This window comes from Triticum urartu, chromosome 1 (assembly GCF_003073215.2).
Source record: "Triticum urartu cultivar G1812 chromosome 1, Tu2.1, whole genome shotgun sequence".
Classification (NCBI taxonomy): Eukaryota; Viridiplantae; Streptophyta; class Magnoliopsida; order Poales; family Poaceae; genus Triticum; species Triticum urartu.
Genome location: NC_053022.1, coordinates 21,933,570 through 22,005,658, shown reverse-complemented (window position 1 = coordinate 22,005,658; position 72,089 = coordinate 21,933,570). Strand labels below are relative to the sequence as shown.

At 45.8% G+C, this 72,089-nt stretch overlaps 1 protein-coding gene and 2 pseudogenes across 1 annotated transcript; 1 reads left to right on the top strand and 2 right to left on the bottom strand.

Moving 5' to 3' along the window:
* Positions 1–23,487: 23,487 nt before the first annotated feature.
* On the bottom strand, positions 23,488–28,829 carry LOC125532591 (annotated as a pseudogene).
* A 2,611-nt stretch (positions 28,830–31,440) lies between these two features.
* Positions 31,441–33,016, top strand: LOC125532590 (obtusifoliol 14-alpha demethylase-like). Its single transcript, XM_048696594.1, has 2 exons — positions 31,441–31,857; positions 31,972–33,016. The coding sequence occupies exons 1-2, from the start codon at positions 31,441–31,443 to the stop codon at positions 32,980–32,982; spliced, it is 1,428 nt and encodes a 475-aa protein (XP_048552551.1). The 3' UTR covers positions 32,983–33,016.
* Positions 33,017–34,441: 1,425 nt separating this feature from the next.
* On the bottom strand, positions 34,442–67,566 carry LOC125543442 (annotated as a pseudogene).
* Positions 67,567–72,089: the final 4,523 nt, after the last annotated feature.

Genomic DNA, 72,089 nt, shown 5'->3' with positions numbered 1-72,089 from the left:
CCTGGAGTGGCCCTGATGAACTTTGCCCAAGCCTTGCCCGCCGACAAAGAAAATGAATAAATGGGTTATTAAATAGTTGTTATCAGAAAATGACAAACTAATTAAATAGGCCGAGATATAGTTAATAATGATTGAAATTACCTGTTGACTATCCCCTTCACGATGGTGTAGTCACTTGCTTTCTTAAGTAGTGAGTCTAGTACTTCAACTGTTCCTTCATCAACTTTAATGATTAACAAGATCCAGTGAAATCTGCATGCACACACGTTTGCATGTATTAATTAAGCGGGCATATGTAAGCAAAAACATGTAGCTATAGCTAGTAGGGAAAAACAGAATTTGTAGTACAAGACAGTGTGACTCACTGGAAGTTGTAAGGAAGTAGTATATCTTCATTGTATTTGAGTTCCTTGAAGAACTGTAGCATGCTTTCCTCTACACTTTTTTCGTGATATGGATCTATTTTCCATGTGTATTCATTGATGGTATTTGGGTCAACGAACCCAATGCCATAGCGTCCACCTTTTTTCATTTCATAAATCTTCATCCTGCATAATACCACACAAAAGAATATAGTGAGGATAATTACAGGTAATGATTGATCAAAATGATCACTACAGCTAGCTTTAGACTTAAATTACAGAAAGAAATCACTTACAGACAATAGCAACTGATGATAGATTTGTCGAGTGCGTCTTTATTGTATAGCTGAAATAGTTCTGAATACTCAACGGTCACAGCTTTCTCATGGTAGTAATGCTCCTTGTTGACATTCACCATGAGGGACTCTCGATTGGAAATCTTGGTAATGTCCATGTACCATTGATGCAATTCATACATTCTCGTTGGGAGCTTATTGACCTCCTCTGGCTCGACCAAAGGTTGGCCCCAGGCATATTTCCGTTTTATTCCTCCTCTCTAGTCGGAGACTTGGGCTCGATATCAAGGAGTTGTCCAACAGTGATCCCGATCGATTCAGCCTGCGCAATATGCTCCTCGGTTATTACCACATCGCCCACCCCGGGAACGTTAACAGTTTGCCCACAATAATATTGGGCGCGCCTACTCTCATGTGTTGTTGGCACAACAAGCGGGGGGATTGATTGCGCCGTCTGTTCTTCCAGCTGGGGAACGGTTTTATCGCTCCTTTTGCCAGTTGATTTGCTCGAGCTCGAGCTCACCTCTTTCTGTAGACGTGCTCGATTTAACTTCTTGATGTGGTGCTCATAGTCTGTGTCAACAGGCTTGGGAGCTGGTGCTCTAACCATACAAATGAAGTGGTCAATCTTTTGCACAGGCACTTTCTCCCTTGGCGGCGGTGGCGGTTTCGGTGCAAAATGGGCTTCCACCTTGGCCTTCGATATGGCTACGTTTTCCTCCTCGGACTTGTCGTAAGGCCTCTGTGGAAGAGGCGCGAGGCTTGGACCATATTGAAATTGCTTGCCTCCACCTGTACCTCCAGTACTACCTCGACTTGTACCGCTACGCACCAGAGCTGAGGCGGCTCTCTTCCGTGATTGCTGAGGTGGTGAAGACGGCTGACGTGGCTGAGTTGGAGGAGGAGGAGTGGCCTGAAGCTGTGCCGGACTTGGAGGAGGAGTGGCCTGAAGCTGTGCCGGACTTGGAGGAGGAGTGGCTTGACGCTTTCCCGGACTTGGAGGAGGAGGAGTGGCCTGAAGCTCTGCCGTACTTGGAGGAGGAGTGGCCTGACGCGTTGGTGTACTTGGAGGAGCGGGAGTCTGCTGACTCGGTGGCGGACTGCGACGAGGATTCGGATGATGTGGTGTCGGTGGCCTTCGAAAGATGATGCAATCCTTTCTCCATAGGATGATACGATGGTTGGCCTCTCCTAGTGTGTGCTCATCATCACCTCCAGGAATGTCAAGCTCTAGCCCCGAATATTGGTCCACCACCTCATCAACCAAGACACGAGCATAGCCCACTGGAATCGGGTTGCAATGGAAGGTTGCCTCGGGGGGATTTGTAAAAGCAAGGGCGTCTGCCACCTTCATGGATATGTTCTTCATTTTGAAGTGTAGCTCGCAGTTAGTGTTCTCCATGATGTCATCCACTTGGTAGCTATCCAGCAATGCGTCGCCCGGGGCGGAACCCACGCTGCTTCTCGGCATGGATGGGACGGTGCTATCCATTGGTGGATCATCCGCTAGCTGCTGAGACCCCCTTTGCTGGCTATGTGAGTCGATCTGCTCCTGCTGCCGCTGGAATTTGAGTGCCAAGTCCGCGTGCGCTGATTCTAGGCCTTGAAGGCGTTCATAGTCTAGCTTCCTTTGCTCCTCCTCCATCTTCCTCTTCTTCTCCTCCGCAATCTTCTTTCTCACACAGGTTCTGCAGTCGGCGTTCCAGTCCGAAAACCCCTCATACCACGGAATAGCGCCCATGCCTCGTGTTCTTCCCGGGTGTTCAGGATTTCCCAGGGCACGCGTAAGCTCGTCGTTCTCTCTGTTGGGCTCGAACAACCCTGATCGAGCCTCTTCTATTGCAACAAGTAGCTTATCTTCGGCTCCGTCCAGACATGCCTTCTTCGAAACTTTGCCTGTCTTCGGGTCCAACTGCTCCCCATGCGCATAGAACCAAGTCCTGCACCTGGGGGGCCAGCTCAATGTTTCTGGAGTGACACCTGCATCCAGCATCTCTTTCTCAGACTTATCCCACTTAGGCATTCCCACCGCATAGCCACCTGGCCCCAGCTTATGGAACTTATCCTTTTTTGCGGCATTGGCCTTGTTTATTCTGGACCGTTCCATAGATAATTCCGAATCCTTGAATTTCACGAAATCGTCCCAATGAGCACTTTGGTTCTGTAGTGTTCCCTCGAATACTGGAGTCTTCCTTCCTCCGTTGACGTACTTGGCCCATTCACGAATCTTGTGGTTCTTGAATGCAACCGCCATCTTCCTAAGAGCAGCGTCCTTGACTTTCTCCACATCTGCATCTGTGAAAATGATCTGATAGGGTGAAATGTTCAATGAGCGTTTCCCAAAGCAAATGTTTTTGTCTATCTTCGACAAAAGTAACTCCTGGACGTGGCTTTGCTGGCTCTCTCCTTCTTGAAGGGAGATCAGGAGTTGGTCCTTCACAAGAACTCCACACTGATGAATGAACTTGTCCGCAATCTTCTTAGGCGCTAATGGTTCGCCATTAGGTCTGATTGCCTCGATATTGTACTTTACGCCCTCCTTCAACTTTTTGTTCGGGCCTCGTTTCGTCCTGTTGCCTGAAGATTTGCTCGATCCGGATGGCTGAAAGAAGAAAGATCGATTCGTTAATATATCTTAAAGTCATTTAAAACATGTGATGATCACCAGATGCCTGCTTATATAAATATATATACCTCGCCGGTGTTTGTTGTTTCAAGATCAACATTTTCTTGGTCATGTTCATAGTTCATGACTTCATCAATTCGGTCATCGCGATCGAATATCATATCACCCTCCCCGGTGTTGTTTAGATATTCGGAGCCGTCATAATCTTCTTCATTCTGATCATCATCTGGCCCGCGAGGATTGCGTATGATATTGAACAGGGCCTCTTCTCCCTCTCTACCGATATTGTCCGCCATAGGTTTTGTTTAACTAATCCAAAAGAAATATATTCAAATTACAATGCATGGATGCAATCAATTAATAAGGAAAAAATGAATCAATCATAGTACATAATAAGCATCATCGAATATAATCTCGAATACGTCGTCTCGAATAATAGATATAATCTCGAATACATCGTCTCGAATAATAGATATAATCTCGAATACATCATCTCAAATAATAGATATAATCTCGAATACATCGTCTCGAATAATAGATATAATCTCGAATACATCGACTCGAATAATATATAATCTCGAATACATTGTCTCGAATATTATATATCGAATACATCACTGGCTAGGTAGCTAATAAAGATCGAATACTACCGAAGAATCTAGAACACTCGCGGTTCCTGCGGCGCGGGCGGTGGACACCCAAAGAGAAGGAACCCTCACAGGATCATAGCTGAAGTGAGATCCCTGAAGAAACTGCCAGGTATTGGAGAACCTGCCGCCCTCTAACGCAATCATGTAGCGATGGACGTGCTCGCCCTCCTCCCTGACACGGCGACGTACCACCTCCGGCGTGGCCGGCTCCCTCCGCACCGAAACTGGCCCACGCGAACGCCACCAAACGAGATCAGGGTCGACGATGGGACACGGGGCCAGGTTCCTCATCAAGCGGCGCGCCCCTCCAGGCAGCACCTCCCAGTGCCAGCCCGGCGGAGCCCAGTTCCGGACATGGGTCAGCCGGACGTCGTCGCGGACGGGTCGACGGCGAGGATGCGGGCCGGGCATTGTCGAGAACAAATACTAGCTATATGCCCGCAAAAAGTAACATTTTTTTAATGATTGGATTTTGATAACTAAAATTTCTAACATTTCTATATAACTAACATTCCTATAACATTTCTAACAATGCTATATAACTAACATTTCTATAACATTTCTAATATTTCAATAACTAAAAAACAGAAAAAAAAATTATAACATTTCTATATATATAACTAACATTTGTATAACATTTCTAATATTTCTATAACTAAAAAAAGAAAAATTTCTAACTTTTTTCTAACTATTTCTATAACTAAAAAATAGAAAAATTTCTAACAATTCTAACTTTTTTATAACTATTTCTATAACCTAAAAACAGAAAAATTTCTAACAATTCTATCATTTCTATGACATTTCTAACAATGCTATATAACTAACTATTTCTATAACTAAAAAAAGAAAAATTTCTAACATTTTTATAACTATTTCTATAACTAAAACACTAAAAAAATGTATGTGTGTGTGCTCACCGGCGAGGCGAGAGGCGACAGGGGGCGGCGACAGGGACGACGACGGGCGCGGCGATGACGGGGATGGCGACGACGGGGACAGGGATGGGGCGGCGACGACGGGGACGGGGACGTACGGGCCGGGGCGGCGACGACGGGGACGGGGCGGCGATGACGGGGACAGGGACGACGCGGCGGTGACGACGGGGACGACGGGGACTGGGACGACGGGGCGGCGACGACGGGGACGGGGCGGCGACGGGGGCGGCGACGAGGGATATGGAGACGGGGGCGGCGGGCGACGGGCGACGGGGCAGAGGACAAGAAGCAGATGAGAAACTGAAATTTTTGAAGTGTTTAGTTATATATGATGGACCTTTAGTACCAGTTGGAGCCACCAACCGGTACTAAAGGCCTGTTTTGGCCAGGCCAAGCGGCGGGAAGCGCACCCCCTTTAGTATCGGGTGGTGGCTCCAACCGGTACTAAAGGCTCTCCTTTAGTACCGGTTGGTGCCACCACCCGGTACTAAAGGGGGTGCGCTGGCGCAGGTGCGGTGCGGCAAGTTTAGTCCCACCTCTCTAGCCGAAGGGCGTCCGCGCTGGTTTATAACCCTCCGTGCGGTAGCTCTCTCGAGCTCCTCTCCAAAGCAGGCCTACTGGGCCTACATGTTCTGTGCTGCCCTGTGGGCCTACTGGGCCTTTGCGGGCCTGCATCCTGGCCCAACAACAGGTTGGGCTTCTTGTCATATGCAGGCCGCTCTGGCCTAGTAGGCGGGCTTTTTTTATTTTTTTTCTTTATTTATTTTTGAGTTGTTTTTTTTGTGTATTTAGAGTTTCTTTGTGAATATTTTTGCTTTAGGTACAAAAAATTACAAACTTCTGTTAGTGCCCGTAGTTTTCAAATTTGAATAGTTTAAATTTTGAATTATTTGAAATTAGTGTGAATCACTAGTTTGTGAATAACCTAACTTTAAAAATCAGTGTATTTAGAGTTTCTTTGTGAATATTTTTGCTTTAGGTACAAAAAATTACAAACTTTCTGTTAGTGCCCGTAGTTTTCAAATTTGAATAGTTTAAATTTTGAATTATTTGAAATTAGTGTGAATCACTAGTTTGTGAATAACTTAACTTTAAAAATCAGTAAAGGCATGAAAGAATTTGTTTGCACATAAAATTTCTTCGCGTTTCAAATGCCAAAACACATAACTACCCTAACTATTACATAGATTCCCTCCCGAGTGTGAAACACAGAAGAAAGTGATGATAGTGAAGCCGATCACATCCCAGATCTTTGGGTGTGAAACCCTTTCTTCGTGTGTGTCCCTTTGCGCCATAACCATGGAAAATCTTCATCATTTAACGGGATGCTCGGGTCAATATTCACTGTGAATGGAGCAATTTCATCAAACTTTTCATAATCTTCTGACATGTCTGTCTTGTCATCCACTCCCATGATGTTTCTCTTCCCAGAAAGAACTATGTGCCGCTTTGGCTCATCGTACGATGCATTCGCTTCCTTATCTTTTCTTTTTCTTGGCTTGGTAGACATGTCCTTCACATAGAAAACCTGTGCCACATCATTGGCTAGGACGAATGGTTCGTCTGCATACGCAAGATTGTTGAGATCCACTGTTGTCATTCCGTACTGCAGGTCTTCCGTTACCCCGCCTCGTGTCATATTGACCCATTTGCACCGAAACAAAGGGACCTTCAAACCACGTTGATAGTCAAGTTCCCATATGTCCTGTATATAACCATAATATGTTTCCTTTCCCGTCTTGGTTTGGTTGGTGCTCTTCTTATCTCTCCTGTATATAATCAAAGCGGACACCACTGTTTTGGTTGGTGCTCTTCTTATCTTGGGCGATCATGTAAAATGTATTACCATTTATCTCGTACCCTTTGAAAGTCATTATATTCGAAGATGGTAACTGGGACAGCAAGTACAGGTCATCTTCAATAGAGGTGTCATGCATGGTACGTGTCTGCAGCCAGCTGGCGAAACTCCTGATTTGTTCACGTGTAATCCAGTCATCAGGCCACTCTGGGTGTTTGGAGCGTAGCAAATTCTTGTGTTCATCCATATACGGAGCCACTAAGGCGGAATTCTGTAGAACTATGCAGTGTGCTTCAGTGAGAGAATGTCCGTCCATACATATTATTTGTTCCCCTCCTAGCGTGCCTTTTCCATCCAGTCTGCCCTTATGCCGCAATTCAGGAACACCAATCGGCTCAAGGTTAGAAATAAAGTCAATACAAAACTCAATGACCTCCTCATTTTCATGGCCCTTGGAGATGCTTCCTTCTGGCCTAGCACGGTTATGAACATATTTCTTTAAAACTCCCATGAACCTCTCAAAGGGGAACATATTGTGTAGAAATACAGGACCCAAAACGTTAATCTCTTCGCATAGGTGAACTAGGACGTGTGTCATGATGTTGAAGAAGGATGGTGGGAACACCAACTCGAAACTGACAAGACATTGCACCAAATCATTCTCTAACCTTGGTATGATTTCTGGATCGATTACCTTTTGAGAGATTGCATTGAGAAATGCACATAGCTTCACAATGGCTAATCGAACGTTTTCCGGTATATGCCCCCTCAATGCAACCGGAAGCAGTTGCCTCATAATCACGTGGCAGTCATGAGACTTTAGGTTCTGGAACTTTTTCTCTGCCATGTTTATTATTCCCTTTATATTCGACGAGAAGCCAGACGGTACCTTAATACTGAGCAGGCATTCAAAGAAGATTTCCTTCTCTTCTTTGGTAAGAGCGTAGCTTGCATGACCCTGATGTATGCCGTCTTTTCCGTGCATACGCTGCTGGTCCTCCCGTGCCTCAGGTGTATCTTTTGTCTTCCCATACACGCCCAAGAAGCCAAGCAGGGTCACACAAAGATTCTTCGTCACGTGCATCACGCCGATTGCGGAGCGAACCTCTAGGTCTTTCCAATAGGGCAGGTCCCAAAATATAGATTTCTTCTTCCACATGGGTGCGCGTCCGTCAGCGTCATTCGAAACAGGTTGTCCACCAAGACCCTTTCCAAAGACCACCTTCAAATCCTTGACCATATCATGTACATCATCACCAGTACGGTGGCGAGGCTACGTCCGGTGATCCGCCTCTCCTTTGAAATGCTTGCCTTTCTTTCTTACGGGATGCCTGCTCGGAAGAAATCGACGATGTCCCAGGTACACATTCTTCTTACAATTAGCCAAATATATACTGTCGGTATCGTCCAAACAGTGCGTGCATGCGCGGTATCCCTTGTTTGTCTGTCCTGAAAGGTTACTGAGAGCAGGCCAATCATTGATGGTCATGAACAGCAACGCCTTTAGGTCAAATTCTTCCCCCATGTGCTCATCCCACGCATGTACACCTGTTCCATTCCACAGTTGTAAGAGTTCTTCAACTAATGGCCTTAGGTACACATCAATGTCGTTGCCGGGTTTCTTAGGGCCTTGGATGAGCACTGGCATCATAATGAACTTCCGCTTCATGCACAACCAAGGAGGAAGGCTATACAAACATAGAGTCACAGGCCAGGTGCTATGGTTGCTGCTCTGCTCCCCAAAAGGATTAATGCCATCTGCGCTTAGACCAAACCATATGTTCCTTGCGTCATCTGCAAACTCCTTCCCGTACTTTCTTTCGATTTTTCTCCACTGCGACCCGTCAGCGGGTACTCTCAACTTTCCGTATTTCTTACGGTCTTCTCTGTGGCATCGCATCGCCTTGGCATGCTCTTTGTTTTGGAACAAACGTTTCAACCATGGTATTATAGGAGCATACCACATCACCTTGGTAGGAATCTTCTTCCTGGGGCGCTCGCCCTCGACATCACCAGGGTCATCGCGGCTGATCTTATAGCGCAATGCACCGCATACCGGGCAAGCGTTCAAATCCGCGTACTCACCGCGGTAGAGGATGCAATCATTAGGGCATGCATGTATCTTCTGCACCTCTAACCCTAGAGGGCAGACAGCCTTCTTTGCTTCGTATGTACTCTCGGGCAATTCCTTGTCCTTTGGAAGCATATCCTTTATCATTACCAGCAACTTTCCAAATCCCTTGTCAGATACACCATTCTCTGCCTTTCATTGCAGCAATTCCAGTGTGGTGCCCAGCTTTTTCTTGTCACCTACGCAATTCAGGTACAACAATTTTTTGTGATCCTCTAACATGCGCTGCAACTTCTTCTTCTCCAAATCACTTGCGCAGTTTCTCTTTGCATCGGCAATGGCCCGACCTAGATCATTAACGGGCTCATCTGATGCCTCTTCTTCAGCTTCTTCCCGCATTGCCGGCTCAGCTTCTTCCCGCATTACCGGCTCAGCTTCTTCCCTCATTGTTGTATCATCGTATTCAGGGAACCCATGGCCAGGATAGCTGTCGTCGTCCTCTTCTTCTTCACTGTCTTCCATCATAACCCCTCTTTCTCCATGCTTGGTCCAAACATTATAGTTGGGCATGAAATCGGACTCAAACAGGTGGACGTGAATGGTTCTTGACGTAGAGTAATTGTGACCATTCTTACAGCCAGCACATGGACAATGCATAAAACCATCCGCTCGCTTGTTTGCCTCAGCCGCAAGCAGAAAAGTATGCACGCCATTAATGAATTCGGGAGAGCCTCGGTCATCGTATATCCATTGCCGGCTCATCTTCAATACATAGCACCGAAAACATCAAATTAATACAATACATAAAGTTCATACATAAAGATCATACAACACTTAAATGCAACAAACAAATAACTCTCTAGCTAAAGAATTTTAATGCAACAACAAATGCGATCAAGATCGCAACTAAGGTAACAATTGATCCAAGAGCATAATGATACCAAGCCTCACTATGAATGGCATATTTTCTAATCTTTCTAATCTTCAAGCGCATTTTCTCCATCTTAATCTTGTGATCATCGACGACATCGGCAACATGCAACTCCAATTCCATCTTCTCCCCCTCAATTCTTTTCAATTTTTCCTTCAAATCCTCGTTTTCTCTTTCAACTAAATTTAACCTCTCGACAATAGGGTCGGTTGGAATTTCCGGTTCAACTACCTCCTACATACAAATATCTATGTCAACTTGATGGGCATAATTTGTCATAAACACAAAATGCAATGAATAGTTTTAAAAGAGAATATACCACATCCGAATCATAACCCGGACGAGGGCCGACGGGGACGGATATCAAAACCATGGCACTATGTATAACAAACAACGTATGGGTAAGATAATTATACGAGTAACTATATATCCAAATCACACAAACATCAATTTTTTATATAAAACTTCATGATCAAGAGGCTCACCACAAGTTGGTGCCGGCGACGGGACGTTGCGAGCGATCGACGGTGGTTACGACGGAGATTTAGAAGGTACTAAGTAAACCACACCTATATATGCAAACTAAGTGTTATTTTTGACATCAAATTGCATATAAATCAAATACTAGCACATATATATAATTCCTCCCAAATTACTAAACTCAAAAATCAATCACTATATAAAGCATTGCACGAGCTAATCTAGCAATGAGAGATGAAAGGAAAAAGTTGCTAACCATTGTGATCATTTGAATGGATGGGGGCCTTCAAATCTTGGGCAAAATGTGTGATGAGCTTGAGAGGAAGAGGGAAAAGAACAGAGAGGAGAGGGGAAAGGGGAAGAATATAGCGAGCTCGGGTGGACGAAGGGTCTATGTAGGACGACTTTTACTACCGGTTCGTGATACGACCCAGTACTAAAGGTGCTGGAGGGGCTCCGGACTGACAACATCCTGCCACCACTCACTTTAGTACCAGTTCGTGGCACGAACCGATGCTAAAGGTTCGCCACGAACCGATACTAATGAGAGCGGCCCGGCTAGCCGTTGGAACCGGCACTAATGTACACATTAGTGCCGGCTCAAATTCAAACCGGCACTAATGTGCTTCACGTTTGACCCTTTTTCTACTAGTGCGCGCAGCCATCACCGGAGAAAAGTGGAGCTACGGCCATGGCGGGTTGCAGGCTCGCAGCACCATAGGACACAAAAAGAAACGAAAGATGAGGGGGAGCGCAGGGCCACAAGGGCAGAAAAGGGGGGCCGGGGTGGGCATCGGCCACGGCCACCACATAGCAGAAGGGGAGGAGGCGAGCCTCATCGATGTCTCGATGGTGGCAGCCATGGCGGAGAAAGAGGGTGTGGGGAAAAGAATCAGAGGAGGGAGATGATGGATGAGTGCGTGGATGGATAAGGGAAAGGTGAGCGGTGCGCAGGTCCCATAGGGCACAACGTAATACAACGTGCAAGAAGTAGGAAGCGTTCAAATGTGTTGCATCGTATGTGCCGCGTGTGACCGGCCCAATCTTCGGCTGGCGCACCGGCCATAAACGTTTACCTTTAAGTTAACCTGTGTGGCGTGCACAGTTGAACTACTGTATTTGTTTGACAAGTCAACCGCGGAGGGCACTTTCGTGAGTGACATATGGCCCTGTGTGAGTGCACACTTTGTTGTTTATCTTGAGGGAGACTATTTTTTTTAGAAAGAGTTTAAAACTCCCGGCCTCTGCATCAAGCGATGCATACGGCCGTCTTTATTTATTATTCAACAAAAGTCTAACAAGAATATACATTAAGTCATCTGAAGCCATCACTCACATCTACAAAACTCGGTAATATGGAGTGCTCTCACTCCCCATATCTAAATCTGGTATCGTCGCCGATCCATTCACATAACGTATATATCGGAACCAACAGCTGGTGCAGCTGACCTAAAGCGTACACCACGTGTATACGTTCTAGATGTCGCCATCTTCATCGGACCACTGACCCATCTTCATGACAGAGATCCACATCATCCTTCTCAATCCGTCCATCCATCGACGCCACCACGCCATCGTCCCTCGCCCGTCCATCCAGACGCGAAGATTCTAGAAGATTTGTCATGCGTAGCACCTGTCGACCAGGCATGACACCGCGTAGCACCTGTCAACCAGGCATGACTTGACATCTCCACCAAAAGCTCCATGCAACACGAAGCTGCTCCACCTTCTGCCTCAGTCTTTCAACGCTACTCCACAAACGATGCTCCAAAAAAAATACGACACTGCAGTACCGCCATTGTCCGATCTGGAAGACCAGATCCTACGGTTTCCTTTGGTGCAGCACGAGTGGGTCAACAATAGTTACATGACGATGCCTTCATGCATCAAGGTAGCGACACAGAACGCCACCATGTTCTGCCATCGACTTGGTTTTCACCGGCAACTATGTCTTCCCGACTTGCAGCCGGAGCTAGATGACGGATCTCAAGATCTACCCATCCAGTGTCAGGCCGTCCACCTCCGGCGAAGGAGATGGCCACCACCGCCGCTCCCAGGGCCGGAGCCTATATAGCTAAACACTTCAAGTCTTGTGAATAAGTACACCCTCTTAAGTAAATCAGTGGTAGAGATTAAAACATACCCCTTTGGCATGATGCAATTAACAACAATAATCTGTTAACTAGTTCATGTACGTACAGATAGCCAACCTGCCCATACTCAAATTTGTCGTCAACCAGACGTACAAGTTGAAAATAGAAATATGTATACGATGCATAGCTTTGTACTTTTTCCGTCTATTAGTCTTCCTTTTCTATTGGACTCTGGAACTTTTCAGGCTTTCTTCACAATTTCTCTTGACACAAAATGATTTTCTCCACAATGTGGAAGTACTTATCAAACACAAGAAAACGATAGTTTTCCTGAAACCATAAATAGAAACCCAGGTGCATATGCACCCACGAAAAATACTCCAGCATCTTATGTTGCAGCACTCTCTATTCTCACCAACAATAATCTATGAACTCTGTGCCTTAGCCCGACGAAGTACTAGGCTTTTTTAGAATTAGTTTCTTTATCAATATGTCAGTGCAGTTGTGCACTTGTTGGCGAACAATAGTTCACCGACAAGACGAGGTGCAACTCCGTGAGCAATTGAGAGGGAAAAAAACGTCATATTGATGGTGTAGGCTACTCCCACTATTTTACAAAATCGATTGCACATTCTCATCTATGAGAGTCACGGGTTATTAATAACACTTTTTGAATGCAATATAGCTCACTTAGTAGGAAATCCTCCAACAAACTAGAAACCATATTAGTACAGAAATTTAGCAACTACAAAACAGAGTAAATCCCCATCAATACACCTTTTCTAAGAAAAACAATGATTATTCTATAAATGTGAAGGTACTTGCTAAACACAAGAAAACCATAATTCTTGTCAAAGCACAAATAGAATCCCAGATGAATACGCACCTGTGTAAAAATACTCCAGTACATTATATTCGAGCACTCTCTAGTCCAAACTCACGAACCATAATGCATGAAGTATGTGCCCTAGCCCAACGAAGACTCTGGCTGCTTCTTAGATTCTTTTTTTTTTCTCAATATAGTCAATGCACTTGTTCTTCAACTCCGGGCAATTGTACATCTTAGCGCAAGCTTGAATATCAATAACTGTATCCATTGATACATTATCCCATAACATTTCGACACACATATGCTTTAGAAGGTCTAGCGCGTAGCGATCTGCAGTGGCAATTAAATCAAATAATACCTCGATGGAGGGGTTATCTTATGTAGTAGGAAACTCATCCATGTAGATGAACCGAAGCATACGTTTGAATGATGAACCGCCGCTACCCTTCCCGCTTCCGCCACCCCACCCTACCCGCACCCCCTCTCACCCCACCCCACCCTAGCCGCGCCACCACCTAGCCGCGCCGCAACCCTAGCCGCTGTCCCGTGTTCCCCGCCACTACCATGAGCTCCACGGGATCCTCCACCGCCACCAATCCCTTCGCCGGTCCGGACGTGACTCTCGTTCATGATCTGAACATCCATCCTTGTGTTGGGGAATGTAGTATTTAAAAAAAATTCCTAGGATCACGCAAGATCTATCTAGGAGAAGCATAGCAATGAGCGGGGAGAGTGTGTCCACTTACCCTCGTAGACCGAAAGCGGAAGCATTTAGTAACGCGGTTGATGTAGTCGAACGTCTTCACGATCTAACCGATTCAAGTACCGAACGCACGGCACCTCCGCGATTTGCACACGTTCAGCTTCGTGATGTCCCTCGAACTCTAGATCCAGTTGAGGCCGAGGGAGAGTTTTGTCAGCACGACAGCCTGGTGACGGTGATGATGAAGTTACCGATGCAGGGCTTCGCCTAAGCATTACGATAATATGACCGAGGTGGAAAACTGTGGAGGGGGGCACCGTACACGGCTAAGACAAATCTTGGAGTACCTTTGGGGTGCCCCCTGCCCACGTATATAAAGGAGGGCGGAAGAGGAGGCTGGCCTAGGAGGGGCGGCTTATAGGGGAGTCCAACTAGGATTCCCAATCCTAGTTGGAGTCCCCTTCCTTTTCCAAGAGGGGAGAGAGGGAAGGAGTAGGAGAGCGAGAAGGAAAGAGAGGGGGCGCCGCCCCTCCCTGGTCCAATTCGGACTTGCCATGAGGAGGGGGGGCACACGGCCACCCCTTGAGGCCCTTCTCTCCTTTCCCGTATGGCCCATTAAGGCCCAACTTCCCTCGCCGAATTCCCGTAACTCTCCGGTACTCCAAAAAATACCCAAAATACTAGGAACCTTTCCGATATCCGAATATAGCCTTCCAATATATCGATTTTTGTGTCTCGACCATTTCGAGACCCCTCGTCACGTCCGTGATCTCATCCGGGACTCCGAACAACCTTCGGTACATCAAATCGCAGAACTCATAATACAAATCGTCATCGAACGCTAAGCGTGCTGACCCTACGGGTCCGAGAGGAAGATCTGGTGGGACCTTACTTGGGGTTAAATGTATGTCGTTGGAGGTCCGAAGTGTGGTTATGTGAGATTTCGCTGTTAAGTTTCGGGTTAGATCGAAGGCCGATGGGCTTAATTGGGCATTGGTGGCGGTATATGGCGCCAAGCAGCGTGAACACAAACCAGAGGTTTTGGCTGATCTTGTCTGTATCTGCGGTAGTGAGCTGCTTCCAATTTTGGTTGGGGGCGACTTTAACATTATTAGAAGGCGAGAGGAAAAGAACAATGATAACTTTGATGGCAGATGGTCGTTTATGTTTAATACCATCATCAAAATCTTGGATCTAAGAGAGATATAGCTTTTGGGTAGAAAATTCACTTGGGCTAATACATTGTCAAACCCGACGTTCGAGAAGCTAGATCGTGTCCTCGCGAGCATCGAATGGGAGCAGAAATTTCCCCTAGTAACAATCCAAGCATTATCACGCGAGATCTCCGACCAGACCCCTCTGCTGGTTGACTTTGGTGAGGCAACACATGTGGGGAATAAAAACACCTTTTCTTTCGAATTGGTGTGGTTTGAAATAGAAGGTTTTTTGGATCTGATAGCCAGGGAATGGGCTAAAGATGCAGGAGGGAGAACGTCGGTTGAAAGATGGCAGAATAAGATAAGGCATTTAAGAAGTTTCTTGTGTGGGTGGGCTAAGTATCTGAGTGGGATTTTTAAGGTTGAAAAGGAAAGGCTCCTTCCACTTATTTAGTCCCTAGAATTAAAAGCCGAGTCCACAATTCTTGAGACCAGGGAACTGGAAACTAAAGTGAACACGGAAATGAGATTGAAAGAACTCCTGCGAGAGGAGGAATTGAAGTGGGCATTGCTTGCCAAGGTTCGCAAAATTTTCCAAGGGGACGATAACACGCAATTCTTTCACATGATCGCCAATGGCAAGCACCGAAAGAAAAGAATTTTTCATCTTGAGCACGACGAGGGGACGATTTTAGGACAGGTAAAACTAAAATTGTACATAACCAATTACTAGAAGCAGCTATTTGGGCCTCCGGAGGATAATTTCGTATTCTTGGATAAGTCGAGGGTTGAGGATGTTCCTCAAATTGCCGCGGATGAGAATGATATTTTGACCGTCCCATTTTCGAAGAAAGAGGTGTTTGATGCTATTTCACAAATGAAGAATAATAAAGCTCCAGGGTCGGATGGTTTTCCGATGGAGTTTTATAAAAAGTGCTGGCATATTATTAAAAGGGATTTGATACTGATGTTCCGTGATTTATTCTCTAGGCAGCTTCAATTATTTCATTTGAATTTTGGAACGATAACCTTGCTTCCTAAGAAAACAGAAGCCGTGAGAATTAAGCAGTTGAGGCCGATCTGTCTTCTTAATGAAAGTTTGAACATTTTCACCAAGGTTGGGACTAACAGACTTACGCAGATTGCGCACTTTGTGGTGCAGCCGCCCCAAACTGCTTTCATGTCGGACAAAAACATCGTAGAAGGGGTTGTGGTCCTTCATGAAACACATCTTGAAATTCACACGAAAAAACTAGGCGGTGTTGTTTTCAATGTGGATTTTGAAAAAGTGTACGATAATGTCAAATGGCCGTTTCTTCAACAGGCCTTGCATATGAAAGGTTTCGATCAGGCGTGGAGACACTAGGTAGAATCCTTCACGCAAAAAGAGAGTGTTGGAATTAAAGTGAATGATGACATAGGCTACTATTTCAAAACACATAAAGGCCTGAGACAAGGAGATCCGATGTCACATATTCTGTTCAACATAGTGGTTGACATGTTGACGATTCTAATAGGAAGATAATGATGGTCAGGTAGGTGGCCCGGTTCCTCATCTAGTTGATGGAGGTGTGTCTATCCTAAAGTACGCCGATGATACTATCATATTCATTGAGCATGACTTGGCAAAAGCGCGAAACATGAAGTTGGTACTATGCTTATTCGAACAATTGACCGGGTTAAAGATTAACTTCCATAAAAGCGAATTGTTCTGTTTTGGAAGAGCCAATGAGGAACAAGATGCATACAAACAATTGTTCGGGTGCGAATTCGGGGCTTTACCTTTCATGTATTTGGGTATACCAATTCACCATCGTAAGCTGGCAAAGAGAGAATGGAAGTGCATTGAGGATCGATTTGAGAAGAAACTAAGATGCTGGAAGGGCAAGCTAATGTCATACGGAGGCCGATTGATTCTCATTAATTCGGTTCTCACGAGTATGCCCATGTTTTTCTTGTCCTTTTTTGAGGTACCAGTTGGAGTTCGGAAAAGGCTTGACTTCTATCAATCACGCTTCTTCTGGTAGAGTGATGAACTAAAGCAAAAATACAGACTTACTAAATGGGATATTATTTGTAGACCGAAAGACCAAGGAGGTCTAGGTATTGAAAATCTTAAGGTGAAGAACAAATATCTTCTTAGCAAGTCGCCGTATAAGTTATCTGTTGAGACGAGGCCACATGGGCGCAGATTCTGCGTAATAAGTACCTTTACAACAAAACTTTGTCCCAGGTGACAGTGAGGCCGGCGGACTCGCCTTTTTGCAAAGTACTGATGAGAGTTAAATCAGCCTTTTTCAATTGGACGGAGTTTATTGTTGGAAAGATACCACTACGAGATTCTGGGAGGATACATGGCTAGGGGAAACACCCCTCGCGCTTCAATATCCTTCACTTTATAGCAGTGTTCAGCCAAGAGACACTTACGTTCCAACAGTACTTCAGTCCGCTCCTCTCAATATTCTTTTCAGGAGGACGCTAGCCGGAAAACGCTGGGAAGCCTGGCTCTATCTTGTTAGAAGACTGATGGATGTTCAGCTTTCTGAATGGCCCGATCAGTTGTGCTTGAAGCTAACTAGGAATGGAGAGTCTATGGTTAAATCCATGTATCTGGATGTTATCAATTCTAGCTCTATCCCTAGTTCGAAATATGTTTGGAAGTCAAAGTATCTTTGAAAGTTAAAGTGTTTATGTGGTCTGTACATAAACAAGTCATTTTAACTAACGACAACTTCGCAAAATGCAACTGGACATGATCCACAAGATGTAGTTTTTGTGATCGGGATGAATCCATCAAACACCTCTTTCTTGACTGCCCTTTGCCAAATATCTTATGGCAGACGGTTCACGTAGCCTTTAATATTACTCCTCCGAATACTATCATAACGTTGTTTGGGACGTGGCTTGACGGGCTAGATTCCGAAACAACGAGACACATTCATGTAGTAGTATGTGCTTTATTATGGGCAGTCTGGACCTGCAGAAATGATTTGGTCTTTAACAGAACAACAAACATTCATTTTTTGCAGGTTATTTTCCGAGCTACCGTGTTGATCCGTATGTGGTCGCTACTCACTACGACGGTGGCGAGGGAGCGTATGTTTATTGGATCTATCCGATGGGAGATGGTAACACGGGTTATTTTCAACCGGTTTGGATGGCGGTCATGTAATAGGATAGGCAATTAGTTTCCCTATCTTTCTTATGCCAGGCGGTTGTGGCTTTACCTTTACTTTTCTGCTCTTTGTGAGCATTTATCGTTCTTTTGTTTGAGGCATGACGACTTTTGTTGAACCTATTTGCTTATTAATAAGTATGGCCGTATGCATCGTTTTGATGCAGAGGCCGGGGATCACCCCCTTTTTGAAAAAATGTTAACAATTCATTAAATTTGTTTGTTTTTGTGTGCATTTCTCTATGATTCACGGGGTTTCTAAGTTTCGATCAACACCCACTTCTATTTCGGTGTCTGCTCTGTATTCACTCCATGTCTATTTGGTAGTATCTGTTTTCATATTCATTTTCGGGATTTCTATATTTGTTTCAGCATCTACAAAAGAAATATGAAAAAAATATAGTAGCATGCAGTTATGTCATTTTGGTTTTGTTTTCATCCCTACTATCAGTACCCCGATGGTTCATAATTCTCAAGTAGGCCGTGATTCCGTGCGGATAGTAGCACCTTGCCCGAGGTGACACTACAGTAAATGTCCAGAAGAAACATGCAAAACGAGGTATAGGGAGTGTTTGTTTCTAGGGACTTTTTTGTGTAGGGACTAGAAAAAGTCCCTCTTAGACACTTTTTTACCAAACGGGAGGGACTTTTTTGGGACTAAATTAGGCATTTGGGACTAAATGAAGAAGACTCTCGAGGAGAGTCTTTTTGGGACTTTTTGAGACTTTTTCAACAATGCCCCTTCATGCACCCATTGGCTCGCCATCCCGTGGTATTGTTTGATTGTTATTTTTCTATATACTAGGTGCAACATGGTCATTTAATAACCTTTAGGAAGAGACTAGGTACTTTTTAGTCTCTGGAAACAAACAGGAAGAGACTTTTTAGGGACTAGGGACTTTTTAGTTGGGACTAGAAAAAGTCCTAGGACTAGATAACCAGACACCACCATACTTAGATTATAAAGAGCATTCCCAATCGTGTGTTCAGTTTGAAGGAAGCGCGGAAGTTTTCCTGCCGCGAAGATGTGCAGTCATGATTTTTTTTTTTTCAGTCGGTCACTATCGGCATAACTAACGTTTCAGGGGTTTGTCGGGAGTAGTACACTGCTTCTCAATCAGAGTCCTTTTCATGCTGACAGTTTCACTGCCCCCGGTTTGACCAGTATTGATTACCTGGTACTGTTTAAATGTGGTCGATTTCTTATGCTGGTGAGTACGTACGTATACATGAGAATAAGAAAAATCAATTAAGCATGTGGACACGAACCAATTAATCTTGTGGACACGTTGGGTAGTGCGCCCTTAATTTTATACCATGTACGATAACCGTTGAGTTTGAAGAGAGAGAAATGGAAAAAGGAGCCTTGTTTTTAGCTAGCTAATAGATGATGTATAATACAAGTCAAATTTTCTCCATTTAAGAGATGCCTGTTAAGTTGTGATTCAAATTCATATAAAGTATAAAAGGTAACCTCTGACGGAGCGGAGCGGAGGCCTGTTACTGGGAGGCTTGGGCCATAGCGGAGTGTCCTTCAACCCCCCCCCCCCCCTACCTACCCCTACGCCCCTCTAGAGGGATTTGGATTTTCCACATTAAAATTGTGCGTCCCTTGTGATTGATCCATTCTTCTTTGATTTATTGCTTGTCTTACCTCTAACAATGCCTATTGTTGATGTGGATCGCATAACACAAAACTATCTTATCAAATACTGGCAGCTTATTAATCATGTAAGTGTTTACGTGTGATTAACCTCTTCGGTTGCTGAGCGTAAATGAGATAAGAATGGAATGAGTTATGGGGTGAAACTACAGGAAAAGGCCTTAGGTGAACTCAAAAGTGTGGCGGGCAAGACCAGACACCCGCCATTGCTACTTTGGAGAAGTAGCGCTCGCGAATACTAAAAGGAAACCGCCATTGCTATAGTACTAGCAATGGCAGGACTTTTTCAATCCCCGTCACAGGTAAACTCTTTCCAAGCCCCCCGCTTGGTGAAGACTTCTAGTGATGGGCGGCACAAAGTGCCCACCATTGCTCTAAGAATAAGCAGTGGCACGCGCCTCAGTAGGCCCGCCACACATGTATTTCGGCAACTCACACAAAAGGAGTTCAAAAATTCCAAAATTTTGCCGTGGCGGGCACTGTGTGCCACCCACCACAGACATCATAATTGTGAAAATCTACTTTACTAAACCTAGAATGTGGCCAAGTTTGATCATGTAGTTTTGGATGGTCACGAACGGAGAAGATTCCGCCTCTTCACCTTCTTCATTGTCTTCTTCTTCTTCTTCTTCTTCTTCTTCTTCTTCTTCTTCTTCTTCTTCTTCTTCTTCTTCTTCTTCTTCTTCTTCTTCACTATCCTATGCATAGTTGTCTTCATCAAGGTGCTGCTCAGTGTCACTAGCCATGTCTCTAGGGGCGCGATAAACATTCAGCACCTAGGATATCATGTCTTGGAAGCTCTGCTGAAAAAAAAATTGCGGGGTCAAATCTAGACACATAAAATTATCACGAAAACGACCTGGTGGATCAAACATGGGGTTTACCTTAGTAGGTGAATGGTCTTGATCATAAGGAGCCATTCTCCTCGCCCTTTGCGGGTTGTCGCGCGCAGAGGTGATGGCCTTGATCTTATCCTCCACTGCCTTCTGAGTCAAATCCTCAAGGTGCACTCGGGTGGGGCCACTCGAACCCTCATACTCCAACATTGGATTCGCCGACTGAGGAAGACCTCCAGTAGGTCCATCGCGTCGGCTCCAACTCTTACGATGCACACCTGGGCATCAACCAGAATCCCAACCTGTACCTTCTTCTGCTTTGCCATCTTGAGGGATGGCCGAGCAACTACTCTCTCACCCGAATACGGTGGGAGACCAGTCGGTGACCCAACACTCGACACGTCTTTACTGTAAAACCTGGTGTTCTACCAGCCTTTGACGGAGTCAGGGAAGCTCATGGATTGGAAGGAATTCTTACCCCTAAGTTGCATGCCTAACTCCCCGCATTACTAGATGACATTGGTTTTGGCCGCTTTGGGTGGCCTTCTTCATGGTCATGGACTGGCAAGTAAAGATATGTTTAGACAAACCCAAGTGGGGGTGTCCGCCAATGAAGTTCTCGCAGAGAGAAATGAAAGCCGACAGGTAAATTACCGCATTCGGTGGGAGATGTTGTAACTATGCCCCGAAGAAATTTAGAGAACCGCGGAAGAAAGGGTGGGGTGGGATGGACAAACCTCGCTCCATGTGGGTGACAAGGAGGACACACTCATCCTAGTGCGACGCAGGCTCCATCTCGTCCGCCTCCGGTACCCTCCATCCCTCCTCAGGAATCGGCCCGTCGGCGACGAGCTCCAGCACCAGCTTCTTGGAGACCTGCGACAGGATCCAATCCCCCTGGTTTCGGCCCAGCGGAGGGCCGACACTAGACAATGAACCCTTCTACGACTTCTTCGCCCGCTCGTGCTTCGTCATCGTATTCTTCCCCATTGGCTTAGGGCGCTTTGGTGCGCATATTGGAAGTGTGGGTGACGAATTCGTCCAAGTGGGTGAGTGGGTGATGCCCGCCTGAGTTTTATAACACAAGTAAATCCGCCCCACGAATCGTCAGCCGTTGATGTTTAGATCCAACGACGTATGCGACACTCGTGACATAGAGGAACTGGTGCACGTGGCGGATTTTTGGGGCGGAAATCGAGGCGACACGGCCCACCTTCCACACTAACCACGGCGTAAATGCTTCCATGTACAAGCAAGTTTTTGAATCGCAGGAATTCTTCCGCGGATTGGTCCGATTGATCACTGCGGATTTCTTTCTTGAGAACCACTCGGTCTACCGAGCACCCTGCAATGGTCGTCGTTCACTTGGATGCACAATCAAAGAATGGGATGAGCTCAATGCTCCTCTACAGTTTAACTTGGTCCTTCTTCTAGGCTCCAAGGTGTGAGTCTCACAAACTTGGACTCGAAGATGGCATGTGCTGGCATTCCCTCGGGAGAATAAGTTGCATTTCTCCGGAAAGCCAGCCCACGCGAGGCATCGACACTCGAGTTTCATGACACGTCCACACTCAGATCAGTAGTCTATCTCTTTTGAGAGACATACGAGTGCCACCAAGCTTTACTCAGCCGTCAACGTAACCCTGATCAGTCTGAACACTCTAGTCCAGAATCGTTTGTGGTTTCGCTCAGGCCACGATGGGTTAACACTTGACGACGGATTCCGAGTGCTTCCGCAGCACTTAGTCCTAGTCAAGGGTTTGACTGATTGTTCCTACGAAACCTCACCCGATTCGGGGGCTAATGATGGAGTCACCTACTAAGACTAGGGTCAACGATCGGACACCCTGGGCCCACCTAGGGTCCCCACACTACCATTGCAAGGGTCAACGATCAGGCTTTTTAGGCTTTCTTCACAAATTCTCTTGATACAGAATGATTTTCTCCATAATGTGTAAGTACTTATCAAACACCAGAAGGCCATAGTTTTCCTGAAATCATAAGGGCTCTTTTGGTTCATAGGATAGGATTATCATAGGAATAGGAAGTTTGTATGAAATGAGATGGCATGTATCTCAAATCCTATGAGTAGGAATAGGAAACGAGATGTCATTTGATTGAAATCAGAGGAGTTTTTCCATTGAGTCTAGGCTCATTTTTATTTTCCTATGAAATATGAAAGCTAGAAACCAATCCTACGTAGGAATATGAATCTATTTCTACGAACCAAAGGACTCTAAAGGAAAAAATCCTATAAGATTCCTATCCTTTAAAATTCCTATGAAATTCCTCCAAACCAAAGGTGGCCAAATAGAAATCCAGCACTCTCTATTCTCACCAACAATAATCTATGAACTCTGTGCTTTAGCCCGACGAAGTACTAGGCTGTTTAGAATTAGTTTCTTTATCAATATGTCAGTGCAGTTGTGCACTTGTTGGCGAACCATAGTTCACCGACAAGACGGGGTGCAACTCCTTGAGCATTTGAGAAGAAAAAATCGTCATGTTGATGGTGTAGGCTACTATTTTACAAAATCAATTGCACATTCTCATCTATGAGAGTCACAGGTTATTAATAACACTTTTTAAATGCAATATGGTCACTTAGTAGGAAATCCTCCAACAAACTAGAAATCATATCTAGTACAGAAATTTGGCAACAACAAAACAGAGTAAATCCCCGTCAATACACCTTTTCTAAGAAAAACAATGATTATTCTATAAATGAGAAGGTACATGTTAAACACAAGAAAACCATAATTCTTGTCAAAGCACAAATAGAATCCTAGATGAATATGCACCTGTGTAAAAATACTCCAGTATATTATATTCGAGCACTCTCTAGTCCAAACTCACGAACCATAATGCATGAAGTATGTGCCCTAGCCCAACGAAGACTCTGGCTGCTTCTTAGATTCTTTCTTTTTACCAATATAGTCAATGCACTTGTCCTTCAACACGGGGCAATTGTACATCTCAGCGCAAGCTTGAATATCAATAACTGTATCCATTGACACATTATCTCATAACTTTTGGACACACATAAGCTTTAGACGGTCTAGCGCGTAGCGATCTGCAGCGGCAAGTGAATCAAATAATACCTCAGTGGAGGGGTTATCTTCTGTAGTAGGAAACTCATCCGTGTATATGAACCGAAGCATACAATTGAATGTTGAAGGCATGATATCGTGCACTGTGATGGATGCATGACACTGTAGCTTCGGCCATGGACCCAAAAAAGCTCTGCCCTGAAGACCGGTGAGCGGGCTGCAAGGATGGCTCGGTTCGCTAGGAATGTCTTGCCGTCGACGGTAAACGACACGTCCGTCCCATATGTCTGATCCAGCAAGCAGCCGATATGGTTTCCGATGTCGGAAGGCGGCACGGTGACAGGTGTATCACGCATGACGATGATGGTGTATACGAACTTGATGTGCCCTTTCACAATGTAGTTTTCCTCGAGGGGCGTTCTGGCCACAAACCGATTATATCCTCAGTCGCCGCGCTTTAAAGGTGTTGAATATACTGTGCATGTATATTGTGTCTAGAGCCCACCTCCTAATTTTCTTGTATAGTTGAGGTTGTGGCCCTCATGATGTACATTATATATACGTGTCCAGTGCACCGATCAATGCAATTGTATTGCACGGCCTAAACCTACTCTTCTACATGGTATCAATCGCAAGTCGATCCTAACCCTATCCTATCCGCCGCCGCCGCCACTGCCGATCACCGCAGACATACGAGTGCCACCAAGCTTTACTCAGCCGTCAACGTAACCCTGATCAGTCTGAACACTCTAGTCCAGAATCGTTTGTGGTTTCGCTTAGGCCACGATGGGTTAACACTTGACGACGGATTCCGAGTGCTTCCGCAGCACTTAGTCCTAGTCAAGGGTTCGACTGATTGGTCCTACGAAACCTCACCCGATTCGGGGGCTAATGATGGAGTCACCTACTAAGACTAGGGTCAACGATCGGACACCCTGGGCCCACCTAGGGTCCCCACACTACCATTGTAAGGTTCCTAAACCATAGGTGCATTTGAATGCCCGCTTCTAGATATCCACTCGGATATGGTCCATCCACTAGGATGGCAATAGCTCACTTGGACGTCTTACCACCAGCCAACTTCGCTCACTAGCATTCGTACATAGAAAGCGAAGATGGGATGCAGGAGTTGCAATGTTCGAGGGGCTTGACACCATGCTTCAAGTGTAGTTACAATGGTAGTTACCAGTAACGCCTGTAATAATCCTCCTCCTTACCTCCCTTGTAAGGTAGCCTTAATGGGAAAAGACATGCTCTATATAAGCCGTTCCCCGACGATGTGATAAGGGTTTGCAACCCTTTTGTAATGAGACACCCCAGAGAAAACATAACCTCAGGGCTCGAGATGTAGGACTTTTACCTTTTCACGAGGGGCTTTAAATCATAAAATATGAGTGCCACACCTGTGCCGCAGCTAGATTCTGCCCCTATTCGTACCCCTAGGACTCACTGTCAGATTCGTTGCCTCGACAAACACGTGTCGCAACTTAGAAATGACACATTGTTCCGTTGGTGAATAAGAAATTGACATGTGAAAAATCGCCATTGATCGGGGTTGTTAACAGGTATCGGATCCAAAACTGGGAGCAGATGGCTTAACGACGACCCATTACGGTGGGTGCCACGTGTCGGTTACTCATGACCGAATCAGTTTTATGACGCGTCATTTATCGTCTTCGAAGTAAACACTTCTGTGATGATAATTTGAGTATTGTCACGGAACACTTCTACGATAGCATACATATGATTATTTTAATTCTGTGATAAAATCGTCACCAATGTATATTCGTGACGGAATACGTGACCTAATGTGCAAACACGTATTCGTCACGGAAGTGTTTTTTTAATGTATGCATATGAAGAGAGAAAAAAGAGAAAGATCACGTGAAGCTTTTTATGTCCGGACTCCAACAAAGCCCCACATTTGTCTATAGGATATCAGAGTACGTATGCCCAAACTGCTAAAGGGACATATACAGATCCCATTGAATAGAAAAGGTGATCCAAATACTATAATCCAGACATAGTGAAGGTTGGAGGGTGCGTTTTGGAGATGCCATCGATAGTTCCTATTTCTCAGGTCGGCAGTGATTCCGTGTGGTACTTGCACCTTGTTCGGTTGTATTATTGGGCAGCTCGCAACTGTACGAGGTGATGCAGTAAATGCTGAGAAGAAACAGCAGAACGAAGATGTGTTCCCGATCGTGTGTTCCGTTCGGAGAAAGCGTGGAAGTTTCTCAGCCTCCAAGATGTGTAATCATGATCTTTTTGTGTCGGTTTCACTATCGGCATAAGTAAGGGTTGGTGGTTGATGACAATTTGTCCGGACTTCGTGTTTCTCAGGAGTACACTTGTAACAATACTATTATATAGTGCTTCCCAATCAGAGTCGTTTCATGCCGACTGTTTCACTGTTCCTGTTTGACCAGATTTGATTACATGGTACTGTTTAAATGTGGTCCATTTCTTCGGTTGCTGAGTACTCCCTTCATTAAGTATTTTTTAGAAAATTCAATAGACTGTATACAGAGTAAAATGAGTGAATACACGTTCTAAAGTACGTCTATGTATATTTGTATGTAGTCCTAATTGAAATCTCCAAAAAGATTTATATTTAGAAACGAAAGGAGTAATACATACGTATACATGAGATTAGGGAAATCGATTAAGCATGTGGACACGAATCAATTAACCTTGTGGACACGTAGGGTAGTGCTCTCTTAATTTTGACAATACCACTTACGCTATCTGTAGAGTTTGAAGAGAGAGAAATGAAAAAGTAGCCTTGTCTTCACTTAGCTAATAGATGATCTATAATATAAGTCAAAATTTCTCCATTTTATGAGATGCTTGTTAAGTTGTGATCAAAACTTATATCAGCTAACTTCTGAGAGAGTGGAGCAGAGCACAAGCCAGTCGTCGAGAGATTTGGGATGTAACATAGCAGGGTGGAGTCTGAAGTTAGTCCATATTGGCTCGTCCCGTGTCAGAGACGCCTGTGAGGGGGACGGTGGTTGAAGTTTTGCTGCTAGGCGCTCGTGATTTTTTCCCCTTCATTTTGAAGGGGTTTTTCACGTTAAAATCTCATATTCCCAGCGATTGATTTGTTCTTCTGCGGCTTATTCTCTGTCATATCTCTAACAATGGCTATTCTTACCCCTTCACTAGGTGATGTAGACCGGATAACCCTAAACTTTCTTATCAAACCACTACAATACACCATGTGATACTAATAACTAATTAATCACGTAAGGGCGTTTACGTGTGGTTAACCTCTTCAGTTTCCCATGATATAAGGACGAAATGAATTATGGTGTGACTAGGTCAGATCTAGATGTGATTTTTTCTTCTAGAAATCGGTGTTGAAACCCCGGGCGTCTGCATAAAAAAATGATGCACACAGTCATTTTCTATTAAATTATGCAACAAAGCCTGGCAAAAAGATTACATCGATCAACCCAAAGCCATCTTGTGTTGCGGCAACTATTGTTGCCATGCAAGTTCAATGATGGGGGTGTCCACCATCGGGGCCAAGTGCCCTCACTAGTAGAAAAAGGGGCTTTTGTCCCGGTTGGTAAGGCCCTTTAGTCTCGGTTTTCGAACCGGGACTAAAGGGTCGGTACTAATGCCTCTCCCCTTTAGTCCCGGTTCAACCCATAACCGGGACTAAAGGGCGCGGCCACGTGGAGTTTCACCATTAGTCCCAGTTGGTAACACCAACCGGGACTAAAGGAAATTTTATGATTTTTTTTGAATTTTTTTTTTTGAATTTTTTTGAATTTTTTTTGATTTTCAAATTTCTGAATTATTTTAACCTCTAGTGTGTAATCACCATCCCTCATCACTGCTCAATTTATCCTCTAATCACCCCTCATCATTCCAACTCATCTAACTTCTCGAACGGTCACCCATCCTCCCACTCCCCCAGCCTGAGCACACTTAACTTCCGGGTTCTATTCTCTCCCGTTTCCAAGTCTGCACTTGTCGTTTTCCTGACAATAGTAAGATGTCAATCCTATTAACCTTCATGAATTTTGCTTGAGCATGAAGTGACACATTTCACTATTTGAGTTTGAAACTATTGTTTTAAAAAACAATAATTATTTAGTAACACTAATATTTCTTGAATAATTAGTTTGACCTTTGTTTGACCACAGTTTGACCATAGTTTGACCATATTTGACCAAAATTCAAAATAACTGAAATAATTATTTAGTAACACTAATATTATAGAATAATTAGTTTGACCATTCTTTGACGACAGTTTGACCACTGTTTGACCAGATTTGACTAGTAATTTTTTCGATTTTTTCCACTCTAGATCTTAAAAGCCCCGTAACTTTTTTTCTGTTAGGTTTTTGAGGATTTTGAAAATGTAACTTTTCGAGTAGATGATTTTTCATATAAAAAACTTTTTAATCCGAGTTCGTATGCAAAAGTTATGCCCATTTTACAAATTCCAGAGAGATTTTGCAAATAAAGTCGAAATTCATATTTGTAAATTTTCCCAACAAGTAGACCACATATCACATGGGAAACTTATTTTATTTTATGTTTTTGACATTTCCATCATTTTCTTTTGTTTTTTCTAAAACTGAAAAGGCGGTCCACGGGGGTGGGGGGGGGGAAGTTTGAAAATGGGACCTTTAGTACCTGTTCGTGCCATGAACCGGTACTAATGCCTCAAAACCCATTAGTACCGGTTGAAGGCAGCAACCGGTACTAAAGGTCTAACCTTTAGTCCCGGTTGGTGCCACCAACCGGGACTAATGGACATCGCACCCTTTAGTCCCGGTTCGTGGCACGAACCGGGACTAAAGGGCCCAGGTGAACCGGGACTAATGCCTTAGCCGCACGAACCGGGATAAATGCTCACATTAGTCCCGGTTCTTGACTGAACCGGGACTAATGGGCTGACCCGGCCTGGACCAAAGCCCTGTTTTCTACTAGTGCCTGACCTCTCACCGAAGCCCCACCATCTATGATCCAGAGGCCTCACCAAGCAGACCAGGAGTGAGACGAGAGCACAAAACCGGTCCAGTAGACCCTCAACACGTACCGCATGTGCATACACCAGAAACCACCGATGCTGCCATCTCTGAACCTATCTTCAGGATAATGAACCACACATAACCCTTGTTGAGCCTGCCGTCAACATCGCAAAATAGCGCCATCACCCTACACGTGTCCATCATCACGCATCCGTCACCGAGACTTTGCCACGCCACGCCACCGTAACCTGCCATGATCGATGCGGTAGATGCAACACCGCTCCACCTCCTGGCCCCTCTAGCCAAAACCTCCACCAAGAAGATGCCCCATGGAGAGAGAACGGCAACGAAGGCGCTGCCATTGTCCGATCTGGGATACTCAGACCTAGGGTTTCCGTGGAGTAGCCCAAGAGAGGTGACGAAGACTACAATACGATGCCTTCAAAAAGGAAATGATGCCTAAGATGTCGCCATCGCCTGGAATGACCACAACCAGCACATGCACCACTCTGAACTAGCTACGAATTGGATTCCTGCATTGCTGCACCATGAAAGAGCACGCAACTTGAACGTCTGCAGTGAGACTCTAACAGCCCCTCACTGGCACTTCTACGCTCCGCCTGCCGACCAAGAGCGACACCGACGACGAATCTAGGCTGGGATCATACCCACGACCCACCGCCAACAAACCATTGCTAGGACATGCTATGGAGGAGGACTGCCTTCGCCACACATCCAGGGGACGTTGCTCTAGCCATCGTGTGTGATGTTCCCGCAGGCACCGAACAAGCCACACAAGGGGGTGACCGACGCGAACCACCCGCTCAGGCACCTTTGGTGTTGGGCCCGCCTCCACGGCGGCGGTAGGGGAGACGCCGGGGTCGGGGTGCTTCTAGCGGTGCTAGGGTTGGACCCTGGCGTCGCCCTGTGAGCGACGCGAGGAACATTTGTTAGTTCCTTCCATCTAGATGGAAATTATTTAAGTCATATATTATTCCTACACCATTTTTTGGAGATTTGTGAGGATATTTTTAATTAATTAAATGATGTAGAGCTAGAGAAGAATTCGTTAATTCTCGTATAGATGAGAATTAGCAAATCTGTATTAACTAACCATGTGGATGACTATAAGCCATTCTAGATGGTCTCATTAACAATGCCTACATGTGATCGTTTGCTGGCATAATTAACTTCCTCCACTACAAATACCCGTGCAGCGTGCTCCCTAGTCTCTCCATCTCCCACTGCATTATTTTGATCGCCGAGAAGCTAAGACCTGGGTGAGCAGAGTACGCTAGGCTAAACACGCATAGATCATTGATGCACCTGTGCTTCAGTTTGCGATCCACTACAGAGTCCCTGAAGGCCAGAAGCAGCTGTTAGGTGTAAGCTCTTGTGAAATCCTTGCTGCCATCTCACATATACATGCTTGAATAAGTCATGCATTCGTTGTGGAGAGCTACATATATTCTGGGTCAATATGATGCAGGTCCTTTTTTGTAATAAGAGAAATTGATTGGAGTCCGTCCTTTATATATTCCATGGAAGTATAGCTAGCAGTATAACAACATACTACCTCTATCCTAAATTACTTGTCATAGAAATGAATTTATCTAGACGTAATTTCAGTTTTAGATGCATCCATTTCTGTCCATTTCTACGACAAGTAGTTCAGGACGGAGGGAGTATGTAAACTGTTTATAATAGTACCAGACTTGCCCCTAAAGAGCGAAATTTCTTGCCAGGCAAGTTCCAACCTGCACGGAAGGCGTAACTTTTTTGCAGAAAAATGGGGTCATACTTAACCATCTATATATAGCTTTCTTCTATCTCAAAAAAATTCTTTAACAAAATTCTAGCAATCTATAACTATATATCTTATATAGATAAACCTAACTAACAAGCATTAATAGAGGTGGGATAGTCATTTTTTTTGCTCTCACAGTGAGCTACGTCGTCAAAATTGTTGTTGCCATGCAGCATGCATCAATGCATTTAAGTGGGGGTTTAAATCTTGCATATTTTGAATCTTAACAGATCAAGTTATATTCAATGAAATATTTAAAATTTAGTTTTCAATTTCACGGTACGAGAGTAGTATCATCTATTATTTGAATATTTAGGATCTCAGACCCATCTCAAATATACCACAAGTTTACGTTTTGGACAACACATTGTCTAGAAAACATAACCATGGACGCCTACTTGCAAGACCCGACAAACTGCAATATTATGAAAATTAGTATTCCTGAGACATACCTACATATATAATTGTCAAGGATATAGTGGAGTCTAAATATTTTAAAGGATATATGTCCGGATGGTGGGCCAAAACATACCTTAGCATTTTCTGGGTCAAAATGAAAACTTGTTGTTGGCTAGAATGGCTGCCAATATTTTGCCTTTCCAATACATCTCTGGCAACTAGTTCACTTTGCTTGCCAATGTTGGCGAATTTATGGGCAAGGAAAAGTTTGTGTAAAAATTTGGGTAGCTGAATATTTGGCCTATTTTTGTGGTAGTTTTAATTTTTGGAGCACATGTGATTACTTACAAGATGTATGTAATCACATGTGCTCCAAAAAAGAAAACTACCACACAGACACATTAACTATTGATGGGTGCTGATGGGTGTCTCGCGTACTCATAAGTTACAACTTAGTTACTAACTTGTTTTACCATGTTTTACAGTATTACGTACCCCGGCAATCGCATCTGGAGTGCAAACATGGAATTGACAAGAATCATTTGGCTAGCATCTTTTCCTATTTTGGTCACAATTGTGTTCACCAGAATGGCGTGGCTACAACGACGAGCGACGTTCTCCCCAACAACCAAACGTTCACCACCTCTGCCGCCCGAGGCTGCAGGGGCTCCCCTTCTTGGGATGCTCCCATCACTTCTCATCAAGGGCCCGCTTCAAGTGATCCGCGATGCCCACGCTGAGATGGGGAGCGTGTTCACAGTGAGACTGTTGAATCGCAAGGTGACCTTCCTAGTTGGGCCAGATGTGTCGAGCCATTTCTTCCAAGGGCTCGACTCGGAGATCAGCCAGGACGAGGTTTCACAGTTCACCATTCCGACCTTCGGCCCCGGCGTCGCCTTCGACGTAGATTTCGCCACTCGTCGCGAGCAATTCCGCTTCTTCGGCGATGCGATGAAGCCGGCCAAGCTTAGGACCTACGCTCGCCTCATGGTGCAAGAAGTTGAGGTAGGAAATAATTAAGATGGCATCATCTTTAAGTACATATAGTTGTCTCGATCGTTTAGAAAGTCTGATGTGATGTCTACTATGTACTACTTGTGTATGTTATTATTGCATAAGGAATACTTTGCGAGATGGGGACCAACCGGCACGGTTGACTTGAAGAAGGAGCTGGAGCACCTCATCACGCTCGTCGCCAGCCGGTGCTTGTTCGGGGAGGAGGTCCGGGCCAAGATGCTGGGTGAGGTCGCAACGCACCTCCATGAACTCAATGACGGCATGCGTCTCGTCACCATCCTATTCCCGCACCTGCCGATCCTGGCGCACCGCAGACGCGACACGGCGTGCGCTAGGCTCGGCGAGATATTCTCCGGCATCGTCAGCTCCCGCAAAACAAGCTACCCCGATGGTGGCCCAAACGACATGCTGCAGTGCCTGATCGATTCCAGGTACAAAGACGGCCGCGCCACCACCGAGACGGAGGTCGTCGGGATGCTGGTCTCGGCGCTGTTCGCGGGGCAGCACACAAGCTCCAGCACGGGCACGTGGACTGGAGCACGCCTCCTCGCGCACGCCAATGGCAATCACCTGCGCGCAGCCGTCCAGGAGCAGGAGCAGATTGTGGAGCGGCACGGGGACCGCGTGGACTACGAGGTCCTGCAGGAGATGGACATCCTCCACCGCTGTGTCAAGGAGGTTCTGCGGCTCCACCCGCCGGCGATGATGCTGCTGCGCCACGCGCGGCGGAGCTTCACCGTGCGAACCAGGGAGGGCGACGAGTACCAAATCCCGGAGGGGCGTACGGTCGCAAGCCCGCTAGTGATCCACAACCGTCTCCCGCATGTGTACAAGGACCCGGAGAGGTACGAGCCGGACCGGTTCGGCCCCGGCAGAGGGGAGAACGGGGCCGGCGAAGCGTTCTCGTACACGGCGTTCGGTGGTGGGCGGCATGCCTGCGTGGGCGAGGCGTTCGCGTACATGCAGATCAAGGTGATATGGAGCCACCTGCTGAGGAACTTCGAGATGGAGATGGTGTCGCCATTCCCTGAGACGAACTGGAACGTGGTCATGCCGGGGCCCAAGGGGAAGGTCATGGTCCGCTACAACAGGAGGATGTCAGCGGCCGCGTAATTCACGAGCCGCAGAGACCCTACATATATCTACAGCATGTTGCATATGCTACTTTCTCCTAGCACCAATAAATTAGGATTACCATTTAGTTAACCGTTGCGCCGTGCACAGTTGAACTACTGTATTTGTTCGACAAGTCAACCGCGGAGGGCACTTTCGTGAGTGACATATGACCCTGTGCGCGTGCGCACTTTGTTGTTTATCTTGAGGGAGACTACAGCTAAACACTTTAAGTCTTGTGAATAAGTACACCCTCTCAAGTAAATCAGTGGTAGAGATTAAAACACACCCCTTCGGCATGATGCAATTAACAACTATAATCTGTTCATTAGTTCATGTACGTACAGATAGCCAATCTGCCCAAACACAAATTTGTCGTCAACCTGACGTACAAGTTAAAAATAGAAATACGTATACGATGCATAGCTTTGTACTTTTCCATCATTTAGTCTTCGTTTTCTATTGGATTTTCAGGCTTTTCAGGCTTTCTTCACAAATTCTCTTGATACAGAATGATTTTCTCCACAATGTGTAAGTACTTATCAAACACCAGAAGGCCATAGTTTTCCTGAAACCATAAGGCCTCTTTTGATTCATAGGATAGGATTATCATAGGAATAGGAACTTTGCAGGAAATGAGATGGCATGTATCTCAAATCCTATAAGTAGGAATAGGAAACGAGATGTCATTTGGTTGAAATCAAAGGAGTTTTTCTATTGAGTCTAGGCTCATTTTTATTTTCCTATGAAATGTGGAAGATAGAAACCAATCCTACATAGGAATATGAATCTATTTCTATGAACCAAAGGGCTCTAAAGGAAAAAATCCTATAAAAATCCTATCCTTTAAAATTCCTATGAAATTCCTCCAAACCAAAGGAGGCCAAATAGAAATCCAGCACTCTCTATTCTCACCAACAATAATCTATGAACTCTGTGCTTTAGCCCGACGAAGTACTAGGCTGTTTAGAATTAGTTTCTTTATCAATATGTCAGTGCAGTTGTGCACTTGTTGGCGAACCATAGTTCACCGACAAGACGGGGTGCAACTCCTTGAGCATTTGAGAAGAAAAAATGTCATGTTGATGGTGTAGGCTACTATTTTACAAAATCAATTGCACATTCTCATCTATGAGAGTCACAGGTTATTAATAACACTTTTTAAATGCAATATGGCTCACTTAGTAGGAAATCCTCCAACAAACTAGAAATCATATCTAGTACAGAAATTTGGCAACAACAAAACAGAGTAAATCCCCGTCAATACACCTTTTCTAAGAAAAACAATGATTATTCTATAAATGAGAAGGTACATGTTAAACACAAGAAAACCATAATTCTTGTCAAAGCACAAATAGAATCCTAGATGAATATGCACCTGTGTAAAAATACTCCAGTATATTATATTCGAGCACTCTCTAGTCCAAACTCACGAACCATAATGCATGAAGTATGTGCCCTAGCCCAACGAAGACTCTGGCTGCTTCTTAGATTCTTTCTTTTTACCAATATAGTCAATACACTTGTCCTTCAACACGGGGCAATTGTACATCTCAGCGCAAGCTTGAATATCAATAACTGTATCCATTGACACATTATCTCATAACTTTTGGACACACATAAGCTTTAGACGGTCTAGCGCATAGTGATCTGGAGCGGCAAGTGAATCAAATAATACCTCAGTGGAGGGGTGATCTTCTCTAGTAGGAAACTCATCCGTGTATATGAACCGAAGCATACAATTGAATGTTGAAGGCATGATATCGTGCACTGTGATGGATGACACTGTAGCTTCGGCCATGGACCCAAAAAGCTCTGCCCTGAAGACCGGTGAGCGGGCTGCAAGGATGGCTCGGTTCGCTAGGAATGTCTTGCCGTCGACGGTAAACGACACGTCCGTCCCATATGTCTGATCCAGCAAGCAGCCGATATGGTTTCCGATGTCGGAAGGCGGTACGGTGACAGGTGTATCACGCATGACGATGATGGTGTATACGAACTTGATGTGCCCTTTCACAATATAGTTTTCCTCGAGGGGCGTTCTGGCCACAAACCGATTATATCCTCAGTGGCCGCGCTTTAAAGGTGTTGAATATATTGTGTATGTATATTGTGTCTAGGATCCACCTCCTAATTTTCTTGTATAGTTGAGGTTGTAGCCCTCATGCTGTATATTATATATATGTGTCCAGTGCACCAATCAATGCAATTGTATTGCACGGCCTAAACCTACTTTTCTACATGGTATCAATCGCAAGTCGATCCTAACCCTATCCTATTCGCCGCCGCCGCCACCTGCTGCCGCCACCGCCAATCACCGCAGCCAACCTCTTCCACCGCCGCTGGCCTTTCTCCATCCACCGCCGCAAGTTGCCGCCGCCACCCGCCGCCGCCATCGCCGATCGCCACCGCTAACCTCTGCCACCGTCGCTGGCCTTTCCCCATCCGCCGCCGCAAGTTGCCGCCGCCACCCTTCCTGCTTCCGCCACCCCACCCTAGCCGCACCCTCCTCTTACACCACTCAACCCTAGCCGCGCCGCCCCTAGCCGCGCCGCAACCCTAGCCACTGTCCCGTGTTCCCCGCCACCACCATGAGCTCCACGGGATCCTCTACCGCCACCAATCCCTTCGCCGGTCTGGATGTGACTCTCGTTCGTGATCTGAACATCCACGAGCATGTCACGGTGGTCCTTGATCAATCCACCGCCTCCTACTCCGCTTGTAAGGGGTATGTGTCCTTGGTGTTCCGCGAGTACCTGCTCCATGGTCATGTTAACGGCACCATGGACTCTAGCCTCATGGTGAACGACGAGGAGTGGATGATCCTCAACGCCACCATCATCCGCTGGATCTACCTCACCATCTCCAAGGACCTCTTCCACACGGTGGTGGACGATGACGACGACACTTATGCCGTCTGGACCAAGCTCAATGGCCTCTTCACTTACAACAAGCTTCATCACAAGGTCCTCCTACACATCGAGTTTTATGGGTGCCACCAGCTTGACTCGTCCATTGACGACTTTTGCATGCACCTCAAGAAGCTAGCCGACGAGCTCCATGATCTCGGCTAGACGGTCGGCGACGAGCTTCTCATCAGCACCCTCACCGCCAGTCTCAACGAGGACTTTGGGAACGCCGCCTCCAACCTTACCCTCATCGCGAAGCCTACCTTTGCCCAGGTGGTGGCGTACCTCAAGCTGGAGGACAGGTGATGAAGATGACCCGAACCCAGGCGACCCACACCGCTCTAACCGCCGGCACTCACGGGGGTTCGGCGCTGCCACCACCGCGTCCCGCGCCGGCCCTGCCGCCCCCGCCGGCCTCAAACGGGGGTCACCGCGAGGGCCGCCGCGGAGGCTGCAAGCAGCAGCAGGGCAACGGGGCTCAGGGAGGAGCCCAATAAGCAGTTCCAGTAGGCCTCGTGGTACGCCAGTCAAAACCCGTGGACCGGTGTTGTGCATGCTTATTGCATGCCGGTTCCCCGCACTCCTGCACCAGGCATCCTTGGCATGAGGCCTCCCTCGCATCAGTCATTCTATGCGGTGCCCTACGAGCCTCTCTCCTATAGCCAGCCGCCTCAACCAGGAGGGCTACTGCTACTGCCCCTGACGGCCCCGACCCAGCCATCGGTCCCGGCGCTCCCACTTGCGCCTTGGGACCCGGTGCTCTTGGCGACCCTGCACTCCGCTCCCTCTCCTTCCAACTACACCGGCGGCGGCGACTGGTATATGGACACTGGAGCTATCGCGAATATGGCTGCTTGCTACTTCTTGAGCTTGCGTTAGTTTTTCCCTCGAAGAGGAAAGAGTGATGCAGCAAAGTAGAGATAAGTCTTTCCCTCAGTTTTGAGAACCAAGGTATCAATCCAGTAGGAGATACACACAAGACTCCAATCTATGCACCTGCACAAACAATCAAACACTTGCACCCAACACGATAAATGGGTTGTCAACCCCTTCACAGTCATTTGCAAAGGTGAGATCTAATAGCGATAGATATAAAAGATTACTAAAACATAAAAAAAATTAAAAATAAATAAATTACAGCGAGGTGTTTTTGGGATTTTTGGTTTATAGATCTGAATATATATGATGGAAAATAGACCTGGGGGCCATAGGTTTCACTAGAGACTTTTCTCTTGAAGGAAAATAATACGGTGGGTGAACAAATTACTGTCGAGCAATTGATAGAAAAGCGCAAAGTTTTGACGATATGTAAGGCAATCATTATGAATTATAGGCATCACGTCTGTGTCAAGTAGACCGACTCCTCCCTGCATCTACTACTATTACTCCACACTTGACTGCTATCCAGCATGCATCTAGAGTATTAAGTTCATAAGAACGGAGTAATGCGTTAAGCAAGATGACATTATGTAGAGGGATAAACTCAAGCAATATGATGAAAACACAATACAACACGTGTCTCGCTACGCCTACTTTGTCACTGGGTGAGATCATAGAAGACTCTCTATCATGAAGATCATGGTGCTACATTGAAGCACAAGTGTGGAAAAAGGATAGTAGCATTGCCCCTTCTTTCCTTTCTCTTATTTTTTTTGTGGGATTCTTTGGCCTCTTTTATTTTTGTAATGTCCGAAGACTCATCCCAACTTGTGAGGGAATCATAGCTTCCATTTCCTCACATGGGACAATGCTCTAATAATGATGATCATCACACTTTTTATTTACTTACAACTCAAGATTACAACTCGATACTTAGAACAAAATATGACTCTATATGTATGCCTCCGGCGGTGTACCGTGATGTGTAATGATCTATCATAGCAAATGACATCAAAAAACGGACAAGCCATGAAAACATCATGCTAGCTATCTTACGATCATGCAAAGTAAAATGACAATGATAATGTGTGTCATAATAAACGGAACGGTGGAAATTGCATGGCAATATATCTCAGAATGGCTATGGAAATGCCATAATAGGTAGGTATGGTGGCTGTTTTGAGGAAGTGTATATGATGGGTTTAATGCACCAGCGAAAATTTGTGCAGTACTAGAGAGGCTAGCAATGGTGGAAGGGTGAGAGTGCGTATAATCCATGGAATCAACATTAGTCATAAAGAACTCACATACTTATTGCAAAAATTTATTAGCTATCGCAACAAAGTACTACACGCATGCTCCTAGGGGGGTAGATTGGTAGGAAAAGATCATCACCTGTCCCAACCGCCACCAATAAGGAAGACAATCAATAAATAAATTATGCTCCGACTTCATCACATAATGGTTCACCATATGTGCATTGTTTGGGAATCACAAACTTTAACACCAGTATTTCTACCAATCCATAATTACTCACTAGCATGACTCTAATATCACCATCTTTATATCTGAAAAAAAATCATAAGGAATCAAACTTCTCATAGTATTCAATGCTCTTTATATGAAAGGGTTTTTATTATATCCCTCTTGAATGCCCATCATATTAGGACTAAATTCATAATCTAAGCAAATTACCATGCTGTTTAGAGATACCCTCAATATAATATAAGTGAATCATGAGAGTTCAACAACTTTTATAAAATAAAGCCACCGCCGTGCTCTAAAAAGATATAAGTGAAGCACTAGAGCAAATAGCTTAGCTCAAAAGATATAAGTGAAGCACATAGAGTATTATAATAAATTCATGATTCACGTGTGTCCCTCTCAAAAGGTGTGTACAGCAAGGATGAATGTGGCAAACTAAAAAGAAAAGACTCATATCATACAAGACGCACCAAGCAAAACACACAAAAATATAGCCTCAAGTAAATTTACTAATAGACGAAGACGAAAGAGGGGATGCCATCCGGGGCATGCCCAAGATTAGATGCTTGGTTGTCCTTGAATATTACCTTGGGGTGCCTTGGGCATCCCCAAGCTTAGGCTCTTGCAAGTCCTTATTCCATAGTCCATCAAATCTTTACCCAAAACTTGAAAATTTCACAACACAAAACTCAACAGAAAACTCATGAGATCCGTTAGTATAAGAAAATAAATTATCATGTTTTGGTACTGTTGTGAACTCATTCTTTATTTATATTGTTGAAATATCTACTGTATTCCAACTTCTCCATGGTTCATACCCCCCGATACTAGCCATAGATTCATTAAAATAAGCAAACAACACATAGAAAACAGAATCTATCAAAAACAGAACAGTCCGTAGCAATCTGAAAACTTCAAATACTTATGTAACTCCACAAATTATGAAAAAATAGGAAAACCTAGGAAATTTGTATATCAATGTTGTGTGAAAAATTCAGATCAAAAGCACACTTTTGTATTTTTAGAAATTATTTTGCTGGCTGCAAAAGTTTGTTTCCAGCAAGATCAAATCAACTATCACCGTAAGCCATCCCAAAGGTCTTACTTGGCTGAAACACTAATTAAAACACCAAAACAAAACTACTACAGAGGTAATAATGTGTATTTATTGCAAAACAGAACCAAAAACCAAAAAATAAAAAGTAAAATTGGGTTGCCTCCCAACAAGCGCTATTGTTTAACACCCCTAGCTAGGCATAAAACATAGATGTAGGTATTGTCATAATAGTAAGGGAGATCATCCATGCTCATCTCATGCTCCCTTCTTTCAGCGGCAAGTTTCCTTTGTGGCGAGAAAAAATATTCAAAAGGGCTATATTTAATAGGATAAGGATCCATAAGATCAAGTGTGGGAGGAATAGGTTCCTCCTTCGGCCCATAGATTATAATCAACTCATCATTATAAGCTTTCCTTTGGTGGAACGTCATAAGCCTATATCTTAATATGAACCCTAATCCTTTGTTTTGTATAGCAAAATTATCATTAAGTTCATAAATCTTATCAACCAAAACCTCGGTAGGGACCCTTTTTCTCAAATTTTCATTATAGGCAACATAATCGGGAGACTGCAATCTCATTATTTCTGCTTGATTAAAAAGGATCTCCTCTATAGGGGGACAACCACCATTTATTTTGTAATGAGAAAAAATTTCGCTAGCCTCTTTCATGATGAATCTAAACTCATGGGCTAAAAATATAGTGGCGGTTTGTTTAATGGAAGAATGTTGAATATTAGAGAACTCTAAAAAATCCTTTGTATGCAAGGGTGCATATGAACAAATTGTCTTTCGAGTTCAATTATGAGCAAAGTTATTGCACCCACAAGACTATTAATTTGATTAATAATAGATCCTCCAAACGTAGGTAGCGTACCAGCACACGTAAAAAATCTTGAATCACATCTTTTCCAATAATATTACAGCTATCTATGCGGAGTATTTTTGTATGCATGATAGTAGGTTCTTCATGAGGATCGTTATTAGCAAAGTCATCAAAATTTCCCTCAAGATTATTACTATCTCTTTCAATGAAAACCTCCCCATGTTCAGACATGATGGAAACAACGTGGTCTAGCATGAGAGCAAACGAAAATATGAATGGAAGAAGGGCAAATAAAAAGGCAAATCTTTTTGCTCTTTTCTGAAAACATTTTAGAAGTGGGGGAGAGGAAAATGAGAGGCAAATGGCAAATAAAGTAATGCAAGAGATGAGAGTTTATGATGGGTACTTGGTAGGCTTGATGTAGATCTCCCCAGCAACGGCGCCAGAAATTCTACATGCTACTTCTTGAGCTTCCATTGGTTTTTCCCTATAAGAGAAAAAGGTGATGCATCAAAGTAGAGATAAGTATTTCCCTCTGTTTTGAGAACCAAGGTATCAATCTAGTAGGAGATACACACAAGGCTCCAATCTATGCACCTGCACAAACAATCAAACACTTGCACCCAACGCGATAAAGGGGTTGTCAATCCCTTCGCAGTCACTTGCAAAGGTGAGATCTGATAGAGATAGATATAAAAGATTACTAAAATGTAAAAAAAAGTAAAAATAAATAAATTGCACCGAGGTATTTTTGGATTTTTTTGGTTTACAGATCTGAAGACATATGTTGGAAAATAGACCCAGGGGTCATAGGTTTCACTAGAGGCTTCTCTCTTGAAGGAAAATAATACGGTGGGTGAACAAATTACTGTCGAGCAATTGATAGAAAATCCCAAAGTTATGACGATACCCAAGGTAATGATTATGAATATAGGCATCACGTTCGTGTCAAGTAGACCTACTCCTGCCTGCATCTACTACTATTTCTCTACACATCGGCCGCTATCCAGCATGCATCTAGAGTATTAAGTTCATAAGAACGGAGTAACGCCTTAAACAAGATGATATGATGAAAACCCCATATTTTTACCCTTGATGACAACAATACAAAACGTGTCTCGCTAGCCCTACTTTGTTATTGGGTGAGATCACCGCAAGATTGAACCAAAAACTAAGCACCTCTCCCATTGGAAGAAGAACAAATCTAGTTGGCCAAACCAAACCAATAATTCGAAGCGAAATACAAAGATATCAAATAATGCATAAAAGAATTCAGAGAATATTTAAATAATATTCATAGATAAACTGATCATAAATCCACAATTCATCGGATCTCGACAAACACACCGCAAAAGAATGTTACATCGGATAGATCTCCAAGAACATCGAGGAGAACTTGGTATTGAGGATCAAAGAGAGAGAAGAAGCCATCTAACTACTTGCTATGGACCCGTAGTTCTGTGGTAAACTACTCACGCTTCATCAGAAGGGCAATAGAGGTGATGTAGAATCCCTTCGTGATCGGATCCCCCTCCGATAGGGTGCCGGAAAAGGTCTCTAGACGGGATCTCATGGGTACAGAAGGTTACGGTGGTGGAAAAGTATTTTTGTGGATGCCTCTGGTCGTTTGGGAATATTTGGGAATTTATAGGCCAAGAATTAGGATTAGAGGAGCTCTGAGGGGGCCACAAACCCTCATGGCGCCCCCCGGGGTGTGCCCCTAAGGCTTATGGCCTCCTCGGGACTCCTCTGACTTTGTCTCCAAGTCCTATGTGTGTCTTATTGTCCAAGAAAAATCATCACGAAAGTTTTATTCCGTTTGGACTCCGTTTGATATTATTTTTCTGTAGAACTCAAAAAGAAGGAAAAAACATAAACTGGCACTTCGCTCTGGGTTAATAAGTTAGTCCCAAAAATAATATAAAATAGCATATTAATGCATATAAAGCATCCAAAACAGATAATATAATAGTATGGAACAATAAAAAATTATAGATATGTTGGAGACGTATCACTGCTCATCTCGGTAACCTCCACACCTCCTATCCCGTCCACACTTCCGCTAGCATCACCGTCGGTGATGGTTCCTCACTTCCCATTACTCACATAGGTAATGCATCTTTTCCATCTACATATACAACATTGTCATTATATAACATATTAGTTTCTCCTGATCTTATTAAAAATCTTGTCTTTGTTCGTTATTTTACATGTGAAAATCCTATTACCGTTGAGTTTGACAAGTGTGGTTTATTTTGTTAAGTACGCTTGTACCCGGATGGTACTCCACCGGTGTGACAGCCCCGAGGAGCTCTACCCGGTCCACTCCACTGCCCCCACCACCTACGTCGCCCTAGTTGCCCTCGCCACTAGTGTGGATCTTTGCCATTCTTGCTTGGGTCATCCCAACCCCGCCACCCTTCGTCATATACTTCGGAGTTTCTCATTCACGTGTAATAAGATCAACGATCACCCTTTTCATGCTTGTCGCCTCGGCAAACATGCTCGTTTTCCGTTTAGGGCTTCTTCTCATGTTGCATCATACCCGCTTGGGTTAATTCATAGTGATGTATGGAACTCTCCAGTTGCGAGTAATACGGGCTATCTTTATTATTTGTCATTGTTGATGATTTTTCACACTATGTGTGGACCTTCCCGTTGCGGCGTAAGTCTAATGTTATCTCCACTCTCACTGCATTCTACTTGTATGTTTTCATGCAGTTTCGTCATCGCATCCTTGCGTTCCAAACAGATAATGGGAAGGAGTTTGATAACTTAGTTGTTTGCACTCTCCTCACCACACATGGGACGACTTTTCTCTCACATATCCGTACACTTCGCAACAAAACAGTCATGCTGAGCGCATTCTTCGCACACTTAATGACTGCGTTCGTATGCTTCTCATTGACGCCAATGTGCCTCCGCGCTTTTGGCCTGACGCTCTCGCCACCGCATCACTCCTCATTAACATCTGCCCCTATCGTACTCGCAGGAACTTTGCACCCCATCATCTTCTCTTTGATGCACCACCCTCTTATGATGAGCTTCGCATCTTTGGTTGTCTCTGCTATCCTAGCATAGCCGCCACTATGCCTCATAAGCTTGAACCTTGCTCCATTGCTTGCATCTTCCTCGGCTCCCCACCTACCACTAAACGCTACCGCTGCTACGACCCTGCCTGCCTCACATCGTGTATTCCCCTCCCGACACATTTACTTTGATGAGAAGGTGTTTCCCTTTCAGCAGCAGGTACCTCTCGTCGCCTCGTCGCCACCGTCCATCGGCAGCCCTCCGACGACCCCGTCTGGTGGATCGCCCCGCTCGGTTCTTGGACTGCCTTCGGGCTTCGACGATCCTCGCGCCTCCACGCCACCCTCACCAGCCGCCTCGTCACCGGCGTCTTCGCCGACCGGCTCGTCGTCGCCATCGCTGCCGCCAGCTCCTTCCCCGGCTGCCTTGGCCGCGTCCCCGTCGCCGGCACATCGCCAGCCGCCTAGCCGACACTCCCTTCATTGACCGCCTCGGGCCCGGAGTCCTCCTTGGGAGGAGCCGCCCCCTCGGGCTCCACCTCAGCTTCGGCCTCAGACGCAACTAGCTCTTCACCACCCATGCCCACTGTGGTCCCGGAGTTTCTGTCTCGCCCTCTCACTCGGCCAGGGCCAGCGTCCACCGCCCGAGCCTGTAGTACTCCAACGACGAGTATCTCGTTGCTGCCTCCACCACCGAGCCGTCGTCGATTCTTACGTCCGCCAGAGTAGCCCTATGTGATCCTCACTGGCTTGCTGCGATGCAGGAAGAGTTCAATGCTCTTCAGTGGAACCGTACCTGGACACTGGTTCCCTGGCCTCCTCGCGCCAACGTCATAAGCGAAAAGTGGGTTTTTCATCATAACACCCGCTCGAATGGCATGCTTGAGTGCTATAAGGCTTGTTGGGTGGTTCGTTGGTTTCGGCAGCGTGAGGGAGTTGACTTCACTGAGACGTTTGCACCGGTTGTCAAACCGGACACAGTCCGCATCGTCCTTCAGTTGGCGGTCTCCCGTTGCTTCCAGTTCATCAGATGGATGTCTCCAACGCCTTTCTTCATGGACACTGAGGGAGTCCTGGATTAGGGGGTGTCCGGATAGCCAGACTATACCTTCGGCCAGATTCCTGGACTATGAAGATACAAGATTGAAGACTTCGTCCCGTGTCCGGAAGGGACTTTCCTTGGCGTGGAAGGCAAGCTTGGCGATACAGATATGTAGATCTCCTACCATTGTAACCGACTCTGTGTAACCCTAGCCCTCTCCGGTGTCTATATAAACAGGAGGGTTTTAGTCCGTAGGACGAAGAACAATCATACCATAGGCTAGCTTCTAGGGTTTAGCCTCCTTGATCTCGTGGTAGATCTACTCTTGTACTACCCATATCATCAATATTAATCAAGCAGGAGTAGGGTTTTACCTCCATTGAGAGGGCCCGAACCTGGGTAAAAACATTGTGTCCCTTGTCTCCTGTTACCATCCGCCTAGACGCACAGTTCGGGACCCCCTACCCGAGATCCGCCGGTTTTGACACCAACATTGGTGCTTTCATTGAGAGTTCCTATGTGTCGTCACTTTTAGGCCCGATGGCTCCTCCGATCATCAACGACGGTGCCATCCAGGGTGAGACTTTTCTCCCCAGACAGATCTTCGTATTTGGCGGCTTTGCACTGCGGGCCAATTCGCTTGGCCATCTGGAGTAGATCGAAAGCTACGCCCCTGGCAGTCAGGTCAGATTTGGAAGTTTAAACTACACGGCCGACCTCCGCGGAGACTTGATCTTCGACGGATTCGAGCCGCAGCCGAGCGCGCCGCACTGTCACGATGGGCATGATCTAGCTCTGCCGCCGAACAGTGCCCTGGAGGCCGCACCTGTGTCCGCTCCGACCCTTGGCTCGGAGCCGACCACACCAATCGAGGATGGGTGGTTAGACACCGCCTTGGGGGCTGCAATCTCTATGGCGATCAAGTCGAACACCAGCCTTGTCCTCCGCGAAGCCCGTGACTCCAAGATGCCGGACTCTTCCCCGGACTCCGAGCCCTCCGCGCCCCTACCAATCGAATCCGATTGGGCGCCGATCATGGAGTTCACCACCGCAGACATCTTTCAGCACTCGCCCTTCGGCGACATTATGAATTCACTCAGGTCTCTCTCTTTGTCAGGAGAGTCCTGGCCGGACTATGACCGACAGGATTGGGATGTTGACGACGAAGAAATTCGATGCCCACCCACCACCCACTTCGTAGCCACTGTCGATAATTTAAACGGCGTGCTCGACTTCGACTCCGAAGACATCGACGGTATGGACGACGACGTAGGAGATGAACATGAACCAATGCCTATAAGGCATTGGACAGCCACCTTATCTCATGATGTATACATGGTGGACACACCCAAAGGAAGCGACGACGAGGAACACAAGGATGCAATGAGGAATCGTTCACTCGAAAAGCAATCAAAGCAGCGACATAAGCGTCGCCCCAAGCCCCGCCTCGACAGAGACAGTAGCCATACAGACCCAGCCATAGAGCAGGACGAGCCGGCGGACGACGAACATGCCTTCGAGCAACCGTCCGAACATGGCAACTTGGATAAACAAACCGAACACCCCGTCGCCGGCGAAAACAACAGTCCGGACGACCTTACGCCGGATAGGCTCATGGAGCAGAAAAACCTCCACAAAAGGCTCGTCGCCACTGTGCATAGCCTGAAAAAGCAGAAGCGGAAGCTCAAAACTGCGGAAGATGCACTTAGAATCAGATGGAGCAAAGTACGCAACACCGCAGACAAATATGGCGGCAGTCGCCGCACAAAAAGCTATCCAAAGCGAAAGCTACTGCCTGAATTTGACGAGGAGGCCTTGGAGCCCCCGCAGTCAAAAAATAGGAAAGCCACCCGGTCGGATAGACGACCGCATGGCCAGCATGGAGCGGCAAGCGGCGCCGCACACAAGCCGGCACGCGATCCACCAAAGGATCTGCATCAAAAAGATGGCCCAGCCAGATCTATCTACGGGCCAAGAAAGCAAGCTCTTGTAAGCAATGCAACACAACAAATATCCGAACATCACGGCACACCCAAATACAGGGGTCCCGCACACCCCCTATGTTTCACCGATGAGGTGCTGTACCATGAATTTCCACCGGGATTCAAGCCCGTAAACATAGAGGCGTACGACGAAACAACAGACCCTGGGGTGTGGATCGAGGATTATATCCTCCACATACACATGGCCAGAGGAGATGACCTCCACGCCATAAAATACTTACCCCTCAAGCTTAAAGGGCCAGCCCGACATTGGCTCAAAAGCCTTCCCGAAAACACCATTGGAAGTTGGGAAGAGCTTGAGGATGCTTTCCGGGCAAATTTTCAAGGGACCTATGTCTGCCCTCCGGATGCAGACGATCTCAATCACATAACTCAACAGCCCAGAGAGTCAGCCCGGAAATTCTGGAACAGATTTCTTACTAAGAAGAATCAGATAGTCGACTGTCCGGATGCCGAAGCCCTAGCAGCTTTTAAGCATAACGTTCGAGACGAATGGCTGGCTAGACACCTCGGCCAAGAAAAGCCAAGAACAATGGCCGCATTAACAAGCCTCATGCCCGCTTTTGCGCAGGAGAGGACAGCTGGTTGGCAAGATGTAGCACCAGTGACCCAAGTACATCCGAAGTTAGGGATGGAAACGGAAAACTCCAACGCAGCAAGGGCCAGCGCAGGAATAAGGGAAACAGCCCAAAGAGCACGGCGGTCAACGCCGGATTCAAAAGCTCGCGGCAGAATCAGAGAAAGCCGCCCCTCAAGGATAGCATGGACGAGCTATCCAACTTAAACAAAATCTTGCACAAGATATGTCAAATACACAGTACTCCCGGGAAGCCTGCGAACCATACCCACAGAGATTGTTGGGTTTTCAAGCAATCCGAAAAACTGAATGCCGAACACAAGGGGCTCCACACACCATGTGAGGACGACGACGAACCCCACAAGCAGAGCACCAGGAAACAAAAGGATTTCCCACAAGAAGTCAAAACAGTAAACTTACTTCACGTGACGAACAGAATGGCGCCAACAGAGATACGCGCCATACGGCCTATCCCAAAGGAGTCTCGCCAATGGTTGTTAAAACCGATCACCTTCGACCACCAAGATTACTCTAGAAGTATCCGGAACGCAGGCTGGACTGCCTTGGTATTAGATCCAATAATCGGCGGACTCCACTTTACAAATGTCCTGAGGGACGACGGCAGTGGTCTAAACCTGTTATACCAGGACACAATCCGCAACATGGGGATAGACCCAACAAAAATTCGCCATATCAAAACCTCCTTTCAAGGGGTAACGCCAGGCCCGGATGCCCGTTGCATGGGTTCTCTCCGGCTAGAAGTTATGTTCGGCTCCCCCGATAACTTCCATCGCGAGCAGCTAACTTTCCACATCGCTCCATTCTCAAGTAGCTATCAAGAACTACTGGGACGCGAAGCTTTCGCCCACTTTAACGCAATACCGCATTATTCTTCTCTTACGCTTAAGATGCCCGGTCCATGAGCCATCATCTCATTAAAGGGAAAACATTGAGTGTTCCTCCCGCGCGGAAGACAGTGCGGCTGCCTTGACAACCCCACAATAAAGTGGCTTCACCAGCCAAGGCACTTAAACAGGTCATCAAGACCACGGACACGGCTAGCCGAGTCCGGCATAAACATACAATTGATAAAGGCTTAATAGACGTATACCCCTGTACTAGGGCTCCGCGCATATAAAACAAGAGACAATAAAGCTCAATTTTACCCATTTCAATTTATACTTTGTTTATTTAGTATAACTCATGTTCAGCATGATATTTCTTCAACTAAGTTCCTCTCTTTTACAGATAAACACCGTGCTACGCCCGTCGAGGATACGGCACAACGGAGACACAGGCGCATACATGCAGTAGGGACCCGTTCCAAGGATTCTTTTCAGATTAAGACCCTGCGTAAACCTTTTTTACTGTCTCTTGTTGATACACATCTCCTGGTTTCTTGGTATAACCAAGGAGGAGGCTCGCGTTTTGGCATGTGGCCACGTCAGAGTTTTGCGCATACTTGGACACTAGGGGCTTATTACTAAGGGCGTTATCCCGCCCGCCCTCATAAAGACCGAATACCTTAGGGAGTGTTCGGCGTCGCGAGTTTGGCCTTATATGCATCAGCTCCGAATCATGTCTTTGGTCAAATGTTGGGTTTGCCCCGGCTCCTGTGTTTTGCTACCTTACGTTCTGCTCTATCGGCTAAGGCGGCACCAGGAGAACTACTGCGATTGTGCCCCGGTTCGGCCAGGCGAGCACCTTAGTAGAGAAAGCCAAAAACTAACTGTCATGATATAGCGTGAGACTGGTCAACCACTCGATGACTTACCGGAATCTTTAGGATTCCTCCGCATTAACGAAGGGCCGCCTCCTGGCCAGGCACATACGCGCCCCGAGTTCGGGCGAGCACAGGCGCCACCAGGGGCTATATAAGTAGCCTCACTGTCAAACTCCTATGGCTAAGTGAAAGTGATAAAGCATCATAGTCCGATTGCCTAGTTTTCTGCGCTATCACCTCCTTTGTAGGACCAAGACGTTGGATCAAGTGTGAAAATGCGCCTTTTGCGAACACCCCCGCATTATGTGCGTGGGGGCTGAAGCAGACGACTGCCATCTTTCAGATTATATATACATATATGTTAAACGGCTGCACAGGAGGTATTATAATACTTGCAGGCACAAGTATAAAAAGCTTCTACAATTTATCAAAAATATTGTTTTACAATAATATATGCTATTCGAATATAGTATCCTTCGAGCACTGCGTCTCTATTAAACGAGCGCCTTGCAGAACTTCCTGAAAATAGTGCTCGGCAGGTACTCGGCTTCCATCCGAGTCTGGGGATGCAACAGCAGTGGCCTCCATTTCCACCCAGTATGTCTTGACATGGGCAAGAGCCATCCGCGCACCCTCTATGCACGCTGACCTCTTCATCGCATTGATATGCGGCGCCACACCAAGGAACTGCTGCACTAAGTAGAAATAACTTTTCGGCTCTGGCCTCTCTGGCCACAGATGACTCATGACATACTTCATGGCGAGTCCGGACAACCTATTTAGCTCGGCCCATTCGGCCAAACGATCGGCTAATGACAATGGACGCTCCGGATTGTGGAACTGCGACCAAAAGAGCTTTTCCACTTCGCGATCTTTTTGATCTCGGAAGTGTTCGACCGCATCTGCGGCACTTGCTGCCAAATCCAGATAGGTGTCCGCCGTACTCCACATCCGGTCTAACGGAGCATGTTTAGGATCACAGAACTTCCTCTGCAGCATAAAGGGCTTTCCAGCCGCGATCTCTCCGGCCTGACGCAGCTCCTCCTTCATAGCTCTCATCGCAGAGCGAGCATCCTTGGTATCGCCAACGGCCTTCTCCAGGTCCGTTTGTTCCGCCCGATCTTCTTTTTCAAGAAGCTTGCAACGGTCAGCAGCGCTCTTCAGCTTCACAGCCACCTCGGCCATTTCCTTCTTGCTTCGGCAGTGAGCAGCCTGTTCGGCTTTCAGCTCTTCAATTGCCTTTCCGGCAGCCGCATCACTTTTCCTGGCTTGCTCCTTGGCTCGGGCAAGTTCCGCCCAAAGATTCTCCATGGCAGTAGCACCATCTGCATCAAGCGCACACATTGTAAGATACTAGCATAAAGCTCCTCTTACAAGGTGCCGCCGGAGTAATTACACACCTTGTGCCTCGTCAAGCCGCTTGTTGATAAGCGCGATATCGGCATCTGCCACGTCAAGTTGCCGCTTTAGCTCGGCAAATTCATCAGTCCGGCTGGCCACCCGACACTTCGCCACCTACGTATGAAGGCGGCATATTAGACCTGGTATTATGATCCTCTACACGCCGTCACTTTTGACAACGCACAGAGTCCCAGGGGCTAGTATCTACACAGGGCGCATCTTATTTATGCGCAACTGTCCAAAAAGGGTACATTATTTCGCGTACCTCAAAACCTGTCAGTAAACTCCCGACGGCCTCGTGCAATCCGCTCTCCGCGGATGAAATCCTCTCAATCACCGTACCCATCAATGCACGGTGCTCCTCTGAGATAGATGCTCGCCCTAGCAGATCCTTCAGCTCCTCCGACCGCCCACGAGACGGTGCCGGACTCGTCCGATGGCCCTTTTCGAAGGCCGGGCGTGGAGTGCTTTGGGGGGCCATATGACTACCTTCCGGCCCTGCCGGATTCGGAGAAACCCTCCACGATGATACCTCAGGGACGCCCGCCTCGCAAGGCGGTACGGCAGGGGGAGGCGTTCCGCTCTCCATCATCTCCGGAAGAAGATCCCCCGAAGACGAGCTCTGCTGAGAAGGGCTAAGGTCCGAGCTACAAGGTAAATATTCGATTACTCTTCTCAGATATAACGCAAGGATTTCTCTCATTTCTTAAAAAGAAAAACTCCTCTCTACTTACGGCTCGGTGGAGGAATGATCCCCTTGAGGGCATAATTCGGCCGAAGTATCCCCCGGCGCAGGATCCTCTGACGAAGATTTCTTCCCCCGCTTTGAGGCCATGGTATCCGGGTCATTAGAGGTGGTCCTCTTCTTCCCTGAGGAAAGGAATTTTCGGTTCCTCCCTTCCGTACAACCTTCTTTGAGGAGGCTGTAGCTTCCTTGTCCCCTCCCTCGCTTTCCTCCGAAGGCACAACCTCCAACATCCTGACTAGCACGGGATCCGGCATGGTCTCGGGAAGGGGGGCCGGACACCTGATTAGCTTTGCTTTTGCTATCCACTCCTATTTAAAGGACATCTCTTTTAGGGGCAATTTTATGATAAATATACGGATAGCGAGTCCGGGCACAAGGCTACTTACTTGAGTATCCGGGCGATTGCAGCTCAGGCCTGCGTCCTCGGTCAAGTCCGGACACACTGCTTGTGATCCGAAAAACAATTTGTACATCTCCACGGGCATTGCGCCCATGAAATGCTGGAGAGCTCGTGGTCCCTCTGGATTGAACTCCCACAGGCGTAGGGGCGACGTTTGCCGGGCAAGGCTCGGCGGATCAACATAACCTGTGTCACTATGACCAGGCTAATGTCTCTTTCTAAGAGATCTTGAATGCGGCCCTGCAACAAGGGCACGTCCTTGGATGGCCCCCAGTTCAGTCCTTTATTGACCCATGACACTAGCTGTGGTGGGGGACTCAAGCGAAAGGCAGGTGGCGCCACCCACTTGGTGCCCCTGGGAACGGTGATGTAAAACCACTCTCGTTGCCATAAGCTGGACTCCTCTTGAAAAGAGCCCTCGGGCCATGGAGCACCAACATTCTTGCTTATAAAAGCACCTCCGCACTCCACGTGCCGTCCCTCGATCATCTTCGGCTCTACTTTGAAGGTATTGAACCATAGTCCAAAGTGAGGAGTAATACGGAGGAAGGCTTCACACACGACGATGAATGAGGAAATATGGAGGATGGACTCCGGAGCTAAGTCGTGAAATTCCAGCCCATAATAAAACATGAGCCCCCTCACAAAGGGATCCATCGGGAAGCCTAGCCCCCGAAGGAAGTGAGACATGAACACCACACTCTCACCAGGCTTGCGAGTGGGAATGACCTACCCTTGAGCAGGCAGCCTATGCCAGACTTCGCCGGTCAAGAACCTGGCCTCTCTCAACTTCAGCACGTCCTCCTCCGTGACGGAGGAGGGCATCCATCGGCCTCGAAGGTCAGAACCGGACATTGTCGAAGGTCCGAAGCGCCTGAAATCTGGAGCCTTTGGTGTTGGAACTCGAGGCGAAGGGCGAACTCGTTTGAGATTGAAAGAAAGGAGTAAGGCCTTGATCTCTTTATAAGAGGTTGAATACCAAGGGCCCTCCCCGTGACCGTTTGGGACTCGCCTTTGATCGAGAAAACATACCAACATGTATGACTGGGTTACCCACGCCCTTATTGATGAGAATCTTGGAATAAGGGGACACGATCTCTGCTTTGACAAGACTTGCCAAGGAAACTGCCTCGCTAAACGCGCTGAGGTGGGACAGTAAAATGATTCGAATAAAGACTTGGCCGTGGTGTGATGTCACGCTATGGAATACGTCGGCAGATTAGATTTGTGTAAATATTATTCTCTCTATGGCAATATGCGGAAACTTATTTTGCAGAGCCGGACACTACCTTTGTGTTCAAAATGTTCTATGAAGTACTTGGAGGAGGAACCCGCCTTGCAATGCCGAAGACAATCTGCGCGCCGGACGCGTCGTCATTGAAGCCTGATTCAAGGGCTACTGAGGGAGTCCTGGATTAGGGGGTGTCCGGATAGCCGGACTATACCTTCGGCGGGATTCCTGGATTATGAAGATACAAGATTGAAGACTTCATCCCGTGTCCGGAAGGGACTTTCCTTGGCATGGAAGGCAAGCTTGGCGATACGGATATGTAGATCTCCTACCATTGTAACCGACTCCGTGTAACCCTAGCCCTCTCCGGTGTCTATATAAACCGGAGGGTTTTAGTCCGTAGGACGAAGAACAATCATACCATAGGCTAGCTTCTAGGGTTTAGCCTCCTTGATCTCGTGGTAGATCTACTCTTGTACTACCCATATCATCAATATTAATCAAGCAGGAGTAGGGTTTTACCTCCATCGAGAGGGCCCAAACCTGGGTAAAAACATCGTGTCCCTTGTCTCCTGTTACCATCCGCCTAGACGCACAGTTCGGGACCCCCTACCCGAGATCCGCCGGTTTTGACAGGCACCTTGAGGAGCAGGATTACGGTGAGGAGCCCATTGGTTTTGTCGACGCCTCTCATCCCGGCCATGTGTGCTTTGAAGGAAATATGCCCTAGAGGCAATAACAAAGTTGTTATTTATATTTCCTTATATCATGATAAATGTTTATTATTCATGCTAGAATTGTATTAACTGGAAACTTAGTACATGTGTGAATACATAGACAAACAGAGTGTCACTAGTTTGCCTCTACTGGACTAGCTCGTTGAATAAATGATGGTTAATTATGTTTCCTAACCATAGACATGAGTTGTCATTTGATTAATGGGATCACATCATTAGAGAATGATGTGATTGACTTGACCCATCCGTTAGCTTAGCACGATGATTGTTTAGTTTGTTGCTATTGCTTTCTCCATAACTATACATGTTCCTATGACTATGAGATCATGCAACTCCCGAATACCGGAGGAACACTTTGTGTGCTACGAAACGTCACAACGTAACTGGGTGATTATAAAGGTGCTCTACAGATGTCTCTGATGGTTTTTGTTGAGTTGGCATGGATCAAGATTAGGATTTGTCACTCCGATTGTCAGAGAGGTATCTCTGGGACCTCTCGGTAATGTACATCACTATATGCCTTGCAAGCAATGTGGCTAATGAGTTAGTTATGGGATGTAGCATTACATAATGAGTAAAGAGACTTGCCGGTAACGAGATTGAACTAGGTATTGAGATACCGACAATCGAATCTCGGGCAAGTAACATACCGATGACAAAGGGAACAACGTATATCGTTATGCAGTTTGACCGATAAAGATCTCCGTAGAATATGTGGGAACCAATATGAGCATCCAGGTTCCGCTATTGGTTCTTTACCGGAGACATGTCTCGGTCATGTCTACATAGTTCTCGAACCCGTAGGGTCCGCACGCTTAACGTTCGGAGATGATCGGTTTTATGAGTTTTTGTGTTTTGATGTACCGAAGGTAGTTTGGAGTCCCAGATTTGATCACGGATGACGAGGAGTTTCGAAATGGTTGAGACATAAAGATCGATATACTAGACGACTATGTTTGGACATCGGAAGGGTTTCGAGTGAAGTTCGGGCATATACCGGAGTACCGGGGGGTTACCGGAACCCCCCGGGGAGTTTAATGGGCCTTATTGGAAAGAGAGGAGAGTTGCCAGGGTAGGCCGCGTGCCCCTCCCCCTCTGGTCCGAATTGGACTAGGAAGGGGGGGGCGGCGCCCCCCTTTCCTTCTCCCTCTTTCCTCCTTCCTTCTCCTATTCCTACTACATGGAAAGGGGGGAATCCTACACCCGGCGGGAGTAGGACTCCCCATGGGGCGCGCCATAGGAGGGCCGGCCCTCCCCCTCCTCCACTCCTTTATATATGGGGGAGGGGGGCACCCCATAGACACACAAGTTGATCATTGATCTTTAGCCGTGTGCGGTGCCCCCTCCACCATAATCCACCTTGGTAGTATCGTAGCGGTGCTTAGGCGAAGCCCTATTCCGGTAGCAACATCATCACCGTCATCATGCCGCCTTGCTGACGAAGCTCTCCCTCGAAGCTCTACTGGATCATGAGTTCGCAGAACTTCACCGAGCTGAACGTGTGCAGATCGCGGAGGTGCCGTATCTTTGGTACTAGATTGGTCGATCATGAAGACATACGATTACATCAACCGCGTTGTCATAACGCTTCCGCTTACGGTCTACGAGGGTACGTAGACAATACTCTCCCCTCTCGTTGCCATGCATCACCATGATCTTGCGTGTGCATAGGATTTTTTTTGAAATCACTGCTTTCTCCAACATTGGCATCCGAGCCAGGTTTATGTGTAGATGTTATATGCACGAGTAGAACAAAAAGGAGTTGTGGGCGTGGGTATATACATATTGCTTGCCGTCACTAGTTGATTCTTGATTCAGCGGCATTGTTGGATGAAGCAGCCTAGACCGTGTACACGTACGCTTATGCGAGACTGGTCCTACCGACGTGCTTCGCACACAGGTGGCTAGTGGGTGTCTGTTTCTCCAACTTTAGTTGAATCGGATTTAGTGAACAGGGTTCTTTCTGAAGATCAAAAATCAATCACTATACCGTGTTCTGGTTTTTGATGCGTAGGTAAGAACGGTTCTTACTCAGCCCGTAGCAGCCACGTACAACTTGCAACAACAAAGTAGAGGACGTCTAACTTGTTTCTGCAGGGCATATTGTGATGTGATATGGTCGAGACATGATGGTAACTTTTATTGTATGAGATGATCATGTTTTGTAACACAGTTATCGGCAACTCGCAGGAGCCATATGGTTGTCGCTTTATTGTATGAAATGCAATCGCCATGTAATTGCTTTACTTTATCACTAAGCGGTAGCGATAGTCGTAGAAGCAATAGTTGGCGAGACGACAACGATGCTTCTATGGAGATCAATGTGTCAAGCCGGTGACGATGGTGATCATGATGGTGCTTTGGAGGTGGAGATCAAAGGCACAAGATGATGATGGTCATATAATATCACTTATATTGATTGCATGTGATGTTTATCCTTTATGCATCTTATTTTGCTTAGTTCGACGGTAGCATTATAGGATGATCTCTCACTAAATTTCAAGGTACAAGTGTTCTCCCTGAGTATGCACCATTGCTACAGTTCGTCGTGCTGAGACACCACGTGATGATCCGGTGTGATAATCTCTATGTTCACATACAATGGGTGCAAGCCAGTTTTGCACATGCGGAATACTCGGGTTAAACTTGACGAGCCTAGCATATGCATAAATGGCATCGGAACAGTGGAGACCGGAAGGTCGAGCGTGAATCATATATTAGATATGATCAACTTAGTGATGTTCACCAATGAAAACTACTCCATCTCACGTGATGATCGGAAATGGTTTAGTTGATATGGATCACGTGATCACTTAGATGATTAGAGAGATGTCTATCTAAGTGGGAGTTCTTAAGTAATTTGATTAATTGAACTTTAATTTATCATGATCTTAGTACCTGATATTATTTTGCATGTCTATGTTGTTGTAGATAGACGGCACGTGTTGTTGTTCCGTTGAATTTTAATGTTTTCCTAGAGGAAGCTAAGTTGAATGATGATGGTAGCAACTACATGGACTGCGTCCATAACTTGAGGATTATCCTCATTGCTGCATAGAAGAATTACGCCCTGGAAGCACCGCTAGGTGACAAACCAGCTGCAGGAGCAACGCCAGATGTTATGAACACCTAGCAGAGCAAAGCTGATGACTACTCGATAGTTTAGTGTGCCATGCTTTATGTCTTAGAACCGGGACTTCAACAATGTTTTGAACGTCATGGAGCATATGAGATGTTCGAGGAGTTGAAGTTAATATTTCAAGCAAATGCCCGGATTGATAGATATGAAGTCTCCAATAAGTTCTACAGCTGCAATATGGAGGAGAATAGTTCTGTCAGTGAACATATACTCAGAATGTCTGGGTACCACAAGCACTTGACCCAACTGGCAGTTAATCTTCCTGATGATAGTGTCATTGACAGAGTTCTTCAATCACTGCCACCATGATACAAGAGCTTCATGATGAACTATAATATGCAAGGGATGGATAAGACGATTCCTGAGCTCTTCGCAATGCTAAAGGCTGCGGAGGTAGAAATCAAGAAGGAGCATCAAGTGCTGATGGTCAACATGACCACTAGTTTCAAGAAAAAGGGTAAAGGGAAGAAGGGGAACTTCAAGAAGAACAACAAACCAGTTGCTGCTCAAGTGAAGAAACCCAAGTCTGAACCTAAGCCCGAGACTGAGTGCTTCTACTGCAAAGGAACTGGTCACTAGAAGCGGAACTGCCCCAAGTATTTGGCGGAGAAGGATGGCAAAGTGAAAGGTATATTTGATATACATGTTATTGATGTGTAGCTTACTAATGCTCGCAGTAGTGCCTGGGTATTTGATACTGGTTCAGTTGCTAACATTTGCAACTCGAAACAGGGGCTACGGATTAAGCGAAGAATGGCTAAGGACGAGGTGACGATGCGCGTGGGAAACGGTTCCAAAGTCGATGTGATCGCCGTCGGCACGCTACCTCTACATCTACCTTCGGGATTAGTATTAGACCTAAATAATTGTTATTTGGTGCCAGCGTTGAGCACGAACATTATATCTAGATGTTGTTTGATGCGAGAAGGTTATTCATTTAAATCAGAGAATAATGTTTTTTCTATTTATATGAGTAATATCTTTTATGGTCATGCACCCCTGATGAGTTCTCTATTTTTACTAAATCATGACAGTAGTGATACACATGTTCGTAGTATTGAAGCGAAAAGATGCAGAGTTGATAATGATAGTGCAACTTATTTGTGGCACTGCCATTTATGTCATATTGGTGTAAAGTGCATGAAGAAACTCCATTCTGATGGACTTCTGGAATCACTTGGTACTTGCGAACCATGCCTCATGGGCAAGATGACTAAAACTCCGTTCTCCGGAACAATGGAGCGAGCAGCAGAGTTATTGGAAATCATACATACTTATGTATGTGGTCCAATGAACATTGAAGCTCGCGGTGGATATCGTTATTTTCTCACCTTCACAGATGATTTGAGCAGATATGGGTATATCTACTTAATGAAACATAAGTCTGAAACATTTCAAAAGTTCAAAGAATTACAGAGTGAAGTTGAAAATCATCGTAACAAGAAAGTCAAGTTTCTACGATCTGATCGTGGAGGCGAATATTTGAGTTATGAGTTTGGACTTCATTTGAAACAATGCGGAATAGTTTCGCAACTCACGCCACCTGGAACAGCACAGGGGAATGGTGTGTCTGAACATCGTAATCGTACGTTAATTGATATGGTGCGATCTATGATGTCTCTCACTGATTTACCGCTATTGTTTTGGGGTTACGCTTTAGAGATAGCTGCAATCACGTTAAATAGGGCACCATCTAAATCCGTCAAGACGGCACCTTATGAAATGTGGTTTGGCAAGAAACCCAAGTTGTTGTTTCTTAAAGTTTGGGGCTGCGATGCTTATGTGAAAAACCTTCAACCTGATAAGCTCGAATCCAAATCGGAGAAATGTGTCTTCATAGGATACCCAAATGTGATTGTTGGGTACACCTTCTATCACGGATCCAAAGGCAAGATATTCGTTGCTAAGAATGGATCCTTTCTAAAGAAGGAGTTTCCATCGAAAGAAGTGAGTGGGAGGAAAGTAGAACTTGACGAGGTAATTGTACCTTCTCCCTTATTAGAAAGTAGTTCATCACTGAAATCAATTCTAGTGATTCCTACACCAGTAAGTGAGGAAGCTAATGATGATGATCATGAAACTTCCGATCAAGTTACTACCGAACCTCATAGGTCAACCAGAGTAAGATCCACACCAGAGTGGTATGGTAATCTTGTTCTAGAAGTCATGTTACTTGACCATGACGAACCTACGAACTACGAGGAAGCAATGATGAGCCCAGATTCCGCAAAATGGCTTGAGGCCATGAAATCCGAGATGGGATCCATGTATGAGAACAAAGTATGGACTTTTGTTGACTTGCCCGATGATCGGCAGGCCATAGAGAATAAATGGATCTTCAATAAGAAGACTGACGCTGACGGTAATGTTACTATCTATAAAGCTCGACTTGTTGCAAAAGGTTTTCGACAAGTTCAAGGAGTTGACTATGATGAGACCTTCTCACCCATAGTGATGCTTAAGTCCATCCGAATCATGTTAGCAATTGCCGCATTTTATGATTATGAAATTTGGCAAATGGATGTCAAAACTGCATTCCTTAATGGATACCTTAAAGAAGAGTTGTATATGATGCAACCAGAAGGTTTTGTCGATCCAAAAGGTGCTAACAAAGTGTGCAAGCCCCAGCGATCCATTTATGGACTGGTGCAAGCCTCTTAGAGTTGGAATATACACTTTGATAGTGTGATCAAAGCATATTGTTTTGTACAGACTTTTGGAGAAGCCCGTGTTTACAAGAAAGTGAGTGGGAGCTCCGTAGCATTTCTGATATTATATGTAGATGACATATTGTTGATCGGGAATGATACTTAATTTATTAATAGCACAAAAGGATACTTGAATAAGATTTTTTTCAATGAAAGACGTCGGTGAAGCTTCTTATATATTGGGCATCAAGATCTATAGAGATAGATCAAGATGCTTAATTGGACTTTCACAAAGCACATACCTTGATAAAGTTTTGAAGAAGTTCAAAATGGATCGGGCAAAGAAAGGGTTCTTGCCTGTATTACAAAGTATGAAGTTGAGTCAGACTCAATGCCCGACCACTACAGAAGATAGAGAGAAAATGAAAGGTGTTCCCTATGCATGAGCCATAGGCTCTATCATGTATGCAATGCTGTGTACCAGACTTGATGTGTGCCTTGATATAAGTTTAGCAGGGAGGTACCAAAGTAATCCAGGAGTGGATCACTAGAGAGCGGTCAAGAACATCCTAAAATACCTGAAAAGGACTAAGGATATGTTTCTCCTATATGGAGGTGACAAAGAGCTCGTTGTACATGGTTACGTCGATGCAAGCTTTAACACTGATTCGGATGACTCTAAGTCACAAACCGGATACGTGTTTTTATTAAATGGTGGAGCTGTCAGTTGGTGGAGTTCCAAGCAGAGCGTCGTGGCGGGATCTACGTGTGAAGCAGAATACATAGCTGCATCGGAAGCAGCAAATTAAGGAGTCTGGATGAAGGAGTTCATATCCGATCTAGGTGTCATACCTAGTGCATCGGGTCCAATGAAAATCTTTTGTGACAATACTGGAGCAATTGCCTTGGCAAAGGAATCCAGATTTCACAAGAGAACCAAGCACATCAAGAGACACTTCAATTCCATCCGCGATCAAGTCAAGGAGTGAGACATAGAGATTTGCAAGATACATATGGATCTGAATGTTGCAGACCGTTGACTAAGCCTCTCTCACGAGCAAAACATGATCAGCACCAAGACTTCTTGGGTGTTAGAATCATTAAAATGTAATCTAGATTATTGACTCTAGTGCAAGTGGTAGACTGAAGGAAATATGCCCCAGAGGCAATAATAAAGTTGTTATTTATATTTCCTTATATCATGATAAATGTTTATTATTCATGCTAGAATTGTATTAACCGAAAACTTAGTACATGTGTGAATACATAGACAAACAGAGTGTCACTAGTTTGCCTCTACTTGGCTAGCTCGCTGAATCAATGATGTTTATGTTTCCTAACCATAGACATGAGTTGTCATTTGATTAATGGGATCACATCATTAGAGAATGATGTGTGATTGACTTGACCCATCCTTTAGATTAGCACAATGATCGTTTAGTTTGTTGCTATTGCTTTCTCCATAACTATTCATGTTCCTATGACTATGAGATCATGCAACTCCCGAATACCGGAGGAACACTTTGGGTGCTACCAAACATCACAATATAATTGGTTGATTATAAAGGTGCTCTACAGGTGTCTCTGATGGTGTTTGTTGAGTTGGCATGGATCAAGATTAGGATTTGTCACTCCGATTGTCGGAGAGGTATCTCTAGGCCCTCTCGATAATGTACATCACTATAAGCCTTGCAAGCAATGTGGCTAATGAGTTAGTTACGTGATGTAGCATTACAGAACGAGTTAAGAGACTCGCCGGTAATGATATTGAACTAGGTATTGAGATACCGACGATCGAATCTCGAGGAAGTAACATACCGATGACAAAGGGAACAATGTATATCGTTATGCAGTTTGACTGATAAAGATCTCCGTAGAATATGTGGGAACCAATATGAGCATCCAGGTTCCGCTATTGGTTATTTACTGGAGACATGTCTCGGTCATGTCTACATAGTTCTCGAACCCGTAGAGTCCGCACGCTTAGCGTTTGGTGACGATCGATTTTATGAGTTTTTGTGATTTGATGTACCGAAGTTAGTTCGGAGTCATAAAGATCGATATGTTGGACGAATATGTTTGGACATTGGAAGGGTTCTGAGTGAAGTTCGGGCATATACCGGAGTACCGGGGGTTACCATAACCCTCCGGGAAGTTTAATGGGCCTTATGGGCCTTAGTGGAAAGAGAGGAGGGGCTTCCAGGGCAGGCCGCACGCCCCTCCCTCTCTGGTCCGAATTGGACTAGGAAGGGGGGAGGTGCCCCCCTTTTCTTCTCCCTCTTTCCTCCTTCCTTCTCCTACTCCTACTACATGGAAAGGGGGGAATCCTACTCCCGGTGGGAGTAGGACTCCCCATGGGGCGCGCCATAATAGGTCCGGCCCTCCCCCTCCTTTATATACGGGGGAGGGGGATGATAACCCACAAGTATAGGGGATCGAATAGTTTTCGAGGGTAGAGTATTCAGCCCAAATTTATTGATTCGACACAAGGGGAGCCAAAGAATATTCTCAAGTATTAGCAGCTGAGTTGTCAATTCAACCACACCTGGAAACTTAATATCTGCAGCAAGGTATTTAGTAGCAAAATAATATGATAGTAGTGGTAACAGTAGCAAAAGGTAATGGTAGAAAAAGTAATGTTTTTGGCATTTTGTAGTGATTGTAACAATAGCAACGGAAAAGTAAATAAGCGAAGAACAATATATGGAAAGCTCGTAGGCAATGGATCGATGATAGAGAATTATGCCGGATGTGGTTCATCATACTATGAACTTGAGGTTGTTTCCTCGGAAAGTGTACCGTATGCTCATTACCATTAACATGAAAAGTGTCATTGCCTTTGGTGCAATCAATAACAGCTCATGCAGTATTCAAAAAGGGTCCTCCAAAAATAATAGACATACTATTGTCCTCGGGAATATCAAGAATAATAGACATACTATTGTCCTCGGGATTATCAAGAATAACAAAGTGCATTAAAATAGTAACGTTTGCAACTACAATAGCACATCCTCACAACTACCGACAGGTATAGCAGTTGATTTATCAGCCATTTGCAAAGATATTTCAGTCGGTGTCAACTTATTCAAGCCAAGTCTACGATATAAAGAGATAGGCATAGCACTAACCCCGGCTACAAGATCACATAAAGCAATTTTAACATAATTTCTTTTAATGGAGCATGGTATAGTGGGTACTCCTGGATCTCGCAACTTCTTAGGTATTCCACCCTTATAAGTGTAATTAGCAAGCATGGTGGAAATTTCAGCTTTCGGTATCTTTCTTTTATTAGTAGCAATTTCTTTCATGTACTTAGCGTAAGGATTCATTTTGAGCATATCAGTTAATCGCATACGTAAAAATATAGGTCTAATCATTTCAGCAAAGCGCTCAAAATCCTCATCATCCTTTTTCTTGGATGGTTTGGGAGGAAAAGGCATGGTTTTTTAAACCCATGGTTCTCTTTCTTTACCATGTTTCCTAGCAACAAAGTCTCTCTTATCATAACGTTGATTCTTTGATTGTGGGTTATCAAGATCAACAGCAGGTTCATTTTCTATATCATTATCTTTGCTAGGTTGAGCATCATCGTGAACATTATCATTAACATTATCACTAGTTTTAGGTTCATTACCAGATTGTGTTTCACCATCAGAAATAGAAATATCATTTGGATTCTCAGGTGTTTCAGCAATAGGTTCACTAGAAGCATGCAAAGTCCTATCATTTTTCTTTTTCTTCCTTTTAGAAGGACTAGGTGCATCTATATCATTTTTCTTTTTCTTGTTCTACTTGAGTGGTAACCATAGAAGCATGTTTACTAATAAGTTTAAGTTCACCTTTGACATTAGCCATATAGTCACCCAAGTGTTCAAGCATATCAGCACTGCGTTATAATTCTCTACCAAAATAAGAATTGAAGTCTTCTTGCTTAACCATAAATTTATCAAACTCATCTAAGCATGGGCTAGCAAACTTGGTGAATGGGATTTCAGCTCTATCATATCTATAGAGAGAATTTACCTTTACTACCTTTGTCGGGTTATAAAGACCATGTGTTTCTTCAACAGGCGGTAAATTAAGACCATGTATTTCTTCAATTTGAGGTAAATTCTTAACATCTTCAGCTTTAATACCCTTTTATTTCATGGATTTCTTTGCCTCTTGCATATCTTCAGGACTGAGAAATAGAACACCCCTTTTTTTGGAGTTGGTTTAGGAATAGGCTCAGGAGCTGGCTCAGGAAGTGTCCAATTATTTTCATTTGTCAACATATTATTCAATAAAATTTCAGCTTCATCCAGTGTTCTCTCCCTGAAAAAACAGAACCAGCACAACTATCCAGGTAATCTCTGGAAGCATCGGTTAGTCCATTACAAAAGATATCAAGTATTTCATTTTTCTTAAGTGGATGATCAGGCAAAGCATTAAGTAATTGGAGAAGCCTCCTCCAAGCTTGTGGGAGACTCTCTTCTTCAATTTGCACAAAATTATATATATCCCTTAAGGCAGCTTGTTTCTTATGAGCAGGGAAATATTTAGCAGAGAAGTAATAGATCATATCCTGGGGACTACACACACAATCATGATCAAGAGAATTAAACCATATCTTAGCATCACCCTTTAATGAGAACATGAATATTTGAAGGTATAAAAGTAGCGAGTTCTCCCATCATTAGTGAACAGGGTGGCTATATCATTTAATTTAGTAAGATGTGCCACAACAGTTTCAGATTCATAGCCATAAAAAGGATCAGATTCAACCAAAGTAATTATATCAGGATCAATAGAGAATTCATAATCCTTATCAGTAACAAAGATAGGCGAAGTAGCATAAGCAGGATCATATTTCATTGTAGCATTCAAAGTTTTTTGTTTAAGCTTAGCTAATAATTTCTTAAGATCACTTCTATCATTGCAAGAAAGAAAGTCTCGTTTAGTTTCTTCATCCATAACATAGCCCTCAGACAGAACAGGTAATTCATATTTATTAGGAGAGTCTTCATAATCACTTTCATCAGTATTATCAGTTTCAATAATTTCATTCTCTCTAGCCCTAGCGAGTTGTTCATCAAGAAATTCACCGAGTGGTATAGTAGTATCAGGCATAGAAGTAGTTTCATCATAAGTATCATGCATAGTAGAAGTGCCATCATCAATAATATGCAACATATCAGAATTAATAGAAGAAGCAAGTTTAGGTGTCGCAAGCTTACTCAAAACAGAAGGTGAATCAAGGGCAGAGGTAGATGGCAGTTCCTTACCTCCCCTCATAGTTGAGGGATAAATCTTGGTTCTTGGATCTTTAAAGTTCTTCATAATGATAAGAAAATATACATCCCAAGTGACTCAAAGAATAGAGCTATGCTCCCCGGCAACGGCGCCAGAAAATTGTCTTGATAACCCACAAGTATAGGGGATCGCAACAGTTTTCGAGGGTAGAGTATTCAACCCAAATTTATTAATTTGACACAAGGGGAGCCAAAGAATATTCTCAAGTATTAGCAGCTGAGTTGTCAATTCAACCACACCTGGAAACTTAATATCTGCAGCAAGGTATTTAGTAGAAAACTAATATGATAGTAGTGGTAGCGGTAGCAAAAGGTAACGGTAGCAAAAGTAATGTTTTTGGTATTTTGTAGTGATTGTAACAATAGCAACGGAAAAGTAAATAAGCGAAGAACAATATATGGAAAGTTCTTAGGCAATGGATCGGTTATAGAGAATTATGCCAGATGTGGTTCATCATGTAACAGTCATAACCTAGGGTGACACAGAACTAGCTACAATTCATCAATATAATGTAGGCATGTATTCCGAATATAGTCATACGTGCTTATGGAAAAGAACTTGCATGACATCTTTTGTCCTACCCTCCCGTGGCAGCGGGGTCCTAGCGGAAACTAAGGGATATTAAGGCCTCCTTTTAATAGAGTAACGGACCAAAGCATTAACACATAGTGAATACATGAACTCCTCAAACTACGGTCATCACCGGAAGTGGTCCCGATTATTGTCACTTCGGGGTTGCCGAATCATAACACATAGTAGGTGACTATAGACTTGCAAGATAGGATCAAGAACTCTAATATATTTATGAAAACATAATGGGTTCAGATATGAAATCATGGCACTCGGGCCCTAGTGACAAGCATTAAGCATAGCAAAGTCATACCAACATCAATCTCAGAACATAGTGGATACTAGGGATCAAACTCTAACAAACTAACTCGATTACATGATAAATCTCATGCAACCCATCACCGTCCAGCAAGCCTACGATGGAATTACTCACGCACGACGGTGAGCATCATGAAATTGGTGATGGAGGATGGTAGATGATGACGATGGCGACGGATTCCCCTCTCTGGAGCCCCGAACGGACTCTAGATCATCCCTCCCGAGAGTGTTTAGGGCTTGGCGGCGGATCCGTATAATAAAACGCGATGAATCTTTCTCCTTGATTTTTTTCTCTCCGGACACGAATATATAGAGTTGGAGTTGAGGTCGGAGGAGCCCCAGGGGGCCCACGAGGTAGGGGGCGCGCCCAGGGGGGCAGGCATGCCCCCACCCTCGTAGCTAGGGTGTGGGCCCCCTGGTCTTGATCTTTTAACAATATTTTTTATTATTTCCAAAAATAGTATCCGTGAAGTTTTAGGTCATCCGAGAACTTTTGTTTCTGCATGTAAATAACACCATGGCAATTATGCTAAAAACAGCGTTAGTCCGGGTTAGTTCCATTAAAATCATGCAAGGTAGAGTCCAAAACAAGGGCAAAAGTGTTTGGAAAAGTAGATACGATGGAGACGTATCAGGGGGCACCACATAGACACACAAGTTGATCATTGATCTTTAGCGTTGTGCGGTGCCCCCTCCACCATAATCCTCCTCGGTAATATCGTAGTGGTGCTTAGGCGAAGCCCTATTCCGGTAGCAACATTATCACTGTCATCACGTCGTCGTGCTGACGAAGCACTCCCTCGAAGCTCCACAGGATCGTGAGTTCGCGGGACGTCACCGAGTTGAACGTGTGCAGATCGCGGAGGTGCCATATCTTCGGTACTAGATCGATCGATTGTGAAGACGTACGACTACATCAACCGCGTTGTCATAACGCTTCCGCTTACGGTCTACGAGGGTAGGTAGACGATACTCTCCCCTCTCGTTGCTATGCATCACCATGATATTGCGTGTGCGTAGGATATTTTTGAAATTACTGCTTTCCCCAACATGCTTGCTGCCCCGGTCTCTCTAGGGCCTCAAGCAAGCACCTCGTGCCTGGTACTAGCATATCGACGGTTTTCCTCAAACACGGGATTCTGCGTCACCCACCCGGATGCTTCTTTGTTGGTCTATCACCGCGGCGACACGACTGCTTATTTGCTGCTCTACATCGACGTCATCATCCTGACGGCCTTCTCCGTAGCCCTCATTCAGCAGATCACTCTTCGGCTGCGTGACGAGTTTTTCATCAAGGATTTGGGAGCTCTCCATTATTTCCTTGGCATTGAGATCGTTCGGCAACCCAACGGCTTCTTTCTTCATTAGGAGAAGTATGCACATAAGCTACTTGAGCGTGCCGGCATGCTCAACTATCATCCTTTCGCTACTCATGTTGACACGAAGGCCAAGGTTTTGGCTCTCGAGGTCTTGCCTGCGTCGGATGATCCATTCTACCGGTCCATCGTTGGTGCTCTCCAGTATCTGACGCTCACCCGACCAGATCCGTAATATGCTATTCAGTAGGTGTGTCTCCATATGCACACCCCTTGTGACTCCCATTGGACACTGGTGAAATGGAATCTCCGATACATCCGTGGCACGATGTCTCTTGGACTCACTCTCACGGCGTCCACCTCTCTGGATATGGTGGCCTATTCTGATGCTGATTGGGCTGACTGCCCTGACAAACGTCGTTCCACTTCTGGCTACTGCGTCTACCTCGGTCCCTCCCTTGTCTCGTGATCGTCCAAGCGACAACCCACAGTTTCGCGCTCCAGCGTAGAGGCCGAGTACCCAGCAGTGGCTAACACAATTGCCGAGTGCACCTGGCTATGATAGCTACTCCAGGAGTTGCATCACAACGTCTCCCAGGGCACGGTTTGTCTACTATGACAACGTCTCTGCGGTGTATCTTTCCGCCAATCCCGTTCATCATTGCCGGGCAAAGCATATCGAGCTGGACATTCACTTTGTGCGCAGACAGGTAGCCCGTGGACGCATCCGGGTTCTCCATGTTCCGACTACACAACAGTTCGCCAATGTGATGACTAATGGACTGCCTACTTCCACCTTTGAGAAGTTTCGTTTCAGTCTCTGTGTCACTGTCTAGGGCCCACCTCCTAATTTTCTTGTATAGTTGAGGTTGTGGCCCCTATCATGTACATCATATATACGTGCTCAGTGCACCGATCAATGCAATTATGTTGCATGGCCTAAACCTAGTCTTCTACAAAAGGGTCGCCCTTGATTTTGAACTTGTGAAGTTCCGTCGTCTTTTGGGCTTCTGATGGGTCGTCCTTTCTATCCATCAAGAAGGGATCCAAGATGGCGTATGCTCAGGTGCCTATAGTACAGGGAAACGTAATTTCCATTGTCCTTCTCGGAGTACTTTTCTGGTCCCCGCAGGTAACAGTTGGTCCTCCACACGTGTTGACCTTCGGAGACGACGTCAGAGGAGACGACCTCGTCCATGCTAAGCTGCTTGACTTGCTCGTAGTCTACCCTGAACTAGAGGACAGCAGAATCCATAGGAGTCGTGGTCGTGCACGCCTGCAGATCTGTGGTTGTGCCTCCCTTGCTCACTGTACGTACAATCAACTCAAGCAATAGTTAACTACACTAGTTCTTGGACCGAAAGATCGAAAGGAAATTTTTCACATTAGACGATCTAAAAGAGAATCCCCCCACTGGCTTGCCTGCCGCCACAGGTGATGGCGGCGATCGGTGGTGAGGCTGCCCTTCCGGCCATACAAGGCGCTCAACAGCCGCGGTCCTTGCCGAAGCCGCAGCGATCCGTGGTGTTTGGTCGCCTGGTCGCAGCTCGTGCTTTACTGTGTCATGCTTTACTGTCTCGTGGGCTTGCTCCTCGGTGGCTAGGGTTTCGTGCTCCTGACCTCCAACGTGTTGCTCTTGATCTCCAGAGTCCTGATAGCTATACAGTGATCATCCTTAAGATTTTTTCGGTCTGTTCCCTTGTACGTTTAGGAGGATGGGAAATAAACAGAAAACACTGAAAACCGTACATGAAATGCTAATGCCAATTTTAGCCGACCCATTTTTGCATCGCTGCAGGTATCAAAGAGGAAGCCCACGCTCTCCATGCCTAAGCTCCAATCGAAGTCTACAGACGGCCCATAGTTTTATTAAAGAATTATAGCCAGCCCATACGCTCACGACAAATAAATTGTACAATACGACTCAAAATAAAAATAAGAAAAAATTGCACAGAAAACGACAGATACAGAGAATTGGTAAATCCCTATGTGACCAAAATTACTAGTTAAAGGGTACCCTTGAAATGGTTATTCTCAATCTCCTCTTGTGGTGATACCTGGCACAATACATGTGTGTCACTTGCTACAACTAGGGAGTTTCATTGTGTTTCTTATTCGTGGGATGATGAAGCACTATTGCAAGGTTGGCTAGCAGTGGCGGACCAAGACCAGTATTAGTGGGAGGCAGGACGCTCGCCACTGGTATAGTATGCAACAGCGGGTGAATTGTAGCACCCACCACTGTTAACCTTGTCACAAGGCACGGGGAGGAGATTATCTTGCGGGTGAGGCATTCTGCCCACCACTGATATGCAGTGTACCTGTAACATGTAGATTAAATTCTACTGAACATCCATTGTATAGTTGAACAATGTTTATGGATGGCTCATACAATGCCTCAGAAATATGATATAATGCAATGCATCTCGAGTTACAAATACCAAGCCAAGTGATATATAAACACTACAAAAAAGACACATCTGTGACATTTTGGACTGAACGAATTTTTTTTCTGTCATACGTATGACACTTCTATGACGATAATTGTGACAAAACCCGGTATCATCATAGATGTGGTGGGCTCCTACTTCTATGACAAAAATAATGATAGAAAATTGGCTTTTCGTCCTGGGCGGGCCGGAGACGCAGCTGCATGACATTCTTTGGGCCGTCCATAGCGAAAAAAGCCATGGTAGAAGCGAGGGGGAGGAAAATTTCGGAGAGTTCCCGGTTACGGTGGGAGGTTGGGGGCCGAGCGATGCGCGTTTCTCTCGTACACGTACGCGCGTGTGTGCGAGGCGTTGGCTCTAACTGAACCCAAGCGAGGCGTTGGGCTCTAACTGAACCCGAGCCATTGCACTGCAGGCTACGCGTTACTGAACCCGAGCGATCGATCGATGGCTGTTAACTGAACCCGATCGAGCGATTCCTTCGCTACTGCTGCTAACTGAAGCTGATCGATTGGATGAACAGTAAGCATTGCGCGGGGGAGGCGGGGGGGTTGGGTTGGATGAACAGTGAGCGGTGACGTTGCCTCTAGATGAAGAGGACCCCGTGGTGTGCAGGGCTGGATGAATAGTAGACGGTGGAGGGGTGCCCGTGGAGGGGTGGTTGAACAGGACCCCGTGGAGTGGGGGGCTGGATGAACAGTAGACGGTGGAGGGGTGGTTGAACAGTAGCCGATGGAGTAGCGCGCGGTGGAGGCTGGATGAACAGGAGCCCGTGGAGGCTGGAGGAGGTCGACGGTAGCCCATGAAGGCTGGAGGAGGTCGACGGTGGAGATGAACAGTATCCCGTGGAGTCCTGTTTTGCGGTACGCCACACCCCTCCCGGTGAACAGGACCCCCGTTTCGACCGTAGGAGGTCTGTTTCGTCCGTTTTGCGGTACGCCACACCCCTCCCGATCAACATGACCACCGTTTCGACCGTAGGAGGTCCGTTTCGTCTGTTTTGCGGTACGCCACACCCCTCCCGATCAACAGGACCCCCGTTTCGACCGTAGGAGGTCAATTTCCTCCGTTTTGCGGTACACCACACCCCTCCTGATCAACAGGACCCCGCTCCGAACGTAGGAGGTCCATTTTCTCCATTTTGCGGTACGCCAGGCCTTGTTTCCATCGCCTGTTCCGTCCAAGCCCTCCCGATATACACGGCCACGCATTCCGTTCCGACCCAGCCGGTTGGCTCCCACGCATTCCGTTGCCTCCCAATGAACACGACGCATTCCGTTGCCTCCCGATGAACACGACACATTCCGTTGCCTCCCCATGAACACGACGCATTCCGTTGCCTCCCCATGAACACGACGACGATGTTGTTTCTCTGTTCCGACCCAGCCATGTACACGAGCCCTGGCCGTACGTATGCACGAGGAGGAGTTCAAGACCCCGCCTGTATGTACACATATGTAGCCGTATTTTCTTTCTTGCATCCTGGCCGTTGTACGTACGTGTACATGCTACGTGTGCGCCTCTACTACGACACGTGCATGCCTCTACATCCACCAGTATATATGTACGTACATGTTCGCGACCAGAATGACAACGCTACGTACGCTTCGACCCGGTGGGTCCCGACTGTCATGCAATTCCTTACTTGCAAAGATGTAGCTGGTGGGTCCCAGCAGTCAGGGGAAACGTTTTTGTCACGAAATACGGTGGCCCGTCCGGTGGGTCCCCGCTGTCAGGTGGAGGAATAATTATTTTGCACGTAATAAGGAGACACTTCCTTGCTGCGGCCGTGGACCCAGCTGTCAGCCTCTCCACGTACAGTCCACATCCAATGGAAGCCGTTCCTTGACCACGTTGACCACGCCGCCGCGAGAGCACCAGGGCGGTGGACGACGGTGAGGCCTAGGATGGGGACGACGCGGAGTCGCGGAAGACGCGGCAGTGGATGCCGACGCGTAGAGGAGTACGAGGGTTCACTGGTTCGCTGCGGTGTGCGGCTGCCGTCGCCGCATAATAACAGGGGGTGTGGGTGAGTAGAGGGATGGCCTGGCCAGCGGTGGGAGTAGTAGCGGGCGGTGAGGCCTCCGCCACATCGCAGCCGGCCACGGGAGGCAGGAGCACGAGACACGACCGGCGCTGGTTTGGGCGGCTGGAGCAAGAAGACCAAAGGTTGAAGAAGCACTACGGCCGTTGGATGGACATCGTACGGTCACTAGAGCTAGAATCGTGCATATTGACTAAGTTGACAAAGCCCTCCGTCCCCGTCAACTTAGTACGCCCACAAGGCAGCCTGCCACTATACTGGGTCCCAGCTAACAGGGGGAGTAGTCTTTTTTTGTGCGTAATAAGGAGGCACTTCCTTTCATGCGAAGATATAGCTGGTGGGTCCGAGCTGTCAGCGGCGGTAATGTTTTTTTTGTGAAATACAGAGGCCCTTTAAGTGGGTCCCTGATGTCAGGTGGAGGAATCATTATTTTGCGCTTAATAAGGAGGCATTTCCTTGCGTGCGGCCGTGGACCCAGCTGTCGGCCTCTCCACGTACAGTCCACTTCAGATGCATGTCGGTCATTGACCATGTTGACCAGGCCGCGCCAAGAGCACCAGGGCGGTGGACGACGGCGAGGCCTAGGAAGGGAACGACACGGAGGCAGGGAAGACTCATCAGTTGTCTCCCACGTGGAGGGAAGTACGACTATACGAGGGTTTACTGGTTCGTCTGCCGTCGCCAGAGAATAACAACAGGTGTGGGTGAGTAGAGGGATGTCTAGGCCAGCGATGGGAGTACGGTGGGGCGGTGAGGCCTGCGCGGCAGCAGAGCCGGCCGCGGGGAGGAGGGAGCAGCCAGTCCCGCCGGCGCTTGTTTGAGCGGCTGGAGCAGGAAGAGCAGAGATTGAAGAAGCAAGACGGTCGTTGGATGGCCATCCAACAGTCACTTTTTGTGTGTCAACCTTTTTTTAGGAAAGCCTCAAATCTGTGGAAAACAGCATACAACCCATCTACCATTATTTCTAATAATTTACAGCCCATTTGCTATTTATTAAGGTTTTTTGGAGCCCATATTCTTTTTGTTAGCATTACAGCCCATATTGTGGTCACGGTTAAAAAATTACACGAAATTTTGCATATTTCGGTGTGGTCCGAACCGTGTTTAATCCCGAAATTTCGACTCACATTCAAACTGATTTTCAAAATAAATGTATATCAATATAAAATCCAACAAATTCTCCACGCATAAAAATTAATATAATTTAAAATCTCGAAATGAAAAAAAGGATATTCTAAACTAATTGCCGGTTTGATGTGTTTTAAAAATGTACAATCCATTTCT

What these genes read in the sequence shown, in the direction of transcription:
- LOC125532590 (XM_048696594.1), top strand. Translation starts at nt 31,441, where the DNA reads ATGGCGTGGCTACAACGACGAGCGACGTTCTCCCCAACAACCAAACGT. An exon ending in TCATGGTGCAAGAAGTTGAG is followed by an intron (nt 31,858 to 31,971) that starts GTAGGAAATAAT and finishes TTATTGCATAAG; the next exon opens with GAATACTTTGCGAGATGGGG.